This window comes from Bufo gargarizans, chromosome 3 (assembly GCF_014858855.1).
Source record: "Bufo gargarizans isolate SCDJY-AF-19 chromosome 3, ASM1485885v1, whole genome shotgun sequence".
In the NCBI taxonomy this organism is placed as follows: Eukaryota; Metazoa; Chordata; class Amphibia; order Anura; family Bufonidae; genus Bufo; species Bufo gargarizans.
The window spans coordinates 349,533,307-349,605,395 of NC_058082.1; positions in this window are offsets into that span (position 1 = coordinate 349,533,307).

Sequence of the window (72,089 nt, forward strand, 5' to 3'; positions counted from 1 at the left end):
CCCAGACAGAGGAGAGAGGTCCCATAGCAGAGAATCAGGCATCATGTCATAGCAGAGAATTAGGCTTCATGTCATAGCAGAGAATCAGGCTTCATGTCATAGCAGAGAATCAGGCTTCATGTCATAGCAGAGAAACAGGCTTCACGTCACCCACCACTGGAACAGGCCAATGTCAGATATTTTGGCCCTGGCACCCAGACAGAGGAGACAAGTCCAATTGCAGAGTATCAGGCTTCATGTCACCCAACACTGGAAAAGGCCACTGTCAGATATTTGTAGGCCCCGGCACCCAGACAGAGGAGAGAAGTCCCATAGCAGAGATTCAGGCTTCATGTCATAGCAGAGAATCAGGCTTCATGTCATAGCAGAGAATCAGGCTTCATGTCATAGCAGAGAATCAGGCTTCACGTCACTCACCACTGGAACAGGCAATTGTCAGGTATTTTCGCCCTGGCACCCAGACAGAGGAGAGAGGTCCCATTGCAGAGAATCAGGCTTCATGTCACCCAACACTGGAACAGGCCACTATCAGATATTTTTAGGCCCCGGACCCATGTCATAGCAGAGAGTCAGGCTTCATGTCATAGCAGAGAATTAGGCTTCACGTCTCCCACCACTGGAACAGGCCATTGTCAGATATTTTGGCCCTGGCACCCAGACAGAGGAGAGAGGTCCCATAGCAGAGAATCAGGCTTCATGTCATAGCAGAGAACCAGGTTTCATGTCATAGCAGAGAATCAGGCTTCATGTCATAGCAGAGAATCAGGCTTAACGTCACTCACCACTGGAACAGGCCATTGTCAGATATTTTGGCCCTGGCACCCAGACAGAGGAGAGAGGTGCAATAGCAGAGATTCAGGCTTCATGTCATAGCAGAGAAACAGGCTTCATGTCATAGCAGAGAATCAGGCTTCATGTCATAGCAGAGAATCAGGCTTCACGTCACCTTCGACTGGAACAGGCCATTGTCAGATATTTTGGCCCTGGCACCCAGACAGAGGAGAGAGGTCCCATAGCAGAGAATCAGGCATCATGTCATAGCAGAGAATTAGGCTTCATGTCATAGCAGAGAATCAGGCTTCATGTCATAGCAGAGAATCAGGCTTCATGTCATAGCAGAGAAACAGGCTTCACGTCACCCACCACTGGAACAGGCCAATGTCAGATATTTTGGCCCTGGCACCCAGACAGAGGAGACAAGTCCAATTGCAGAGTATCAGGCTTCATGTCACCCAACACTGGAAAAGGCCACTGTCAGATATTTGTAGGCCCCGGCACCCAGACAGAGGAGAGAAGTCCCATAGCAGAGATTCAGGCTTCATGTCATAGCAGAGAATCAGGCTTCATGTCATAGCAGAGAATCAGGCTTCATGTCATAGCAGAGAATCAGGCTTCACGTCACTCACCACTGGAACAGGCAATTGTCAGGTATTTTCGCCCTGGCACCCAGACAGAGGAGAGAGGTCCCATTGCAGAGAATCAGGCTTCATGTCACCCAACACTGGAACAGGCCACTATCAGATATTTTTAGGCCCCGGACCCATGTCATAGCAGAGAGTCAGGCTTCATGTCATAGCAGAGAATTAGGCTTCACGTCTCCCACCACTGGAACAGGCCATTGTCAGATATTTTGGCCCTGGCACCCAGACAGAGGAGAGAGGTCCCATAGCAGAGAATCAGGCTTCATGTCATAGCAGAGAACCAGGTTTCATGTCATAGCAGAGAATCAGGCTTCATGTCATAGCAGAGAATCAGGCTTAACGTCACTCACCACTGGAACAGGCCATTGTCAGATATTTTGGCCCTGGCACCCAGACAGAGGAGAGAGGTGCAATAGCAGAGATTCAGGCTTCATGTCATAGCAGAGAAACAGGCTTCATGTCATAGCAGAGAATCAGGCTTCATGTCATAGCAGAGAATCAGGCTTCACGTCACCTTCGACTGGAACAGGCCATTGTCAGATATTTTGGCCCTGGCACCCAGACAGAGGAGAGAGGTCCCATTGCAGAGAATCAGGCTTCATGTCACCCAACACTGGAACAGGCCACTATCAGATATATTTAGGCCCCTGCACCCAGACAGAGGAGATAGGTCCCATAGCAGAGAATCAGGCTTCATGTCATAGCAGAGAATCAGGCTTCATGTCATAGCAGAGAATCAGGCTTCACGTCACCCACCACTGGAACAGGCCACTGTCAGATATTTCGGCCCTGGCACCCAGACAGAGGAGAGAGGTCCCATTGCAGTGAATCAGGCTTTATGTCATAGCAGAGAATCAGGCTTCACGTCACCCAAAACTGGAACAGGCCATTGTCAAATATTTTGGCCCTGGCACCCAGACAGAGGAGAGAGGTCCCAGAGCAGAGAATCAGGCTTCATGCCATAGCAGAGAATCAGGCTTCATGTCATAGCAGAGAAACAGGCTTCACGTCACCCACCACTGGAACAGGCCAATGTCAGATATTTTGGCCCTGACACCCAGACAGAGGAGACAAGTCCAATTGCAGAGTATCAGGCTTCATGTCACCCAACACTGGAAAAGGCCACTGTCAGATATTTGTAGGCCCCGGCACCCAGACAGAGGAGAGAGGTCCCATAGCAGAGATTCAGGCTTCATGTCATAGCAGAGAATCAGGCTTCATGTCATAGCAGAGAATCAGGCTTCATGTCATAGCAGAGAATCAGGCTTCATGTCATAGCAGAGAATCAGGCTTCACGTCACTCACCACTGGAACAGGCAACTGTCAGGTATTTTGGCCCTGGCACCCAGACAGAGGAGAGAGGTCCCATTGCAGAGAATCAGGCTTCATGTCACCCAACACTGGAACAGGCCACTATCAGATATTTTTAGGCCCCGGACCCATGTCATAGCAGAGAGTCAGGCTTCATGTCATAGCAGAGAATTAGGCTTCACGTCTCCCACCACTGGAACAGGCCATTGTCAGATATTTTGGCCCTGGCACCCAGACAGAGGAGAGAGGTCCCATAGCAGAGAATCAGGCTTCATGTCATAGCAGAGAACCAGGTTTCATGTCATAGCAGAGAATCAGGCTTCATGTCATAGCAGAGAATCAGGCTTAACGTCACTCACCACTGGAACAGGCCATTGTCAGATATTTTGGCCCTGGCACCCAGACAGAGGAGAGAGGTGCAATAGCAGAGATTCAGGCTTCATGTTATAGCAGAGAAACAGGCTTCATGTCATAGCAGAGAATCAGGCTTCATGTCATAGCAGAGAATCAGGCTTCACGTCACCTTCCACTGGAACAGGCCATTGTCAGATATTTTGGCCCTGGCACCCAGACAGAGGAGAGAGGTCCCATTGCAGAGAATCAGGCTTCATGTCATAGCAGAGAATCAGGCTTCATGTCACCCACCACTGGAACAGGCCATTGTCAGATATTTAGGCCCCGACACCCAGACAGAGGAGACAGGTCCCATTGCAGAGAATCAGGCTTCATGTCATAGCAGAGAAACAGGCTTCACGTCACCCAAAACTGGAACAGGCCATTGTCAGATATTTTGGCCCTGGCACCCAGACAGAGGAGAGAGGTCCCATAGCAGAGAATCAGGCTTCATGTCATAGCAGAGAATTAGGCTTCATGTCATAGCAGAGAATCAGGCTTCATGTCATAGCAGAGAATCAGGCTTCACGTCACCCACCACTGGAACAGGCTATTGTCAGATATTTTGGCCCTGACACCCAGACAGAGGAGAGAGGTCCCATTGCAGAGAATCAGGCTTCATGTCACCCAACACTGGAACAGGCCACTATCAGATATATTTAGGCCCCTGCACCCAGACAGAGGAGATAGGTCCCATAGCAGAGAATCAGGCTTCATGTCATAGCAGAGAATCAGGCTTCATGTCATAGCAGAGAATCAGGCTTCACGTCACCCACCACTGGAACAGGCCACTGTCAGATATTTCGGCCCTGGCACCCAGACAGAGGAGAGAGGTCCCATTGCAGTGAATCAGGCTTTATGTCATAGCAGAGAATCAGGCTTCACGTCACCCAAAACTGGAACAGGCCATTGTCAAATATTTTGGCCCTGGCACCAAGACAGAGGAGAGAGGTCCCAGAGCAGAGAATCAGGCTTCATGCCATAGCAGAGAATCAGGCTTCATGTCATAGCAGAGAATCAGGCTTCATGTCATAGCAGAGAAACAGGCTTCACGTCACCCACCACTGGAACAGGCCAATGTCAGATATTTTGGCCCTGGCACCCAGACAGAGGAGACAAGTCCAATTGCAGAGTATCAGGCTTCATGTCACCCAATACTGGAAAAGGCCACTGTCAGATATTTGTAGGCCCCGGCACCCAGACAGAGGAGAGAGGTCCCATAGCAGAGATTCAGGCTTCATGTCATAGCAGAGAATCAGGCTTCATGTCATAGCAGAGAATCAGGCTTCATGTCATAGCAGAGAATCAGGCTTCACGTCACTCACCACTGGAACAGGCAATTGTCAGGTATTTTGGCCCTGGCACCCAGACAGAGGAGAGAGGTCCCATTGCAGAGAATCAGGCTTCATGTCACCCAACACTGGAACAGGCCACTATCAGATATTTTTAGGCCCCGGACCCATGTCATAGCAGAGAGTCAGGCTTCATGTCATAGCAGAGAATTAGGCTTCATAGCAGAGAATTAGGGTAGTCAGACGAAGTCAGGATCAGGAACCAGAAGCAGCAGCAGTCTTAGAAGCATGTGAGCACAGGAGGACCAAGCAAGGAACTGAAGCCACAGACCTCCTATATATATGAGCTAGGCATCCAGCTCCTCCCAGTGGGAAGGAGGAGCCGCAGGGTGGGAGGCTACAAGAAACCCAGAAACCAAGATGGCCGCCAGCACATGTCAAACGAAGGAGGACAGCAAGGAGGTAAGACCATGACAGTACCTCCCCCTCAAGGGCCCCTCCTCCGCGGATTAAGGAACGGTTTCTGAGGGAAGCGTGCGTGGAAGGCTCGGAGCAAGGCAGGAGCATGGACATCTGCGGAGGGAACCCAGGAACGCTCCTCTGGACCATAACCACGCCAATGGACCAAAAACTGCACCCGGCCGCGGACCAGGCGTGAGTCCAGGATATTGCTCACCTCATACTCCTCACGATTGCCCACTTGGACCGGACGAGGCCGAGGAATCGAGGAAGTGAAACGATTACACACCAGTGGCTTCAACAGGGAGACATGAAACACGTTGGAGATCCGCATGCCAGGAGGGAGCGCAAGGGCATAGGCTACCGGGTTTACCCTGCGAAGCACTCGGAAGGGACCAACAAAGCGAGGCGCCAGCTTGGGAGTGGGCACTCGAAGGTTGAGGTTGCGGGTGGACAACCATACGCGGTCTCCGACCTGGTAGGAAGGAGCGGGCGCTCGTCTGCGATCAGCCTGGAGTCTCTGGCGCTGCACAGAGACCTCAAGGGACCTCTGGATCTGTACCCAAGAAGCACGTAGGACGGAAAGGTGATCCTCCACAGCCGGAATATCCTGGGGAGAGAATACCTCCGGTAACACGGCAGGTTGGAACCCATAATTGGCCATGAAGGGAGACGTCCCAGAGGAAGAGTTCACCGCCGTGTTCCTGGCAAACTCAGCCCAAGGCAGGAGGTCAACCCAATTGTTTTGGTGATCGGAGACATAGCAACAAAGGAATTGCTCCAAGGCCTGATTGGATCGTTCTGCGGCCCCATTGGACTGAGGGTGGTAGGCCGAGGAGAAAGAGAGATGAATCCCCAACTGGGAGCAAAAGGCGCGCCAGAACCTGGACACAAACTGACTCCCCCGATCCGACACAATCTCCTTGGGCAAACCGTGCAACCGGAAGACCTCCCTGGCAAAAATCGAGGCCAACTCTTGTGCAGAGGGTAACTTCTTAAGAGGAACACAGTGGCACATTTTGGAAAACTGATCCACTATCATGAGAATGACCGTATGGCCTCGGGATGCAGGGAGGTCCACAATGAAATCCATCCCCAGGTGTGACCATGGACGCTCCCCGGTGGCTATGGGTTGCAAAAGGCCCAACGGAAGGTGCCGAGGGGACTTACTCTGGGCACAAACGGAGCATGCCGCTACATATGCGGCGATGTCGGAACGTAGAGAAGGCCACCAGAACAGACGTGAAACAGCCCAGGACAGCTGATTCTTTCCAGGATGCCCCGCGGCCTTGGAGTTATGGTAGGTTCGCAACAACCGAGTGCGCAACTCCTCAGGCACAAAACACCTGCCGTTGGGTCTCCCAGAGGGAGCACCAGATTGAGCCGCCAAAATCTGCTCACCCAGGGGAGAGGTCAGGCTGGTGCGAATGGCGGCCAGGATCTGATTCGGAGGTATGACCGAAGTCGGAATCGACTCCTCCCCGGACAGCTCGGAGTACTGCCGTGATAAGGCATCCGCTCTGATGTTCTTGGAACCGGGTAGGTAGGAGACCACGTAATTAAAACGTGACAAGAACAGAGCCCGGCACTCGCGATGATGATGAATGTTGCGTTTATTCAGTCACATATTATAAGCATATAGTGACGCGTTTCAGCACAACACGTGCTTTCATCAGACTATACAATGCACCCCTATCACATCCCTTTTATACACAGAGGAAAGGAGGAGTAACAGAAAAAAAAAAAAATATATATACCATCCAGTTGAAACTTTTGCTAATTTAGTTCAACGAGACGTTAATTCTCTATTGCAACAATGTAGACAAGGTTCTTTGCAGATACGTAACAATTTAACAGTTGAAGAGAAACATGCACTGAATGGTATATTAGAGGATAAATCACTTATATTCAAACCAGCCGATAAGGGAGGTGCCCTTGTGATTCTGGATAGGGAGTATTATATCACAGAGATCTTAGGTCAACTGAGAGATAATGAGACATATAAGATTTTGCAATCTGATCCGGTTTTTTCAATTAAAGGCGCATTACAGAGGATAGTGACTGAGGCGAGAGAGGATGGTATCATAGATAACAAATTAAGTGAATTTTTGATAAACCAGCATCCCATTACACCGGTGTTTTACACCCTTCCGAAAATTCACAAGTCCATGACAAGACCACCGGGACGCCCTATTGTGGCCTCCTCCGATTCAATCCTCTCTCCCCCAGCCATTCTCCTGGAGAAAGTACTTACACCTTTGACCATGTTATCTCCTTCCTACCTACGAGACACAGGACACTTCTTGAGTGAAATACGTCCCCTTCACCTAGATAGAGACTGCATACTGGTCACTTTTGACGTATGCAGCCTCTATACTTCCATTACTCATGAAAAGGGTTTAGAGGCCGCATCCAGATTACTAAATACCAGTCATTATACATCAGCACAGAAGGATTTTTTTCTGACACTTTTAAAATTAGTGCTAGAGGAAAATTACTTCTTATTTCAAGATACGTTTTTCCAACAGCGCCGCGGGACCGCGATGGGATCGAACGCCGCGCCGCCGTACGCAAACAGTTATATGTCATCGTTTGAAAGTGAATTTGTTTATTCTAACTCTCTATATTTAAAGCATTGTATATTCTGGCGTCGTTTTATAGATGACGTGTTTTGCGTATGGCGAGGCGACGTTCGATCCCTCATGGAATTTAATAGTCATCTTAACTCCATTTGGAGCGAGCTTCAATTTACCATACACTTCGATTTCCAACAAATATCCTTTCTTGATACATGGGTAAAGCGTAAGGATGATGGTACAGTGTATACTGATCTATATATTAAGGATACAGATCGAAATAGTCTACTTACCTACACTAGTAGCCATCCCCCAGCTATCAAGAAAGCGATTCCTTTTTCACAGTACCAGAGGGTTAAAAGGATCGTGACTGATCCTGATACCTGTGAAATTAGGTTGCAAGAGATTACTAAAAAGTTCCTTAATAGAGGCTATCCCCTATATTTATTACAATCTCAAAAGAATAAGTTAGATCAACCGCAGGGACAGAAGATTACCAAACCACCGCGTATTCCATTAATAGTGAAGTACCATCCTTGGACACAGAAAATAAGGGGCATAATCAATAAGCTTTGGCACATCATGTCCAGATCATATCCTCATATGGAGATATTTCAAAATTCTCCGATGATGTGTTTCAAAAGAGCGGACAATATTCGTGATAAAATTATTAGAGCAGATATAGGCACTAATAAACCTATGGTCAGACAAACCACACTGACTACTCCGCGGCAGGGCACATTTCCCTGTTTAAATTGTAACAACTGTTCGAGTGTCATTAGAGGTTCAACCTTCACCCACCCCCATTCTGGAGAACAAATTCCTATTAAAGGCATGTTCACATGCGACAGCAAAAATGTCATTTATATTTTGAAATGTCCTTGCGGTTTGGTCTATGTAGGGGAAACCTCAATGCGCATTAAAGATAGGCTTAGTAAACATAAGTCTACCATCCGCACTGAGAACTGGTTGTTACCCCTTCCACATCATTTCCATGAGAAGCGTCATGCGATATCGCAGTTGCGGTTTCAAGTGATCGAGAGTGTATCTTTGCCTCGTCGCGGTGGCGACAGGAATAGTTTGCTTCTCAAGCGTGAGGCCTATTGGATCCATCGGTTACAAACTTTGGATCCAAGGGGGCTCAATCGCGAGTACAATATTTCTAGTTTCACTTAGTCTCTTGATTATATTATTTCCATTATAAGAATTTATATTATAATAACATATATTTTATTTGTCTCTTTCAGCGGACTTGATTCCTGAATTGTTATTACTTGTTTCATTGTTTCATCAATGTATTTACACTGATCTGTTTGGTTTATTGCACCTTTCATTATTATACCTGTGTCAGCCCTGAAGTGGGCGGAGCTATATATCATGATGTCAGTTCCTTCTTTTTTTTTTTTTTTTTTTTTTTTTCTGTTACTCCTCCTTTCCTCTGTGTATAAAAGGGATGTGATAGGGGTGCATTGTATAGTCTGATGAAAGCACGTGTTGTGCTGAAACGCGTCACTATATGCTTATAATATGTGACTGAATAAACGCAACATTCATCATCATCGCGAGTGCCGGTCTTTTTTCCTCTCATTGCAAGTATTGGGACGTCTACCCACTGACTCGTGCACCGCGTCCATCCAGCAGTGCCGACCCTTCTCTACACAAGAACAGAGCCCATCTGGCCTGACGTGGTGTCAATCTCTTGGCCTCAGAGAGGTAGGTCAGATTCTTGTGGTCCGTCAGGATGAGAACCGGAACCACCGAGCCCTCGAGCAAGTGCCTCCATTCTTTAAGGGCCTGCACGATGGCCAATAACTCCCTGTCACCAATCTGGTAGTTGCACTCCGCGGAAGACAGTTTCCGGGAGTAAAACCCACAAGGAAGCAGAGGACCCTCTGGTGTTCTACGCTGAGACAGGAGGGCGCCTACTCCCGTCTCAGACGCGTCCACCTCGAGGACAAACGGCAACCCAGGGTTGGGATGCGACAGAATCGGAGCCGACACAAAGGCGGACTTTAGAGCCTCAAATGCTCGGATGGCCTCGGGCGGCCAGACCTGGGGATTACTGCCCTTCTTGGTCAGATCCGTGAGAGGCTTGGCTAGCCTGGAAAAGTCCCTGATGAACTTCCGATAATAATTGGCGAAGCCCAAAAAGCGCTGCAGGGCACGAAGACCACTGGGCTGGGGCCACTGTAAGACAGCCGAAACCTTCTCAGGATCCATGGAGAACCCCTCAGCGGAAATGATGTAACCTAAGAAGGTTACCTGGGATCGGTGAAATTCGCATTTCTCAAGCTTACCGAACAGCTTGTTCTCTCGTAACCGTTGCAACACTCGTCTGACATCCAGAATGTGGGCCTCCATGGATTCAGAATATACCAAGATGTCATCCAAATAGACCACCACACACTGCTGCAACAGGTCACGGAAAACATCGTTGATGAATTCCTGGAAGACTGCGGGCGCATTGCACAACCCAAAGGGCATAACCAAGGATTCATAATGACCGGTCCTGGTGTTAAACACGGTCTTCCACTCATCGCCCGCCTTGATCCTTACCAGGTTATATGCCGCCCTCAGGTCGAGTTTGGTAAAGACTGTGGCCCCTTTGAGGCGATCGAACAGCTCGGAAATCAAGGGTATCGGGTAAGCGTTCTTGATCGTGATGCGATTGAGACCCCTGTAATCGATGCAAGGCCTCAACTCACCGCCCTTCTTTTTCACAAAGAAAAATCCAGCCCCTGCCGGGGACGAGGATTTGCGAATGTGTCCGCGTGAAAGCGCCTCCCTCACGTACTCCTCCATGGCCTCATTCTCCGCTACCGACAGTGGATAGACTTTGCCACGAGGCGGAACGGCACCAGATTGTAACTCTATGGCACAATCGTATGGGCGGTGCGGAGGTAGGGCAACCGCACGCACCTTATCGAATACATCCCGGTACTCCTCGTATTCAGGAGGCAACAGAGAGTCCGAGGAAGTACACAGCAACTTGACAGGCCCATGGATGCAACTAGCCCCACACTGCGGTGACCACGAGAGGATCTCGGCCGATTTCCAATCGAAAGTCGGATTATGCTTCTGGAGCCAGGGGTACCCCAAGACCACCGAGTAGTGTGGAGACGAAATAACCTGGAGACAGACCGACTCTCTGTGAACGGCACCAATGGCCATCCCCACTGGAAGGGTCTCATGAGTCACGTGTGGCGGCAGAAGGGGTCTGCCGTCTATCGCCTCAAGAGCCAGTGGGGAACCTCGAGGCTGCAGAGGAATGGAATTGGCGGCAGCGAACACACTATCAATGAACAAACCACCAGCACCAGAGTCCACCAACGCCTGGGTCGTCACCGAGCCCCCGACCCAGGAGAAGACAACAGTAATCAGTGGTTTGTCAACACGGGAAACCGGGGACGAGGAGACTCCACCCAAGATCTGCCCCCGACAGGATCTCAGGTGCGAGCGCTTCCAGGACGGTTCGGGCATGCCAACCGAAAATGCCCACCGAGACCTCAGTACATGCATCGGCCCTCGCGTCTCCGGAGTACCCTCTCCCCCTCGGACAGGCGAGCAAACCCCAGCTGCATGGGTTCACCCCCAGACAAGTCATCCCCAGGAGGCGTGGGAGGAGAGGGAGGCACGGGTGGGACAGCAAACGTAGGCGCCAATCTGTTAGAAGGCCTCCGCAGGCTCTCCTTAAAGGAAGGTCTCTCCCTGAGTCTGGTGTCAATCAAAATCAGGAAAGAAATAAGAGACTCGAGCTCCACTGGTAGGTCCTTAGCTGCAACCTCATCCTTCAAGGCATCCGAGAGACCATGAGAGAAAGCAGCGACCAGAGCCTCATTATTCCAGCCCACCTCTGCTGCCAGGGTACGAAACTCAATGGCGTATTCAGCTACGGATCGTGAACCCTGTCTGATGGACATAAGGAGCTTCGCAGCAGAGGCAGCACGAGCCGGCACATCGAATACCTTCCGAAGAGAAGCAACAAAACCAGAAAACTCGGCAACCACCGGATTGTTGTTCTCCCATAAAGGGCTGGCCCAGGCCAAGGCCTTGTCCGAGAGCAGCGAGATCAAGAAGCCCACCTTTGATCTCTCAGTAGGAAAGGCATGTGGCAGCAACTCGAAGTAAATGCCCACCTGGTTAAGGAAACCTCGGCACTGAGTTGGCTCTCCCCCAAAGCGCTATGGAAGGGGGGCAGAACCGGTCATACCCCGAAACACCGCAGGCGCAGCAACAGGTGTCGGGGTAGACTCTGGCGCAACAACCGGAGCGGCAGTAGGAGCGGGCCCAGGAGCGACAACCGACCCATCGGCAACGGAAGCTAAATGAGCCGTGCGTTCAAGCAGGGTTTGCAACGCCACAGCGAACCGACCCAACAGGTGATCCTGCTGATCAAGTCTGGCAACCAGCGTAGGTAGCGAGGATGGCCCTGTACCGTCAGAATTCATGGCTTGGTCCTAATGTCATGGAACCATGAACCAGACGTACAACAAGAGATGAGTGGAAATAAGAAGGCTTTATTGAAAATAAAGCTGTAAGGCAAAAGTCCAAACGGATGGCTAAACCGAAGCAGGGTCTTGCGAAACCAGGGATCAGGAACCAGAAGGGTAGTCAGACGAAGCCAGGATCAGGAATCAGCAGGGTAGTCAGACGAAGTCAGGATCAGGAACCAGAAGCAGCAGCAGTCTTAGAAGCATGTGAGCACAGGAGGACCAAGCAAGGAACTGAAGCCACAGACCTCCTATATATATGAGCTAGGCATCCAGCTCCTCCCAGTGGGAAGGAGGAGCCGCAGGGTGGGAGGCTACAAGAAACCCAGAAACCAAGATGGCCGCCAGCACATGTCAAACGAAGGAGGACAGCAAGGAGGTAAGACCATGACAGTCTCCCACCACTGGAACAGGCCATTGTCAGATATTTTGGCCCTGGCACCCAGACAGAGGAGAGAGGTCCCATAGCAGAGAATCAGGCTTCATGTCATAGCAGAGAACCAGGTTTCATGTCATAGAAGAGAATCAGGCTTCATGTCATAGCAGAGAATCAGGCTTAACGTCACTCACCACTGGAACAGGCCATTGTCAGATATTTTGGCCCTGGCACCCAGACAGAGGAGAGAGGTGCAATAGCAGAGATTCAGGCTTCATGTCATAGCAGAGAAACAGGCTTCATGTCATAGCAGAGAATCAGGCTTCATGTCATAGCAGAGAATAAGGCTTCACGTCACCTTCCACTGGAACAGGCCATTGTCAGATATTTTGGCCCTGGCACCCAGACAGAGGAGAGAGGTCCCATTGCAGAGAATCAGGCTTCATGTCATAGCAGAGAATCAGGCTTCATGTCACCCACCACTGGAACAGGCCATTGTCAGATATTTAGGCCCCGGCACCCAGACAGAGGAGACAGGTCCCATTGCAGAGAATCAGGCTTTATGTCATAGCAGAGAAACAGGCTTCACGTCACCCAAAAGTGGAACAGGCCATTGTCAGATATTTTGGCCCTGGCACCCAGACAGAGGAGAGAGGTCCCATAGCAGAGAATCAGGCTTCATGTCATAGCAGAGAATTAGGCTTCATGTCATAGCAGAGAATCAGGCTTCATGTCATAGCAGAGAATCAGGCTTCACGTCACCCACCACTGGAACAGGCCATTGTCAGATATTTTGGCCCTGGCACCCAGACAGAGGAGAGAGGTCCCATTGCAGAGAATCAGGCTTCATGTCACCCAACACTGGAACAGGCCACTATCAGATATATTTAGGCCCCTGCACCCAGACAGAGGAGATAGGTCCCATAGCAGAGAATCAGGCTTCATGTCATAGCAGAGAATCAGGCTTCATGTCATAGCAGAGAATCAGGCTTCACGTCACCCACCACTGGAACAGGCCACTGTCAGATATTTCGGCCCTGGCACCCAGACAGAGGAGAGAGGTCCCATTGCAGTGAATCAGGCTTTATGTCATAGCAGAGAATCAGGCTTCACGTCACCCAAAACTGAAACAGGCCATTGTCAAATATTTTGGCCCTGGCACCCAGACAGAGGAGAGAGGTCCCAGAGCAGAGAATCAGGCTTCATGCCATAGCAGAGAATCAGGCTTCATGTCATAGCAGAGAATCAGGCTTCATGTCATAGCAGAGAATCAGGCTTCACGTCACCCACCACTGGAACAGGCCATTGTCAGATATTTTGACCCTGGCACCCAGACAGAGGAGAGATGTCCCATAGCAGAGATTCAGGCTTCATGTCATAGCAGAGAATCAGGCTTCACGTCACCCACCACTGGACCAGGCCAATGTCAGATATTTTGGCCCTGGCACCCAGACAGAGGAGACAAGTCCAATTGCAGAGTATCAGGCTTCATGTCACCCAACACTGGAAAAGGCCACTGTCAGATATTTGTAGGCCCCGGCACCCAGACAGAGGAGAGAGGTCCCATAGCAGAGATTCAGGCTTCATGTCGTAGCAGAGAATCAGGCTTCATGTCATAGCAGAGAATCAGGCTTCATGTCATAGCAGAGAATCAGGCTTCACGTCACCCACCACTGGAACTGGCCATTGTCAGATATTTTGACCCTGGCACCCAGACAGAGGAGAGAGGTCCCATAGCAGAGATTCAGGCTTCATGTCATAGCAGAGAATCAGGCTTCACGTCACCCACCACTGGAACAGGCCATTGTCAGATATTTAGGCCCCGGCACCCTGACAGAGGAGAGAGGTCCCATAACAGAGATTTAGGCTTCATGTAATAGCAGAGAATCAGGCTTTACGTCACCCAAAACTGGAACAGTCCATTGTCAGATATTTAGGCCCCGGCACCCAGACAGAGGAGAGAGGTCCCATAGCAGAGATTCAGGCTTCATGTAATAGCAGAGAATCATGCTTCATGTCACCTAACACTGGAACAGGCCACTGTCAGATATTTTTTGGCCCCGGCACCCAGACAGAGGAGAGGTTCATTCAACTTTGGGTTGCCCCGCAATATAATGGTAAACAAAAATAAAAAATAGGATTGAATGAGGAATTGCTCTGGAGTACAATAATATATGGTTAAGGGGAGGTAGTTATAAATGTCTAATCTGATCCTGTGGGATCCATGCCTGGTTCATTTTTATGAACGTAAGCTTGTCCACATTGGCTGTAGACAGGCGGCTGCATTTGTCTGTAATGACGCCCCCTGCCGTGCTGAATACACGTTCAGACAAAACGCTGGCCGTCGGGCAGGCCAGCACCTCCAAGGCATAAAAGGCTAGCTCTGGCCACGTGGACAATTTGGAGACCCAGAAGTTGAAAGGGGCCGAACCATCAGTCAGTACGTGAAGGGGTGTGCACACGTACTGTTCCACCATGTTAGTGAAATGTTGCCTCTTGCTAACACGTTCCGTATCAGGTGGTGGTGCAGTTAGCTGTGGCGTGTTGACAAAACTTTTCCACATCTCTGCCATGCTAACCCTGCCCTCAGAGGAGCTGGCCGTGACACAGCTGCGTTGGCGACCTCTTTCTCCTCCTCGGCCTTCGCCTTGGGCTTCCACTTGTTCCCCTGTGACATTTGGGAATGCTCTCAGTAGCGCGTCTACCAATGTGCGTTTGTACTCGCGCATCTTCCTATCACGCTCCAGTGCAGGAAGTAAGGTGGGCACATTGTCTTTGTACCGTGGATCCAGCAGGGTGGCAACCCAGTAGCCCACACACGTTAAAATGTGGGCAACTCTGCTGTCGTTGCGCAGGCACTGCAGCATGTAGTCGCTCATGTGTGCCAGGCTGCCCAGAGGTAAGGACAAGCTGTCCTCTGTGGGAGGCGTATCGTCATCGTCCTGCGTTTCCCCCCAGCCACGCACCAGTGATGGGCCTGAGCTGCGTTGGGTGCCACCCCGCTGTGACCATGCTTCATCCTCATCCTCCTCCACCTCCTCGTCCTCCTCATCCTTCAGTAGTGGGCCCTGGCTGGCCACATTTGTACCTGGCCTCTGCTGTTCCAAAAAACCTCCCTCTGAGTCACTTCTAAGTGACTGGCCTGAAAGTGCTAAAAATGACCCCTCTTCCTCCTCCTGGGCCACCTCCTCTTCCATCATCGCCCTAAGTGTTTTCTCAAGGAGACATAGAAGTGGTATTGTAACGCTGATAACGGCTGTCATCGCCACTGGCCATGTTGGTGGAGTACTCGAAACAGCGCAACAGGGCACACAGGTCTCGCATGGAGGCCCAGTCATTGGTGGTGAAGTGGTGCTGTTCCGCAGTGCGATTGACCTGTGCGTGCTGCAGCTGAAGCTTCACTATGGCCTGCTGCTGCTCGCACAGTCTGTCCAGCATGTGCAAGGTGGAGTTCCATCTGGTGGGCACGTCGCATATGAGGCGGTGAGCGGGAAGGCCGAAGTTACGCTGTAGCGCAGACAGGCGAGCAGCGGCAGGATGTGAACGCTGGAGGCGCGAACAGACGGCCCGCACTTTATGCAGCAGCTCTGACACGTCGGGGTAGTTGTGAATGAACTTCTGCACCACCAAATTTAGCACATGCGCCAGGCAAGGGATGTGCGTCAAACCGGCTATTCCCAGAGCTGCAACGATATTTCGCCCATTATCACACACCACCAGGCCGGGCTTGAGGCTCACCGGCAGCAACCACTCGTCGGTCTGTTGTTCTATACCCCACCACAACTCCTGTGCGGTGTGGGGCCTGTCCCTTAAACAGATATGAGTTTCAGAATGGCCTGCTGATGTTTACCCCGGGCTGTGCTGAAGTTGGTGGTGAAGGTGTGTGGCTGACTGAATGAGCAGATGGAAGAAGAGGAGGAAGGAAGCCACAGATGGAGTTGTGCAGTGAATACTTGATTTTATCTGATACTTGGTTGTGCAGGGAAGGCACGGCTCTCTTGGAGAAGCAGTGGTGGCTGGGAACAACATACTGTGGGACGGCAAGCGACATGAGCTGTTTGAAGCTGTCTGTGTCCACCAGCCTGAATGACAGCATTTCATAGGCCAGTAGTTTAGAAATGCTGGCATTCAGGGCCAGGGATCGAGGGTGGCTAAGTGGAAATTTACGCTTTCTCTCAAATGTTTGTGAGATGGATAGCTGAACGCTGCCTTGTTACATGGTTGAGATGCTTGGTGACGGAGGTGGTGGTGTTGGTGGTACATCCCCTGTTTGCTGGGTGGCAGGGGCCAACGTTCCTCCAGAGGCGGAGGAAGAGGCCGAGGTGGCAGCAGCAGAAGAGGTAGCAGGGGGAGCCTGAGTGAGTTCCTTGTTTTTAAGGTGTTTACTCCACTGCAGTTCATGCTTTGCATGCAGGTGCCTGGTCATGCAGGTTGTGCTAAGGTTCAGAACGTTAATGCCTCGCTTCAGGCTCTGATGGCACAGGGTGCAAACCACTCGGGTCTTGTCGTCAGCACATTGTTTGAAGAAGTGCCATGCCAGGGAACTCCTTGAAGCTGCCTTTGGGGTGCTCGGCCCCAGATGGCGGCGGTCAGTAGCAGGCGGAGTCTCTTGGCGGCGGGTGTTCTGCTTTTGCCCACTGCTCCCTCTTTTGCTACGCTGTTGGCTTGGTCTCACCACTGCCTCTTCCTCCGAACTCTGAAAGTCAGTGGCATGACCTTTATTCCATGTGGGGTCTAGGGCCTCATCGTCCCCTGCATCGTCTTCCACCCAGTTTTCCTCCCTGACCTCCTGTTCAGTCTGCACACTGCAGAAAGACGCAGCAGTTGGCACCTGTGTTTCGTCATCATCAGAGACGTGCTGAGGTGGTATTCCCATGTCCTCATCATCAGGAAACATAAGTGGTTGTGCATCAGTGCATTCTATGTCTTCCAGCGCTGGGGAAGGGCTAGGTGGATGCCCTTGGGAAACCCTGCCAGCAGAGCAGGGCTTGGTTTTCAGGCGCAATCGGTGCACTTTCTGCAGAAGACTGGGTGGGAGATAATGTGAACGTGCTGGATCCACTGTTGGCCACCCAATTGACAAATGCCTGTACCTGCTCAGGCCTTACCATCCTTAGAGCGGCATTGGGCCCCACCAAATATCGCTGTAAATTCTGGCGGCTACTGGGACCTGAGGAAGTTGGTACACTAGAACGTTTGGCTGTGGCAGAACGGCCACGTCCTCTCCTAGCACCAGAGGGTCCACTAACACCACCACGACCATGTCCGTGTCCGCGTCCCTTACTAGATGTTTTCCTCATTGTTACCGTTCACCACAATAAGAAAAATATTATTTGGCCCAATGTATTGAATTCAAATTCAGGCCATTTATTACAGACACCTAACACTATCTGGCTATCTATTTAGGTACCGTATTACACTAATACAGGCACAGCAGTAACAACAGATTTAGCTGAATATAAGTTGTAGGCCTAGTATTTAGGCCCTGAATGACAGGTATACGTTTACGGACAGAATTAGACTTGGAAATGCACGGTAGCATGTGAAGTTATTGAGGATGACCCTATCCGCACCTTCAATCTAATATACCCTTTTATGGATAGATTTAAACTTGGCCTGATACAGCAGAAACCACTGATTTAGGGAATTGCTAAGTTGGGAATTGTATTTCAACCCAGAACAAAAATATATCCTTTGCCAGATAGCAGACAGTATTACAATTGGCTGGCCACAGCTGAAACACCAGATTTAGGGTACTGCTATTTTGGCAATTGTATTACACCCCTCAATGAAATAGCAAGCACAGCCAAGCCCCTGATGTAGGATATAGCAAAACAAAAAAAAAAACACACACTATTGATGGTTAAATGGACTTGGTGGCAGCTTGTGCTGGCGCACCACAAGGCACAAAATGGCCGCCAATCACCCCAGAAAAAACTGACTAAAAACGCTCTGGGCAGCCTAAAAACAGTGAGCAATTAAATAGCAGAAGATGAATGATTCACAGCTGTAGATCGATCACTTCATTAAGTGTTTTTGCTGAGTAAATCCCTGTCTAGTGCCTAATCTCGCCCTAACAGCAGCTGCATCCTCTCCCTACACTGATCAGAGAGTGACGTGCGGCGCTACGGCATGGCTGTGATGGCCTCTTGGGGCAAGTAGTATGACGCTTGTTGATTGGCTGCTTTGCAGCCTTTCAAAAAGCGCCAAGAAAGCGCCGAAAACCGAACCCGAACCCGGACTTTTACGAAAATGTTCGGGTTCAGGTCCGTGTCACGGACACCCCAAAATTCGGTAAGAACCCGAACTATACAGTTCGGGTTCGCTCATCCCTACTCTGTAGCAGTATACTGTCCTCTTCTGTGTTATTTACACAGTTTAGTATTGTCAGCAAAAATTTATATTTTACCGTGTAAACCCCTCTTCAAGATCAATAATAAATATATTGAAGAGAATAGGGCTTAGTTCCGACCCATGAGGTACCTTACTAGTGACAGTTACCCAATCTGAGTGTGTACCGTTAATAACCACCCTCTGTTTTCTATCACTGAGCCAGTTACTTACCCATATTCAGACATTTTCCCCCAGTTCAAGAATTCTCATTTTATTTTAATTGTTTGAGCATTACTTTTTATTTTATTTATTAAAGTTTTACATCCAAAAAATATGTAGCAGCTTCACATTTGTTACAGCAGTAATAAAGATATAACATCTTCCATTAACATATGATTATCTTTACATTACATATTTAAACTACCACATAGAAACATAAGAAGATAAAACAAAATTTAAGTAATAAACTTTTCTAGTATCAGGTATTGTTTAAGTTTGTAGGGAGAATGCTATACTTCACCTAATTCTGACAACAAGATCAAAAGTCAGAAGGAATATCTGAGAGTTAAAGCATTATCATTTTATGTACTAAACTTTTATGTGGTACCATATCAAATGCTTTGGAGAAGTCAAGATATATGACATCCATTGATTCGCTGCAGTCCAGTCTAGAACTTACCTGCTCATAGAAACTGATTAAATTAGTTTGACAGGATTAGTCCTTCATAAACCCTTGCTGATACGGCATTATATACTTCTTTCCATTGAGATAATACAGGATAGCATCTCTTAGAAAATCTTCAAACAGTTTACCGGCAACAGATGTTAAACTTACCGGCCTATAGTTTCCGGACTCTTTGACCCCTTTTTGAATATCGACACAACATTTGCTAAGTGCCAATATTGTCTATTATATTACTTAATTCTATTAGTATATGGGGCTATATCCCTTCTTGACCCTGTGATCTGTATATTTCAATCTTTTTAAGATGCCACTGCACTTGGGTGAGAGAGGCTACATTTAATGGGGAATTTATTTTGAAACTCTGCACTTCATCTGACATACAGTTGTGGAAAACCCCAAACAGTAAACATGATGACAGTAAACATGATGGATTCAAGGTCTAGGAGGCCCAGTGAGTCAGTCCCATGTAGATAAACTTCAACTGAAGCTGAAGGTAGTGGAGCTGAAAACTTTATGGTTCACTCATTTTTGTGTGCATACGGCTTGCTTGATATCACTTGTGTTCAATGAGATGTCATCACTTTTATAGAGTACAAGTTCAAGTAATCATTATTTGTTTATATAGTTTTTACATATTGTGCAACAATAATAAAGAGAAAATGAAATGAAAGCTCTCCATTATAATATACAGCTTCTCTCATAGCAATCTTTAGTGAAAATTATCGATGTTGGAGTAGGAAGAGAATGGTGGGCTCAACTCTTCATTAGGTCAAAGTAAGGTTTGTCCTATGTGATCATGTTAACGTAAAAAGGGTAGAAGAATCAGGTTCAGACAGCCTGTTGGAATTTTCCTGATCTGAGCATGCATGTTTATGGAGAGATTGGAAGAAATAACTGTTTGATTAAAATATTTCTGAAAGTTACAGTATATTAAAATCCCTTTAAACAAGCTGACAGGTAATTATCGTGAAAAAAACATTTGTTCCCCATAAATATCTGATCATGAGCGGCGTTAAGAGCTGCAGTTACATGTAGCAATTAGTGATAATTAGCAATATTAGTTTTTGCAATATTTAGTGAATTTTTGGCTTAATATTCGCAATAAATTAGCAAATTCTAGAATTCGTGATCTCCAGTCATTTATTTCTTGTTTGCAAAATCGGCAATGTAATATGCGTGTATTGTGCGCGCCATACAGGCGTGGGTCACTTTTGCTACATTTTTCAAGCTGCTAGAATTTTCCTGAGACTGGAGAAAATGCACAGTACAGTGATTCCTATCACACTACTTAACACCCTGCACTGGAACCTATCAGCTACACTATATCAGGATTAGCGTTGGGTGAGCTTGCTCGGCGAACACTAGTCTGGCTCAAGCATCCCGATGGTCGGCACATCGCGGTGTTTGGCCGAATACCGCATATGTTCGAGCGCGATGCTTGAGTCTCCTCCCCTCACGTTTGTTGACTTCTACGCAGCCAATAAATATGCGGGTAAGTACTGCCATTCACTTTTATACCGTAGCGATGTTTACTACTGGCATTACAGTGATTGGTTGGCCGGAACGCATCATCGGGTGCAATATAGCACCCAATGACACATGTTCGGGTCAATATTAGTCAGGGAGAGCGGGAGAGCTGGAGAGCAGAAGGGAGATAAAGTGTAGCGATTGAAATAGCAATATTTTAGTTTTTATACTTGTTATAGACCCAAAAGTCCTTTTAAGGACTATTGTGTGTGGCAGCAATATATATTTTTAGTGCAACCTGCACTAAATTGCTAAAACTTGTTAGAGACCCAAAAGTCCTTTTAAGGACTATAGTTGTATCTGGCAGCAATATACAGTATACAGGTCCTTCTAAAAAAAATTGCATATTGTGATAAAGTTCATTATTTTCTGTAACGTACTGATAAACATTAGACTTTCATATATTTTAGATTCATTACACACAACTGAAGTAGTTCAAGCCTTTTATTGTTTTAATATTGATGATTTTGGCATACAGCTCATGAAAACCCAAAATCTCAAAAAATTTGCATATCATGAAAAGGTTCTCTAAACGAGCTATTAACCTAATCATCTGAATCAACTAATTAACTCTAAACACCTGCAAAAGATTCCTGAGGCTTTTAAAAACTCCCAGCCTGGTTCATTACTCAAAACCGCAATCATGGGTAAGACTGCCAACCTAAAACCAAACAAGTGGAATATTGTATCAAAAAATATCATTAGAGGATCAGTTGGCCACTGTGCCTAGTAGGTCTCCCGTACATCTGCACAGGCTCTCACGTACATTTCCCCCCAAAACATTGGGCCCCGCGGTAGATGTCTTTGTAAAATTAGTTAAACAAGATTTAAACATAGACCATGTATATATTGGTAAAGACAACTTGACCCGTCCACAGAGACAGGCACTTCGGGAGCTCCAGGAATTGAAAGATGTGGTGATTAAACCTGCCGACAAGGGGGGCAATGTCGTGATATGGCCTGTGCAGATGTACGAAAGAGAGGCCTTTAGGCAACTTAACAACAAGGAATGCTACCGCAGAATTGAGAAGGATCCCACTACATTTTATAAGAACGAGTTGGATGATATTCTTGCAGAAGCCTGCGATCAATGTATCATTTCGAGCTAAATGATGGAGGGGTTGAGAGTTAACTTCCCGGTCAAATCCACCCTATACTTGCTCCCTAAGGTGCACAAGAGCCGTACCCACCCTCCTGGGCGTCCTATTATCTCGGGAATCGGCAGCTTGTGCACCAATGTAGGTAAGTTTATCGACTTCTTCCTCCAGAAAAGTGTAGAAACCCTCCCCTCTTTTATCAAGGACACTACCGACATGCTGAGACGACTCAACGGGATTCATGTCGATCCTGACATGGTCCTTGTTACATGCGACATCGAGTCGTTATACACGTCTATATACCATGACCAGGGAGTGCGAGCATCTTGATCCTTTCTTACCATGTCTGATTACGACAATGGCATGATCGAGTTCATTTTGACATTGTTAGAGTTTATGCTCACGCATAACTACTTTTTATTTAAGGACCGCCTCTTCCTACAGCTCCAGGGAACAGCTATGGGGGCATCGTGTGCCCCCTCATATGCCAACCTGTTCCTGGGGCTGTGGGAGAGAGAAATTGTCCAAGAGACACCTGGATACGATGCCGCACTCCTATGGTCTAGGTATATAGACGATGTGTTTTTTCTGTGGCAGGACACTATTCCGGCCTTAGAAAACTTCCTGGCCCGTCTTAACCAGAACACACGGAACATCAGACTTACCTGGAAATATAGTCTTAGCAATGTCGAATTTCTGGATATAATGATCATTAAAGGGTCTGATGGTTACTTGTCCACCGATCTTTTCAGAAAGTCCACTGCCGTCAATGCCCTTCTCCACGATCCGGGCAATACCTACAGGGCAGTTTCTTAGAACTCGCAGGATCTGCTCAAATGATAAGCAGTTCGAACAACAGGCCGGTGTGTTGACACAACGATTCCTCGAAAGAGGGTATCAGTATAACACCATACAGCGGGGCTACGAAAGAGCTAAAAAAACATCCAGAGACTCCCTGTTGGTAAGTAGAGTTCAGAAAAGGGATAATCGGGATACATGTGTGAGATTCATTACCCCCTTTAATTCGAAATGGAGGTACATTCAGAATATCCTGAGGAGACATTGGCCGGTTCTCCACACTGACGGTGACCTGGCGGTATGCCTCCCCACATATCCTCAGATCACGTGGAGGCGGTCACGCAATTTACGTGACATCCTCACTAAGAGCCATTATGTCCCCTCACCCAAGGGGAGTATTTTTGGCAGTAAAGGTCCCAAATGGGGGTCTTTTTCTTGTGGAGCATGTGCTGCCTGTAGGTTCATGACTCGTTCCACCGCCTTCAGTGACTCTTCTGGCCGGAAAAACTTTAAGATCGTACACTACATTAATTGTAACACTGTGGCTGTGATATACCTTCTCACATGCCCGTGTAACCTCTCTTATGTTGGTATGACAAAGAGAGCTTTGAAGATACGGATCTTGGAACATGTCTGTAAGATCCGAGCAGCGGCAGAAATTCCTGAGAAGGATTGGGAGTCACTGCAGGCGGTTCCACGACATTTCCGTAGGTTTCACGGGTCCGATCCAGGGGGGTTGACGGTAAGGGGTATTGACAGAATTCACCTAGGGTCCAGAGGCGGCAATATTAAAATGGCTCTACTTCGTAGAGAGACCCGGTGGATTGTCAACCTTGATACCGTCACCCCATACGGCCTCAACAAATCCATTAGTTTTTCTTCCTTTCTATGAATATTGCGCAAATTTTATTGCAGGGTATATATTATTGTTTTTGTTTGTTATTATATTGTATTGTCTATAATATTGTTATTTTTTCTTTTCGAGATCATGTTATTCATTCCTGTGTGGCATTGATGACGATGGATAGAACTACCTATTGGGATGACATGACCACCACAGGAGAGGACGTCTGTCAAGATCTTCCAGCAACATATTTATACGACACCCATTACCATTTTTTGTGGGGCACTTTATAGTACCCCATGCATGAGATCTCTGCTAGGATACGATTTAATCTTTGGGGAGGCCCTGTCCGACATTGAAATTGTCGTTGATATATGGGTAGGGCTCTGTCTATTGTTGCCTCGTTTTCCTCTTGTGGGGTTGTGGGGGTTCCGACAGGCCCCGCTTACGGCCCTTATGATTCCTGCGGTGCCGTCTTGATTGCCCTGTTTCCTCTATTGCCATTGTCCATATTGTTCCGGTCGTTGCCCTTTGCCTGGCGGAGGGGGGGGGGGGGCCTCGGTTGACCCCGCCGGCGGCCTTTGCCGCCGGTGGTGCCACCCCAGTCACCCCTTTCCGACTTAGGACTTGTTTATGCACTTCCTGTTGTTCTCGCTGGATGGTTGGTTGGGTGCGCCCGTGGCGACCCCGCGGGCTACCAGCTGTTGCCCGGGGTGTCGCCCCGCGCGCCCCCACCACCATTACAGCGGGTCCATATTATACAGTCTTATCTTAGGAATACCAGTGTTGACTGTTTTTTATTGTAATAATTGCCTTATTGCACCTACTGTGCAGATTTATATGTCTATTTGTGGTCTTCCTTTATGTTAATTGAGAGTTCATGTCATTATGTACATTGGGTGCATTACGGCTCCATTGGTGTTGCTAGCGTGTATCACCATCTTCTGGTTATGTACACCAATGACTGTATGTACCTCATTAATCTAAATAGTTTTATTTGATAAGATCCCTTTCCTTTTTTATACACAGTATTATAGATTAATTGTATGACCATGATATTGGTCACCAATGTGGTTTTATTGTCACGTATTTCTAGTACACAATATGTCCTCTACCATCACTATGATGTATGAATTATAGGGGCAATTTATAGCTCGCACTATTATGGTCCTACCTATATGGACCCTTATATGTTTTTTCACATGATACACTATTTTGGTATACATTAGTATGCACTTATAGTTACACTAATGATAACGCTATTAGTTACCATTCCTCGATCTATCCTATGCTTTTTGTTATGCTTTTTGTTATTCATATATAAGTCCTTTTGTGCATGGGGCCTGGTCACGACACGACAGGCGTATTTCCAACTATATTATGGCAATTGAGCGATCAAGCTTCATCCCTTTATCTCTGTGGGAGACACAGATTGCGGTCCATCTGCGTTCCACGGGGGTCGCGGGGCGCGCATGCGCTGGGTGACGCCATCACGATGCGCTCCGATACGTCTGCTATTTTCGCCGCGCATGCGCGGTGTGCAGATGTGGACGCGCAGAGTGATGGCGCCGCCTATCATGGAGCCTCCCGCGCCCGTTTGTGTGGTTCTCAGATGCGCCGAATTCAGGTAATTTCGGTTCATTGCCCCTTCCCCCATCATGCCCTATATATACCCTGCTTACACATTGTTTAGTACCTCCTGACGAAGCCGTGAGGTGAAACGCGCGTCGAGGTCCCGCGCCCAGGGTCTGTCATTCAATTTCCACCATGTCCTCAGGTACGGTCTGCAATTAGCTTGACTTAGACTGTGTGTATGGTTCCCTTGTACGTGTCCTTGTTGGGTCCCATGCACTTAGGCGCATACCTATGGTATTATTTATGCATACCTATTGTATTATTTACATCTATTTTCACTCCAGCCCAGTCACTATTTATGATTATATGGGGTTGATGGTGATGTTAACATCATTAGTGTATGCTAGCTACGACTCTGGGTTTATCTCCCGTTTGTGGTACTGGGTGTACCATACCCTCAATTGCGTGACCATCATACGTGATATTTTACGGGTTCCCAGAGCCCTAGCTTTGCCTTATACTTGACCGTACCTAACTGCGCATGACCTTGCGTATTTTCATGGTGTTTTTTTGTATTGACTCACCCTGTGCTTCTCCGTGTACTGTATTACAACATTCCGTTGTTCCCCATCTTTTATATTTTATAATAAATGATATTTTTTGATACAATATTCCACTTGTTTGGTTTTTGGTTTACTCTGGATGTGGTACAAGTGGTCACTATAGCTGTCTTAATTGACAGAGCTGCCTTGTTGTAGGTTAATAAGACTGCCAACCTGACTGCTGTCCAGAAGGCCATCATTGACACCCTCAAGCAAAAGGGTAAGACACAGAAAGAAATTTCTGAACGAATAGGCTGTTCCCAGAGTGCTGTATCAAGGCACCTCAGTGGGAAGTCTGTGGGAAGGAAAAAGTGTGGCAGAAAACGCTGCACAACGAGAAGAGGTGACCGGACCCTGAGGAAGATTGTGGAGAAGGACCGATTCCAGACCTTGGGGGACCTGCGGAAGCAGTGGACTGAGTCTGGAGTAGAAACATCCAGAGCCCCCGTGTACAGGCGTGTGCAGGAAATGGGCTACAGGTGCCGCATTCCCCAGGTCAAGCCACTTTTGAACCAGAAACAGCGGCAGAAGCGCCTGACCTGGGCTACAGAGAAGCAGCACTGGACTGCAGCTCAGTGGTCCAAAGTACTTTTTTCGGATGAAAGCAAATTTTGCATTTCATTCGGAAATCAAGGTGCCAGAGTCTGGAGGAAGACTGGGGAGAGGGAAATGCCAAAATGCCTGAAGTCCAGTGTCAAGTACCCACAGTCAGTGATGGTCTGGGGTGCCATGTCAGCTGCTGGTGTTGGTCCACTGTGTTTTATCAAGATCAATGCAGCTAGCTATCAGGAGATTTTGGAGCACTTCATGCTTCCATCTGCTGAAAAGCTTTATGGAGATGAAGATTTCATTTTTCAGCACGACCTGTCACCTGCTCACAGTGCCAAAACCACTGGTAAATGGTTTACTGACCATGGTATTACTGTGCTCAATTGGCCTGCCAACTCTCCTGACCTGACCCCATAGAGAATCTGTGGGATATTGGGAAGAGAAAGTTGAGAGACGCAAGACCCAACACTCTGGATGAGCTTAAGGCCGCTATCGAAGCATCCTGGGCCTCCATAACACCTCAGCAGTGCCATAGGCTGATTGCCTCCATGCCACGCCGCATTGAAGCAGTCATTCCTGCAAAAGGATTCCCGACCAAGTATTGAGTGCATAACTGAACATAATTATTTGAAGGTTGACTTTTTTTGTATTAAAAACACTTTTCATTTATTGGTCGGATGAAATATGCAAATTTTTTTAGATAGGAATTTTTGGTTTTCATGAGCTGCATGCCAAAATCATCAATATTAAAACAATAAAAGGCTTGAACTACTTCAGTTGGTGTGTAATGAATCTAAAATATATGAAAGTCTAATGTTTATCAGTACATTACAAAAAATAATGAACTTTATCACAATATGCTAATTTTTTTAGAAGGACCTGTATTTTTACCCCTACCTGCGCTGAATAGCTTTCAATTGTTTGGCCGCTGCAGATAGAGATATTATCTGCTTTACATCTCCTGTCTAACATGTGCGCAGCCTAAAAATATCTGTGACATCCAGTGTACTTTTCCCGTAGACGGTGTCCTCTGCGGACAGTTGCATTACCTGCGCTACATCTCATGTATAACGTTTGTGTATCCGAAATATCAGTGACATTCAGTCAATTTTTTTTGCTGCTGGTGGCAACGACATTACCTGCGATAAATCTCCATTATAACGTTAGTGCATCCGAAATATCAGTGACATTCAGTGTCATTTTTTTTGCCGCTGGTGACAGTGACATTATCTGCGCTACATCTCCTGTGTAACATGTGCAAAGCCAAAAAATATCTGTGACATCCAGTGTACTTTTTCTGTAGACGGTGTCCACTGCAGACAGTTACATTACCTGCGCAACATCACCTGTATAAGGTTTGCGTATCCGAAATATCTGTGACATTCAGTCAAAAATGTTTGCTGCTGCTGGCAGCGACATTTCCTGCGCTATACCTCCTGTTTAACGTGTACGCATCCTAAATATTAGTGACATTCATTCAGTGTAATTTTTTATTAGGCTGTGGTGACAGCGACATTACTTGCGCTATACCTCCTGTTTAACGTGTGCGCTAATATTGAGCGAGAATATTCTAATCACAAATTTTATTTGCGAATATCGCCACTTCGAGAATTTGCGAATATTTAGAATATAGTGCTATATTTTTGCATTCCCGAATAGTGTTGAATATTCTAATTCTGAATTTATTACAAATTTATCGTGAATATATGACATTGCTGATCTTCGCAATCAAGTAAACAATGACTGGAGATTACAACTTCTCGAATTTGCTAATTTATGGTGAATATTTGGCCAAAAATTTGTGAAATATCGCAAATTGGAATATTTCCTATGCCGCTCATTATTACTGTGCACATCCTAAATATCAGTTACATTCATTCAGTGTAATTTTTTATTAGGCGGTGGTGACAGCCACATTACTTGCGCTCAGGGCCGTCTTTAATATTGATTGGACCCTGGGCAAGAATTTACCTGGGCCTCCTGGATCCCACCTTCCCACACCCTAGCAGGCAATCACACCCTCCACCACAATACACATACAACCTCATCAATACAATGCACAGGAATGTGCAGTGTGTGAGTATATCATAGCCAACCCACTGCTTTCCCATAGAGAAGCATTGGGAGGCTATTGCGCATGCGTGGCTTCATAGAGATGCTTTGAAACAATGCATTTCTATGAGGAGTGTTTAGCCTGAATGCCAGTGTTGCAAATTGTACAACACTGGACTAGGAAGCACCTCTAGTGGTCGTCTGATGAGTGACCACTAGACGTGTTCCTTGGCAGTAATGTAAATACTGCCTTTTTTTCTGAAAAGGCAGTGTTTATATTAAAAAGCTTGCAGAGACATGCTATAGACACCAGAACTACTATGTTTAGCTGTTGTGGTTCTGGTGACTGTAGTGTCCCTTAATAGAGGGGAAAAAAGAATCAGCACAAAAGTATCAACTAATATGGCTGTATCATTATTCAAAAAAGTTAAAAAGCACAACTTTTGACACAAATATATAGTTTTTTTTTTTACAATATTCAGATAATACTGTACTACTAACCCCTCCATCCACCCCCCTCCCCCACCTTCTCCAACCACCCAGCACCCTTACTCACATAAAACAAGTAATATATATAATATAGCTTACAGTGAATGACTGTAAATACTTCCAGTTCTGAAGACTCCAGTAGGCTCAGGATCAGTGCTCTGGGAAGCTGGGCTCAGGCTAGAAGTGGACACCACTCTGCAGGAAGGAGACCGGGGCTCAGGTCACCCTAGCGTTGCAGTGCCTCTGTGCAGTGTGGGACTGGGGAACTTAGGGCCCACCAGTGTAACTGATTCTGGGGGCCCACCTTAGGGCTCCTGAACAGTAACTTATTTATTTTTTTCCCATGTCTGTACCGTTCAATTCACTTCAATGGGGCTGAAAGAAATATATAAATAAAGACTCATTCTGTGTCTGTATGTCTTTTCCATCACATTATACACAGCACGTATTCGTGGTTATTACCACCGTGTAATCCAGCAGCGGTGGCCGTGCTGGCACACTGTACATAGGTAAAGGTGTTCGCCTATGAGCACTTCCAGCCTTTCCCTATAGTGTGTAAGCACGGCCACCGCTGATGGATTACATGATGGTAATAACCACGGATAAGTGCTGTGTACAATGTGATGGAAAAGAGGCAATATGGACAATCACAATACATTAGTAAGTGACTTTTATTAACTGCATGATAAATGCCATTTACTGAAGTGAGACAACCCTTTAACCCATTTAAAGAGGACCTTTTTTGGGTCCAGACATTATATAATAAGTGGCACGTTAGGTAGGCATCAAACAGGGAGCTTACTATTATTCCTGGGCGCGGCTCCGTTCGCCCGCTGTGCCCCTGTTTAATTATCGCACCTGTTATGCAAATTACTACCGTAGCATCGGAACAGGGAGCAGACTCCAGGGTTTCTCAATTTGCGTCTCCTTCTCCCTGGCTGTAGCGATGTCCAATCACAGCCAGAGCGTCACAGCCAGGGAAAAAATACCTTCAGAGACATTACATCATATGTGACTAATATCAGCCGCTTCTCTTATAATGCTCCAGTACTGATATAACTTCCAGAGACATTACATCATATATTGGGCAGACTAGATGGGCCAAATGGTTCTTATCTGCCGACACATTCTATGTTTCTATGACTGATATCAGACGCTCCTCTTATAATGCTCCAGTGCTGATATAACCTCCAGAGACATTACATCATATGTGACTGATATCAGCCGCTTCTCTTATAACGCTCCAGCGCTGATATCACCTCCAGAGACATTTACATCCTATGTGACTGATATCAGCCGCTCCTCTTATAACGCTCCAGCGCTGATATAACCTCCAGAGACATTACATCATATGTGACTGATATCATCTGCTCCTCTTATAACGCTCCAGTACTGATATAACCTCCAGAGACATTACATCACATGTGACTGATATCAGATGCTCCTGTTATAATGCTCCAGCGCTGATATAACCTCCAGAGACATTACATCACATGTGACTGATATCAGCCGCTCCTCTTATAACGCTCCAGTACTGATATAACCTCCAGAGACATTACATTATATCTGACTGATATCAGCCGCTCCTCTTATAACGCTCCAGCGCTGATATAACCTCCAGAGACATTACATCATATGTGACTGATATCAGATGCTCCAGTTATAATGCTCCAGCGCTAATATAACCTCCAGAGACATTACATCATATCTGACTGATATCAGCCGCTCCTCTAATAACGCACCAGCGCTGATATAACCTCCAGAGACATTACATCATATGTGACTGATATCAGATGCTCCAGTTATAATGCTCCAGCGCTGATATAACCTCCAGAGACATTACATCATATCTGACTGATATCAGCCGCTCCTCTAATAACGCACCAGCGCTGATATAACCTCCAGAGACATTACATCATATGTGACTGATATCAGATGCTCCAGTTATAATGCTCCAGCGCTGATATAACCTCCAGAGACATTACATCACATGTGACTGATATCAGCCGCTCCTTATAACGCTCCAGCGCTGATATAACCTCCAGAGACATTACATCATATGTGACTGATATCAGCCGCTCCTCTTATAACGCTCCAGCGCTGATATAAACTCCAGAGACATTACATCATATGTGACTGATATCAGCCGCTCCTCTTATAATGCTCCAGCGCTGATATAAACTCCAGAGGGCAGGGGGTGATGTCAGAAGGTGAGATGGTTGGTGGGCAGGGATCTGTGATGGGGCAAGGGACACAGGGGAACACAAGAGTTGCAGGGGCTCTGTAAGGTCAGGGGGGCACAGAATTGGACTTGAACACAGGTTATAGGCAGCACCTTCAGGACTGACTGCCCCCTACAGTAACTTACCCCCCTGCTGCTGTATGTAAGAAGGAAGCAGGGGCCAGTGAGAGGACTTCATACTTGAACTTCCAGCACCACACAGTGACATGAGGCGCACTAACGTTACCTGAGGTGAAGTCTCTGCAGGCCAGCTCTCATCTTTTCCTGCAGCCACTGAAGGTCTGGAGGAGTCCCCGCCCCCTCCTCACACGGACTATCACACTGCAGAGAGGAAGGGGAGCTGCCTTCTCTTGGGGTCAGTAAACTTTAATATGGGCTGCCCGATGGGGGCAGCTGTGAGTGGCCCCTATTTTGCCTCTTTGCAGCAGCCAGCAGGGTCCCTGACAGGGCTCAGTTACTGCCCTGATGGTGACCCTGCTGCGCTGCATGTCTGCTGACATCTACTTGATGATAACATGGACCTGTCTGCACTGACTACACAGACATCGCGAGCCGCCTGCCCCCCCCCCCCCCCCCGCACTTTCTCATTATTATGGTGAGATTGGTTGGTGAGACTAGCGCAGCAGTCAGTGTCACATAAGCAAGAAGTCCTTCACTATGCGAGCCATGCCGCTCTGCGAGCGGTAAGGGACAGGGAAGTGGCCGTGCTGCTGATGGTACACGAAGAGGCCGTGGCCCTGGGCGCTGTAAAACTGTGCCTGCTGACAGAACACAAGAAACACACTTATCCACGATACCTAGCTGCATATCCCAGATTGCAGGGCGGCGCAGGACACCACTCTCAAAGTCAGAACAGTGCGACCAGGTGGTCAGTTGGAATGCAGCAAATAATGCTTCCAGTCAGTTAAGCACCACCCTGTCTTCCACAAAGTCCAGTCTCAGTAGCCAAGAGTCTGGTCAACAGAATCCTCACCCTGATACTCCTTCCACCCACCATGGAGAGTCTTGTCAAACAAGTGATCCCACACTCGTATATTCCGAGGAGCTGTTTTCATCGCCATTCCTTAATTTGGGCCTCTCGCCAAGCCCGCTTGAAGAGGGACATGAGGAGATCTTGTGCCCTGATTCCAAAACTCTGGAGTATCCACAGTCAGAAGAAGATGACGATGGGGAACTGCAATGATTGTTTTACAAGGTGGATGATGATAATGAGACACAATTGCCAATAAGTCAACCACAATTAGTGTCTCAAGTAGTTCATGATGAGGATGAGACACAGCAACTGAGGTTGCTGTTAGGTCAACAAGTCAGAAGGATGACCAGAGAGAGGAAGTGGAAGAAGAGATGTTGGACGATGAAGTAATTGATCCTACCTGGGAAGGTGGCAAGCCGAGCGAGGACAGCAATTTAAAGGGGGTGGGATCCGCAGCACTGCAACAGACTGTAGGAGGCAGTAGGGGGGCAAAAGGGAGAAGGCGGGCCACGCCAAACAGGCCTGCAACTGTTCCCCGGAGCACCCCTTTGTGGCAATCTCCCTTGCCAAGGGGTAGATGTTCCGCAGTCTGGCGCTTTTTTGAGGAAAGTGTGGACGATAAAAGAATTGTCATTTGAAACCTATGCCGTACCAAAATGAGCAGGGGTGTGAACACTAGCAACCTCACCACCACCAGCATGATCCACCACATGGCATCAAAGCACCCTAATAGGTGGGCTGAATGCCTGGGTCAACAATCAGTGTCTGCAGGTCACACCACTGCCTCCTCTTCCCCTGTGTTACGTGCTGGCCAATCCCCTGTCCAAGATGCAGGCCCGGATGCCTCCTACCATGCACCTGGACCTTCTCAAGCACCATCAGCTAGCACATCCACTTCTGTGTCCCAGTGCAGCATACAGATGTCTATTACCCAGGCGTTTGAACAAAAGTTCAAATACCCAGCCACCTACCCACAAACCATAGCACTAAATGCGCACCTTTCCAAATTGCTGGCCCTGGAAATGTTGTTATTTAGGCTTGTGGACACTGTGGCTTTCTGCAGCCTGATGGCGGCAGCTGTCCTGCGGTACTCTGTCCCCAGCCGCCAATATTTTTCACGGTATTCAGTCCCAGCCTTACACCAGCATGTGTCCATAACATCACCCGTGCTCTGACCAACGCAGTTATTGGTAAGGTCTACTTAACGACTGACACATGGACAAGTGCTTTTGGCCAGGGACGCTACATTTCATTGACGGCACACTGGGTGAACGTTGTGGAGGCTGGGAGCGAGTCGTACCCTGGGATGGCACAGGTGCTACCGACGCCAAGGATTGCGAGCCATACTTCCATCAGGGCTTCCGCTACCACCTACGTTAGTGGCTGCAACCCCCCCTTCTTCTCCTCTGCCTCCTCCTCCACTTCCACCTCTGAATTATCATCTTGCAGCACCAGTCAGACATCAGTCAGTAGCTGGAAGCAGTGTATCACTGCAGTGGGGAAGTGGCAACAGGCCGCGCTTAAACTGATTTGCTTAGGTGACAAACAGCACACCGCTGCAAAGCTGTGGCAGGGGATAAGGGACCAGACTGAGCTGTGGCTCTCGCCACTCAACCTATAACCAGACATGGTTGTGTCTGATAATAGCCGTAACTTGGTGGCGGCTTTAGAGCTTGGCAAGCTCACACACATAGCATGCCTAGCCCACGTGTTCAACCTAGTGGTTCAGCGGTTTCTCAAAACCTACCCTAAATTGCCTGAGCTAATGGTAAAGGTGCGCCGCATGTGTGCCCATTTCCGCAAGTCATCGACAGCTTCCGCCGGTCTGGCAACGCTGCAGCAGCACTTGCAATTGCCAGCTCACCGATTGTTGTGCGACTTGAGCACACGCTGGAACTCCACATTCCACATGTTGGCCAGGCTTCGTGAGTAGCAGAGGGCAGTAGTGGAATACCAGCTGCAACATGGTCGTTGCCTTTCCAATTGGCTTCCGCTCTTAACAAGCGACAAGTGGGCATTGAAGTCTGACCTCTGTGAGGTTTTGCGCAACATTGAGGAATCAACACAGATTGAGCGGCGATAACACTATTACCAGCGTAACCATCCCACTTCTGTGTCTACTCAAACGCTCGCTGCTCACAATTAAGGCGGACACTTTGCATGTGGAAGAGGCTGAAATGGGGGAAGAAAGTACACAGGGTGTTAGCCAGACCACCATCAGTTCATGTTCTCAGCGCAAATTGGATGATGATGAGGAGGAGGAGCAGCAGACAGTTGCCTCCGCTACAAAGGGTAGAACCCAGAGCAGGTTTATTCCATCTGTTCAGTGTGGATGGGTAGAAGAGGAGGAAGAGGAGATTAGGAGTCATCCACCTGATGAGGACAGCAAAGTCTTGTCTGTTGGGACTCTGGCACATGTGGCTGACATTATGTGAGGCTGCCTTTCCCGTGAACCTCGCGTTGTACGCATTTTTGTCCAATACCAATTTCTGGTTGTTCATCCTTCTCTACCCATCTTTCATTCCTGTGGTGGAGAGGACGAGCAACGAAATGGTGCAATAACAGAAGGTCCTTGTGAAAAAATTGCTACAAAAATTTCCAGCTGACAACGCTGGCTGCAGAGTACGCAGTTCCTTGGCCAACCAAGTAGGGGAGACGAGGGGAACACACAGCAGTTCAAACAGAGGTAGGCAACACTCTCCAAGACCTGGGACAGTTTTTGACACCCCACCAGCACCCTTAACCTGATGTGTGGCCTAGTGTCACAAGGAGAGAAAAATTTTGGAAGATAGTGAAAGAGTATGAAGCAGACCGTGTCAGCATCCTCAGTGATCCCTGTGTGCCTTACAACTATTGGGTGTCCAAGCTAGACACGTGACATAAACTGGCGCTCTATGCCTTGGAGGTTCTGGCCTGCCCCCGCCACCAGCGTTTTGCCAGAGCGGGTATTTAGTGCTGCTGGGGGCATAATAACTGATAAGTGCATCCGCCTGTCAACTGAAAATGCTGACTGGTTGACTCATAAAAATGAACAAGGCCTGGATTGTCCCTCACTTCTCTTCTCCACCAGAGGAAAGCGGCTGAACATAAAGGCACTCTAAATATGGCTTTTATGGTGTATTAAATACACTGTATTCCAATGCACCCCTTCCACCAGTAAAAAGGGTATATGGTTCAATCTTCCTTTTCTCATCCTCCTCCTCCATCATATCAACATGCTTATTAGGGTTCCCTTGCTTCTAATGTTTTAGAGGGTCAGCTCAGCAGCAGGCTCTCACCAATAATGTTTTAGATGGTCACCAGCAGTCCCTCACCCATAGTGTTTTTAAGGGTCACCAGCAGGCCCTTTACCATAATGTTTTAGAGGGTCAGCTCAGCAGCAGACCCTAACCCCTAAATTTTTAGATGGTCAGCTCGGCAGCAGGCCCTCGCCCACAATTTGTTTTAGGTGGTCAGCTCGGCAGTAGTCCCTCGCCACTAATGTTTTATATGGTCAGCTCGGCAGAAGGCCCTCGCCCACAAAATTTCTTAGATGGTCAGCTCAGCAGCAGGCCCTCGCCCAAAATGTTTTAGATGGTCAGCTCGGCAGCAGGCCCTAACCCACCAATTTTTTTAGATGGTCAGCTCGGTAGCAGGCCCTCGCCCACAAGATTTTTTAGATGGTCAGCTCGGCAGCAGACCCTCGGCCACAAGATTTTTTAGATGATCAGCTTGGCAGCAGGCCCTCGCCCAAACATTATTTTAGATGGTCAGCTCGGCAGCAGGCCTCACCCATAATGTTTTAGATGATCAGCTAGGCAGCAGGCCCTCGCCCACAAAATGTTTTAGATGGTCGGCTCTGTAGCAGCCACTCGCCCACAAAATCTTTTAGATGTTAAGCTCGGCAGCAGGCCCTCACCCCTAATGTTTTAGAAGGTCAGATCAGCAGCAGACCCTCGCCCCTAATGTTTTAGAGGGTCACCAGCAAGCCCTTTCTCCTAATGTTTTTGAGGGTCACTGTGGCGAAACTAAGCTCGTCACTGGGTTTTGGAGGGGCCTGTTTGCCAGCCTCTTGCCTCAGGATTATGGCCCATATCCTAACTTTGAAGGAGAAAACAGACCGGTTGCACAGCCTAAATCTGTGGAACTGTTTTTGGCAGAAAGCCATGCTTGTAACTTCCATTGAATTCGGGAACCCCTGCTCGGATCTGGGTGATTTTTAGATATGTTGTTCATCCAGATCAGAGCTATCCATGGATGTATAAATTATGGGGATATGTGGGGTTTTGAGGTGTTTTCTGTGCTTTAGGGAAAAATGTATATTTTCTTCCTGTGAGTGATTGTTATCCCATTATGTTTGGTAATTGTATCACATGCAGATTCCCTTGTGTTTTGGTAATTGTATTTTGTTGCTTGCATCAAAGACAATGCCTATTCTGTTATTGTGTGTGTCACAGGCAATGCCACTGTGTTTGTTAATTGCGTCACAGATAATGCCATTGTGTTTGCTGAATGTATAGTTTTTTTTTTTTTACTGTAAGGATTGGCTGCTATGTTATGTCCTCAGTTCCCAACCAGGTCCACGGGGTGGTACCCTTGTTGGAAAATGTGTATATAAGTCAATGCTTCTGTGTTCAATAAAGAGTTCCTGTTTTACCCTTCATCATGTTGAGGCTGGTGTTTGGGTAACTGATCGACACTGGGGATTGCTATAGGCTGAAGATTTGCTATACTCCCCTGGCTATAACTACTAGCTCTTGTAAAAGCTTGTTAATGGTTCCTGCTCTCTGGATTTAGGAGAGGTTCACCTACTGGAAGCTGAAGCCCGGTTTTGGGTCTAGCGTGGGTGTAGGACGGTGAGACCCCAACCAAGCTGCATCGGTTTGTGGGGTCTGTGGTGGTTACGGTGTCAAGTTGAGTGCTGGGAGCCCTCGGGAAGCACTAGGAGCATCCATCAACAGAGGTACCCAGTCGGGGTGCCAGGAGATCCATTACAGTGGTGGCAGCAGTGGGATGGCGTCCTAGTGTGAGGAGAAGCAGCTCAGAGACACAGTTCGTGGAGCATATTGAGGGCAACGCTAGTATCCGTACAGCACCCCTGGCTACAGAAGGATGGAATCGGCTAGTCTTCGGACAGTGCTCCACTATGATCAGGAGGATTACATGGACTGGAGGGATACAGTCCGGAAAGGCGTCTGGCACGAGGCCCTGGATGATGTACAGCATCGGCGGGGCAAGAGTTTCCCCAGTGAGGAGCAGCAGTTGCGAATGCGAGTGGCCCTGCGAATGCCCCTTCTGGGAGAGCAGCCCCTGGATGAGTGGGTGACAGAACTTGAGAGCCTGGTATGGAAGGAGCTTTGGCTAGATGATGCCTACCAGGCACTCTGGTGGTATTTGATTCGGCACTCCCCCTGGATGGCTGAGCATGACAGACCCGAGGGTAAGGATTATGATGGCCCTGGCCTGTTGTTTGAGTCCTTCGCAGAACCGGAGTTTGGAGATGCTGGAGAGTCCCGGTTCTGGGATATCTATGACTACAGGGTGACTATGCATGATTGGGCTACAGCGAGAGAGGTGAGACAAGACCTAGCATCTCTAGTGACAATGGAGTGGGAGCTGGAGCGGGATTACCAATACTTTCTCAGCTCAATTCGGCCCCAATATACACTGCCGGAGAGCTGGGTGGCAGTCCCAGACCTACAACCCTACAGCTGGGAAGACCCAACTGAAGTATCCCCTGCTTCAGTACCAACTGCGGAGGTAGGGGACCTCATAGACGGGTCTTGGGGGAACCCCATATGGCAGGTGGAGATGGGACCAAGGTCTCTCCACCGGCCCTACAGGGATGCTGGGCGGTTGGCCCCGATCCCTAACGGCAGCCGGAGTTTTAGGGAGTAGGGACAGTCGGTCCTGCTCCCCAGCGCAGTATGTTTTGCAGAGAGAGAAGAGCATCGTCTCCATTCCCCAGCGGCAGTGTACATTGAAGGGAGAGGAGACAACCGGTCCCTCTCCCCAACCACAGGGGAACAGCACCCCTAACTCCGATGGTGCAGATGGGAACGTAGTCTCTGCACCAGGCCTACCGGTATACTGGACGGCCAGTACAGATCCCCCACCAACCCTGCAGGAATGCCAAGAGGAGGAGGTAAACGATCCCTCCTCTCCACAGCTGATCTGCAACAAGGTCCTGGGGGTAGGATTCCCTGGCCCCATCCCAGCTGAAGAGCTGGCATCTGGGCAGAGCACAGTTGGCCTCTGCCCTTCCCTATCCTCTTGTCCAGAGGCTGACTCCCCACAGGCTACTCCAGCGGAAGAGCTGGCATCTGGGGAGAGCGCAGTTGGCCTCTGCCCTCCCCTATCCTATTGTCCAGAGGCTGACTCCCCACAGGCTACCCCAGCGGAAGAGCTGGGATCTGGGCAGTGCACAGTTGGCCTCTTCCCTCCCCTATCCTCTTGTCCAGAGGCTGACTCCCCACAGACTAGCCTAGCTGATGCGTTGGCACCAGGGTAGAGCACCGCTGATCCCTGCCCACAAAGCAACCTCCACTCCAAGCCAGGGAGCAACAGAGAGACTGGGAGTACCAGTTACCAAATAACCTTGGTGGACTCACTGGACAGAGACAGGCTACCAAATTCAACAGTTCCAGTATTTGGTTGTGGGTGGGCTGCCAGACTAACTCAGAAACTAACCTCGTCACTGGGTTTTGGAGGGGCCTGTTTGCCAGCCTCTTGCCTCAGGATTATGGCCCATATCTAGAGTTGAGCGAACACCTGGATCTTCGGGTTCGAGAAGTTCGGCCGAACTTCCCGGAAATGTTCGGGTTCGGGATCCGAACTCGACCCGAACTTCGCCCCGAACCCCATTGAAATCAATGGGGACCAGAACTTTTCGGCACTAAAAAGGCTGTAAAACAGCTAAGGAAAGGGCTAGAGGGCTGCAAAAGGCAGCAAAATGTAGGTAAATCCCCTGAAAACAAATGTGGATAGGGAAATAAATTAAAATTAAAATAAAATAAATAAAAATTAACCAATATCAATTGGAGAGAGGTCACAGAGCAGAGAATCAGGCTTCATGTCACCCACCACTGGAACAGGCCACTGTCAGATATTTAGGCCCCGGCACCCAGACAGAGGAGAGAGGTCCCATTGCAGAGAATCAGGCTTCATGTCATAGCAGAGAATCAGGCTTCATGTCACCCACCACTGGAACAGGCCATTGTCAGATATTTAGGCCCCGGCACCCAGACAGAGGAGAGAGGTCCCATAGCAAAGAATCAGGCTTCATGTCATAGCAGAGAATCAGGCTTCACGTCACCCACCACTGGAACAGGCCATTGTCAGATATTTAGGCCCTGGCACCCAGACAGAGGAGAGAGGTCCCATAGCAGAGATTGAGGCTTGGGTGTGTCTGGTGTCTGCAGCTGAAGTGGAAGGGTGTGTCAGCAGCAGCTCCTGAACCTCCACAGCACAGGCTTCTCCGGGGAGTTTCCTGCCATCTGCTCCCCAGGAGGAGTTCCAGGCTTGTGGGGGAGTGTGACACCTTTTCCCCCAGCCCAGGCCCTGCCTCTCCCTAGGGAGCTGGTGGGGGCCTGTGGCCATGACCTCTCGGAGGGACGCCCCTTCTCCCCGGCTTGGGTCGGTGGGGAGTAAGGGGTCTCAGCGACCGACTCTGAAGGATGGCAGCGAGGGGGCAACTACATCAGGATGCGGTAGTGGCAGCCGAGTCCCCCCTGAGGACCCAAAGATGCCAGGAGGAAGGAGTCAGCCTGCGGAGGGCCGGGAGGTGTTGTCCCAGGTAGGTTGGGGGTCCTGGCGGGAGGGAGAGAGTACCTCCACCTACAGCTCTCGCTTGGCCGCCCACCTGCGTGAATACGATGAGCTGGGACGGCACCTCAAAACCCTGAAGGAAGAGTTAAAGGGTTTGCGGACGAAATCCAACAATGCTAGCAAGAAAAAAAGCCCCCTGATAAATGAAAAGATTAAAGTGTTTAAAGGGAAGCTGGAGGACTCCCTGAAGCGGCGAGAAAGCCTGCTGGATGGCAGTGGCCTTTTTAGGGAGAAGCTGTTGAATGGGGAGCGTTTTTTGGATATGGAGGCTGTGGTTAAAGAGGACCTGTGTGGGGATATGGAGTGTGAGGAGGAGGATGAATGCTCCGGAACACTGGCATCTCAGGCGGGTCCCCAACCCATAGAGCCGAAGCATGCACCACCCCCTCCATCTATGGAGTCGGCGGTGGTAGAAACATACAGTGGTGTACCCCCAGAGCAAGTCCGCTTACCTTCGTCTGAGGCTTCATCGGATGGTGGTGAGGTGTACAGCGATGAAGATGGTGGTGGTGGTTTGCTGAGGGAAATTTAAATGCTGGAATCCCCAGTTGATTTCCAGGGCTTTGCATTTGGAGACGAACTGCTGGAAGAGAACAGTGGCAAAACAAAGAGAAATAAAAATAAAATGGACAAAGAGCAGACATGCTTGGTGTATGTGCCTGTGGAGCGCTCAGTGTGGGCTGAGGGGTCCGTACAGGGTGCTCTGCCAGTAGGTGTCGCAGTTGCGCTGCCTGGTATTGCACCAAGTTTGTCTGCATTAGAATCCGGCATGTGCGGCAGTCAATATGCCAAAGATGGCGCAGAACACCGACATAGCAGGCAAAAGAAGCGGCAACTCTATTCAATCGGGGGCCTCTGGTGCTGATGGCCACTCCCCAGTGGGAGAGCGGGGTGGTCCAAGTACCGGAGCTAGCTCCCGTGAAAGAGGTGGCCCCGCCTGCCGCTCTGCCTACTCTGCCCGCCGCACCGGGGGGTAGGGTGGTGCTGGGGCGGTGTGATGGGGTCACCGTCCCTCCCACACAAAAGGATGCTGAACCTGAGACTCCGCCTGCAGCTGCAAAAGCGCGGCGGGGATCAGGGGAAGCGACAGAGAGTGTGGCTGGAGGCGCGGCTGGGGGTGTGTGTGTGTGTGGGGGGGGTACGTCTGGGCGTCCCCCTATCGGCGCGTATGTGGGCGTGGCCAGGGGAGTGCCCGGCCGTGCTTCCGGATGCGCTCCCAGGGTTGTAGGTGAATACGCAGGCGCAATGAACAAGCACCTGCGCACTGAAGAAGCAGGGGCTGGAGCGGCCGGGAAAGATCTGACAGCGGCGCTACGGTCCTCTGCAAAGTATACTAAGAAGGTAAAGGCTGGCTATATTGCGCCGGAGCATGTAGCCATGTACGTTGCCACTGGGCATGCCCCCCCTGTCTCTGCCTCCTCTTCCTCCAGCGCTGAACTAAGTGCTGGGGAGGGGGGGAGTGTGATCACCCGTGCCCAAATCTTAAGGGCAGCAGAGGGGGGGAGTGGCTTGTCCAGGGGCAATGACAGTGGCAAAGTAAATATTGATAAGTGTAATAATAAAGGTAGTAATAATAAAGGTAATTATAGTAGTTTGGTGACACCTGCTGCACCAGCTGTCCCAGCAGGGAGAGAGGGTGTATGTGAGCAGGGTGTTGGTAGGGGTATTGGTGAGGGTGCTTCGTCGGGTCCCAAAGGTGGGATGGATGCTGGGAGTCGGCGGGCTGCCGCTGAAAAAGTTGCAGCAGCGTCTCCTGGTGTTTGCCTTCCGGAGGGATTCGACGTGGCATCTGGTACTAGTGTAGTGGGGGGGGGGGCGGTTCGGTTGCCTCTCCTGCGGTCGTAACACCTGGCAGAAGTTATGCCAGTGTGGCTGCGACCGTGGGGGATGGGGGGCTATCCTCGTTGGCTTCCTCATTCCCAGGAGTCACGGTTGGTGACTTGCAACGGCGACACCTGGAGGCCCTCAAAAAGGGGGAGAGCTCTATAACAGTAGAGGGAGAGAAGGTGGACCTATCCTTATGGATAAACAGGCATGGCCTTCAGGCTTTCCGAGAGGAAAGGGGGGGCGAGACCACCTGGTCCCTGCCTACAACCGCAGAATGTAGTTTGTCTCAAGTGGAGTAGCAATGATGCCTGCCCTACGAGAAAGAGGGTGGTGGAGCTCCTGCTTGACATGGGCCTCAGGGTGGCTGACATCTTCGCCCTGATACATCCGTATGGTTCCAAGGAGTTCGACGTCAGCTTTGCCCGGCCGTAGGGCCTAGAGCTTTTCTGGTCTGGGTATGAGCTGGTGAAGAACTTACCGGATTGGAAGGGTTTTTTCGCTCAGGCGATAACCCGGCAGAACAACGTCAAGAAGGTGACCGTTTTAACCCGTAACAAATCACTTTCTTGCGTTGACATTCTGACGTGGCTAAGCAGGTATGGGGACGTCCAGGGTATAACATCCAAAAACCTGGACGAATTTGGCATTTGGTCGGGAGCCTGGACTTTCAATGTGAAGTTGAAATGTCTAGGAAGCACGGTTTCCCACATTCCATCCTCTGCCTTCATCGGCCGGGATAGGATCCTGGTTTTCTACAGGGGGCAGCCTAAGCTCTGTCACAAGTGTGGCAGCCCTTCACACTTCAGCGCCAGCTGCCAAGTGCAGAAGTGCGCGTTGTGTGGAGGGACAGGTCACCTTGCCGCAACTTGTGGGGAGATGAGGTGATACTTGTGTGGTGTGCTCGGACACCCATTTAGTCGCTGTCCCCTCTCTGAGGTCAATGCGGCCCAAGCTCATGCAGGAGTGGGCCGGGAGGTCTCTTCGGCTGAGGCGGGTGCTGGTGGAGACAGTCAAGTTAAGGGGTCAGTGAAGACCAAGAGCGGTCCGTCCCGGCAGAGGCGGAGGGAGAGACGCCAGGCGGAGAGGGAACAGAAGGAACCCCACCACAATGGGGTGATGTCTGCCCCTCCCCAAGTGGCTGACTCCCGTAGTACAGAGACCCTAGGGGACAGGGAGCTAAGGGCGGAGATCAGGAGACTAGAACGGGCCGATGAGACCCAGTCTTCACACTACGAAAGTGCAGCAGAGGATAGTGAGACTGGGTCTAACATCAATAGAAGGAAACGGTACTCAAAAAAAAAAGCCCGACCAAAGTAGCCAGGGAAGGCGAAACCGGCTCCCCTCTAGAGCTCTCCAACCGGTATCTCACTTTGGATGAGACCGCCGCCTCCTCTTCATCTGAGGCGGAGGTAAGAAGTGGGGTACCGGGGGCGAAGGAGGGAGGGCTTTCAGTAGGCCCTGTGCCCCTCTCTGGTGAGGATGTAAGGTCCCCAGAAGAGGAGGCAAATCCGATTCCTGGAACTGAGAAAGCCAGGAGCGGTACGCAAGAGGGAGCGATGGTGACAGATGGAATGGACACCACCGTCTCCCTCAAAAGAGGGCGTGCCGCTTTAGAGGATAGCCCCGGGAGGGGTAAGAAGGAGGACATCTAGCTTAAACTCCAAGTATGGCGGTACCCACTCAGCTGACACTGGCGACCATTAATGTCGCCAGCATTAAATCTGATGCGGCTCGTTACACAGCCTTTGATTTTTTCAGCCGAGTTGAAGCTGATGTTTTATTTTTGCAAAAGACCAGACTGTCAAACTTGGCGGAAGTCAATAAAGCGAAGAGGGAGTGGAGATCTGGGCCCTCCTTCTGGTCTCTTGCGGCTGAGCAGTATAGCGGAGTGGCGGTTCTTTTCACCGTACCGGTAGAATGCCGACGGGTGGTTGAACTAGAAATGGGGAGGTGTTTGATCTTGGATATCCTCATGAAGGGACAGGAACTGCGCCTGATCAATATCTACGGGCCCCAGTCCAGATGGGACAGGAAATGTCTCTTTATGAGGATCAAGCCTTTCCTTTTTACGAGCCGGCAAGTGGTCTTTGGTGGGGACTTTAATACTGTCATAAGGTCCCAGGATAGGGGAGGCATCAGAGACCGGCTGACTTATGATAGTATAGCTCTAAATAGTATAGCTAGTGAGACTCGTCTGGTGGATGTCCACATTAGGCACACCCCAGACCACGGTGGTTTCAATTACTACAGAGGTAATAGGATTAGGTCTAGAATAGATAGTTTTTTTTTTTTTAAGGAGGAGGCTACCTTCTCGCCCTTAAGGGTTGTAGAGGTAGAATTCTCCGACCACTGTCTGATTATGTTTTCTCTGAATATTTCAGAATCCCTCGAAATGGGAAGAGGTTACTGGAAGCTGAATGCGGGAGTCCTGGAGGAAGCAGAGGTGAGACAATCCTTTGAGGACTTTCTTCAGAGTCAGGTAGCTTTGCTGGATCTCTGTGACACTAAGTTAGAGTGGTGGGAGGTATTCAAAGACCGGGCCGCAAAGTTCTTCCGCCAGCTCTCGAGCCTCAGGTCTCTGGACAGGTACCGCCTGTATCAGAGTCTGAGGAGGAAACTCGAAGGTCTGGTCTCGACTGGAGGATATCTCCAGAGTGAAATCTTTGCTCAAGAGGTGCCAGTATGATAGGCACACATCTGTAGTTTTTGAGAGGGACTTCGGGAGGTACCGCCCGCCCGACCCCTACAGAAAATGTAAGATGTCAGTGAAGAGTAAGTTAATAACAGGACTGGTTGATAGTACGGAATCTCTGAACAGGTCCAGATCAGGGATCCTGGAAGTCGTCAGATCCTTTTACTCGTGCCTCTTGGGAAAGAGGGATCTGGATCGGTACAAGATGTCGGCTTTCCTGGCTGAAATCACCCCTGAGTCAGAAGCTCACCTCTCTTTTGACGTTTTGGTAGAGGAGATCGGGAAGGAGGAAGTTATCCTGGCGGTGGAAAGGTTAGCTCTGAAGAAGTCGCCAGGCCCGGATGGCTTAACATCCGAGTTTTATAAGACCTTTAAGGACTCTTTATGTCCCCTCTTGACTGAGGTATTCAATGAGTGTCTATCCTCGGGCACTCTGCCTCGGTCAATGAGGAGGTCAGCCATGATCCTTCTATCAAAGGGTAAAGATCCGAGCCGTATTGAGAACTGGTGTCCCATAGCACTTATCAATACGGACAGAAAGATTCTGGCCAAGATACTGTTTAACAAGCTGGTGAAATTTGCGCCTCAGCTCCTTTTGGTGGCTCAGCATTGCTCGGTTCCAGGCCGCAGCACTTTTAGTGCTGTACTCGGTGTCCAAGAGGCAGTGGAACAGAGTAGAGCGGGCCACTGGAGGGGGTACATGCTGTCCTTAGATCAAGCAAAGGCTTTTGATCGGGTGAACCACGAGTACCTCTGGTCGGTCCTTTTGAAGTATGGCCTGCCGGGGGGGTTTGTCGATTGGTTAAAGATCTTGTATGCGGGGGCAGAGAGTTTCCCGCTTGTGAACAGTTGGTCTGGCTGCCCTTTTGAGGTTAGGTCCGGCGTTCGACAGGGTTGTCCTTTGAGCCCGCTTTTATACGTGATCACGATTGATCCTTTTCTTAAGAGGGTCAATCGTGGACCGTTGGCGGAAGTCGGGATGGATCGGGCGACGCCGGAAGCCACTCTAAGGACAGTAGCATACGCCAACGATGTCACCATTTTCGTGTCCTCGAAAGGGGAGGCGGAATACGTGATGTCTGAGGTGGATCGCTACTCGGAGGCATCCGGGTCCATGATCAACCGGGATAAGTGTGAGAGTCTCTGGCTGGGAGGGGGTGATCCAACTTTTGATCTCCCGGACACCCTCCCAAGGCCCCAGTCGTCAGCCAAAGTCCTAGGCATCCATTTCGGTCATGGGGATTATCCCACTCAAAATTGGGACGACAGGCTTAAGATCGCCGCTCAGAAGGTCGACCAGTGGAAGGGCTGGTCTTTGACCCTCAGGGAAAGGGTGCACCTGATCAAGGCTTTCCTACTCCCTTTGCTTGTCTATTTGGGCAGTGTGTGTATCTTGCCAGAGCCTCTCTGGACTCGGGTTTACAGTGTGTTCTTTCAGCTCTTATGGGGGAATAGACTGAACCTGATCAAGAGGGAGGTGACTTACCGCACGAGGAGACTAGGAGGGTTATCTATGGTCAACCCTGTGGTGTTTCTTGTAAACACGTTTGTTAAAGTAAATCTGGCGAACCTCTGGATGGAGAGGGCTTCTCCGTGGGTAGTCTCCTGCCGGGGGTGGTTTCGGCCTTTCTTCCAGGAATGGGAGACAGTAGGGCAAGTGAAGGACTTGCGTACGCCTCACGGATATCTTCCGGCTTACGGATTCTGAAGGTAATCCGCCGGTGGGGTTTGGAGGTAGGGGAAATCAGGACTCTGTCAAGGAGGTCCCTTGACGAGAGGGTCTTGTTGTCCCACTTCCAGAAGCCCCTGGCCCTCAAGGATTGCCCAAGCCAGGATCTAGACAAGGGGTTACAGTTGCTAAATTCTGCAAGGATCCCCTTGAAGTTTTGGGACTTGGCTTGGCGTTGCTTTCACGGGAGGCTGTATGCAAGGGACAATCTGAAGTGCAGGAACTCTGATGAAAGGGGTTGTCCCCGGGAGGAGTGCGGCTCCATACTGGAAAGTATGGAGCACTTCCTGCTTCAGTGTCCCTTTAATACAGAGGTGTACAAACGGGTGGGAGCTTCCATTGGCTGGCCTAGGCTAGCTAGCCTCTCCTATGCGGAGTGGGCCTATGGAGTGCTCAGAGACCAGGGCAGAAGGGACCTGTGCACATGTTTTTTAGTTAGCATAGTGGTTAGGTACTACACGTGGAACGCACAGTGTTTAGTTTCAACAAGGCAGAAAGTCCTCCCAGTGGATGAGGTGTGTAGGAACATTCTGGGGGACCTGGTGAAGGTACGTTCTCTCGAGTACGAAAGACTGGATACCAGCAGAGCCTCTCTCCTCTGGAGAGGTTTTGCTTTTAGTGTACCATAGCCTAGTAGTGCTCTTCCTGGTGGTGGGCTGATACTCTCACCCTAGATTTTTATTTTGGATAAAGTGTATGGTTTTGAAAGGCTTGCAAAGGCTGAACTTGGTCCTTCGGGAGTGGTTATGTGTGGTTATAGTAATGTTTATTGTATGTTTATTGTGTAGTATATTGTATATATTGTGTATATTATGTTGAAGGATAGGGTAATCGGGGGTTAGTTAGTTAGGTTGGGTGGGTTAGGGTGGGGGGGGGGACACTTACATAGTGTGGGGAGGCCTACATCCAGTCCTGGACTACGCAGACATGGGAGGACATGGGGCGGGGGCTGGATGTGGGTGGTGGAGGTAGGGCTGGCCTCAGACTATGCGGACATGCAGAGGACATGAGGCGGAAGTCAGTCCTGGGGGATTTAGTTTGGGATAGGGAAGGGCTAGGGACAGGTTAAGTTAGGGTAAGTTTTCAGTTTGTAGTGTTGTTTATATATATAAAAAAATGCAAAAAAATAATAATACAAAAAAAATATATACAAAAAAAAATAAAAATAAAAATATTTATGTATATAAAAATATTTTTTTTTTGCTTAGGGGTGAGTTGCCCGGATTTAAGTTACGGCGAAGTAGCCATATTTTTGTTTGAGTTTGTTTTTTTTATTCTGTGTTTTATTTCAATTTCTTTGGGTTAGGTTATTTCGGCCAAACCGGCTGGGTAAGTTTTATTTATTTTAGGTTATTTATTGTAGGTTATTTATTGTAGATTGTAGGTTTGTAGTTTTATATGTAGGTATGAATGTGTGTGTGAATGTGGCTGGGGCAGCTGGAATGCTGTCTATGTTTAAGTTTTTGTTTGACTGTACTTGTAATTATATATGTAACGTTTTGTAATTTTATAATAAAAAAGAGTTCCCATAGCAGAGAATCAGGCTTCATGTCATAGCAGAGAATCAGGCTTCATGTCATAGCAGAGAATCAGGCTTCATGTCATAGCAGAGAATCAGGCTTCATGTCATAGCAGAGAATCAGGCTTCATGTCATAGCAGAGAATTAGGCTTCATGTCATAGCAGAGAATCAGGCTTCACGTCACCCACCACTGGAACAGGCCATTGTCAGATATTTAGGCCCCGGCACCCAGACAGAGGAGAGAGGTCCCATAGCAGAGATTCAGGCATGGGCGTGTCTGTTTCCTGCAGCTGAGGTGGAAAGTTGTGTGTGTGCAGCAGCTCCTGGCAACTTCCACCTCGTTAAGGCCCCAGGGAGATTTTTCAACACCTTAATCCCCTGGGAGGGACCAGGCTTGTGGGGAGGTTTTCCACCTTTCTCCCCAGCCCAGGCTCTGCCTCTCCCTAGGGAGCTGGTAAGGGCCTGGGCCATGCGCTCAGGCAAGGCCCAGGATCCTGCTTCCCGGGGTAGGCCGGCGGGGAGTAGGGGAGGTGAACTACCGGCCTCTGCTCCATCTTCCGCTCCGGGGGTCAGAAGATCAAGCAGGGGTCATGTGGAAGTGTCCCCTGTGGCCCCGAGGGGCGAAGCCGTGAACATCGCCGGCAAGTCCAGGAGGGTGGACGATAACCCTCCTAAAGGTATGCGGGGTGCTCCTGGAGGTGGGTCGGGTTTGGTGGAGGCAGACTGGGGTACTATGAGGCCCAGGGAGTCGGTGGTCCAGTATAGCTCCCGTATTGCAGCCCACCTTCGGGAGTACAAAGAAGCTGGTAAGGCCTTAAACAAACTCCAGCATGATATAAAGGATGAAAGGCAAAAAGCGGCCAGGGCCTCTAAAGTGAAGAGGCCTGAAATAGCGGCAAGAGTAAGGGCCCTGAAGGTCGAGATAAGTGAAATGGAGGATAAAAGGGCTGACATCTTGAGACATAGTGGCCCATTTGAGGAAAAGTTGAAAAACAAAAAGAGGTTCGCAGAGATGAACCTAAAAAAAGTTTCCTCAGATGAGGAGGATACCATAGTGAGCCTGGGGGGACAGTCTGCGGCGCCAGCGGATTCTGGGATCCGTCCCAAGCAGGTCCGTCTCCCCCCCACTAGCTCAGATGAGGAAGAAAGCGGTAAGAGCAGTGGGGTAGGGGGACAGTTGATGGAACAAATACGTTACCTTGAGTCCCCCCGGGCTCATGTTGACGGACTTGTTTTCGGGGATGAATTGTTGGAGGATGAGCCTGCGAAAAAGAAAAAGAGAAAGAAACAAAAAGAGGCAAAGAAGAAACAAAAAGAGGCAGAGAAAAACAAAGAAGTGAACTGGGTGTATGTGTCCTATCCACTGCCCTCTGGGCCGGCTGCAAAGTCGGCTCAGGGGGCTAACCCCATTTCCCCCCCTAGCCTGGTTTCTACAGTGGAACCAGAGCGTGGGAGTGGGGAGAATAGAGAGAATGTAGCGAAATGTAATTTGGTCTGTGAGAAAAAGATGGCGCCGAACGCCGACCCTGTTTGCAGTAGCAGGGGCGGCAAGATGGGAGTGGCTGAAAAGCCGCACAAGCTGGTGCCGATAGCAAAGGGAGGGGGGGCGTGGCTGCATTCGGTGTGGCCTTGCCCACCGCCGCTGCCTCCACCGGGATGTTGGATAAATGTCTGGTGGGGGTGCGGCGGTGTGATGATTTTGTCGCCGCCCCTCCTGCCTTGGATGGTGGTGTGGTCCTTGCTTCCTCTGCCCCTGTTGGACCCCGTGCGCCTGTGTCTCCCGCCGCCCCCTCCGCCTGTGTTAGTGCATCGGCGGTGGAGGGGGGCGGGGCCAGGGTGGGGGGACATCTGCGGTCGCGCCTCTGGATGTACCTGGAGGCGTGTCTGTGGGCGGGGTTCATGCGTCCGTCACCATGTGCGGAGTGGCGGGTGCCGGGGGTCCTGCGGCTTCCTTCTCTGCCCCTGCCTCTTCTGCTGCTCATGCGCTCTTTGCTCCTTCCCCTGCTGCTGTCATTTTGCCGGCGGCGGGGGGGAGCGGGGCCTGGGCGGTGGGGGAGTCTGCAGGCATGCCCCTGGGAGAGCCTGGGGGCGTGTCCATGGGCGGGGATGGGAGGGGCGGGGCTCCTGCAGCCATGGCTGCTACTTTGTGCAGGGCTGGCATGGCTGGGAGCAGTAGTGCCACAGGGCACCTGCTCCAGCCAAGTGAGGACATTAAGGCAAATAAAGCAAAAAAAGTTGCAAAGACTGTACACAGGGTGTACAGGGCGGTGGACACTGCCGCGTCCTCTCTGTCCTCCTCAGAGGGGGGGATGGGGAGGATAGTGGCAGATGTCGCGGTCCACCATGAAAACACCTATGAAGCCGAGGATGTGGTGGTAGGGACCACGGAGGCGGATGTGCATAAAAAGAAAAATGTTAATATCATTGTCCCCAGCTAGCCCAGCTGTGTATTTGAGGGCAGGTGAAAGTTCAGGGATTGTTCCGGGTACTGTTGGGGAAGTGGATGCAGGGGTTAGTCCTGCTGCTGGAAAAGTGGCGGGCCCCCCCTGTGTGGCCCCCTCGGGGGGATCCGGAGCGACATTTGTTACTGGTAGGGGGGGGGGCCGGTTCTGCTGCCCCTCCTGCATCCGTGGCACCTGGCAGAAGTTATGCCAGTGTGGCTGCGGCTGTAGGGGGGGAGGGGCTGACTTCCTTGGCTTCCTCGCTCTCAGGGTCTGGTAATGGTGACTTGCAACAGCGACTGCTGGAGGCCCTCAAAAAGGGGGAGAGCTCCTTTCCCGTAGAGGGGAAGAAGGTGGAATGTTCATTCTGGTTCAACAGACATGGTGTTCGGACCTTCCGAGAACAGAACGGGGGCGAGACCACCTGGTCTTCACCCACAACCGGCCCTGGAGCCAGACGGAATGTGGTCTGTCTCAAGTGGCAACCGACATCTTTGCCTTTATCCATCCTTTTGGCTCCAAGGAGTTTGACATCAGCTTTGTCCGGCCGGAGGGGCTTGAGCTCTTCTGGTCCGGATATGAGCTGGTGAAGAACATGCCGGACTGGTGCGGTTTCGTTGCAAAATTGACCGCCAGAGTGAGGTCAAGAGAGTGACCGTGCTGACCCGTAACGAGTCGCTCTCTTCTATTGACATCATGACCTGGCTGGGAAGGTACGGAGAGGTCCAGGGAATACCAGCTAAAAACCTGGACGAGTTTGGCATTTGGTCGGGTGCCTGGACATTTAATATCAAGCTTAAGCGTCTGGGTAGTACAGTTTCCCACATTCCATCATCTGCCTTTATCGGCCGAGACAGGATCTTGGTTTTCTACAGGGGGCAGCCTAAGCTCTGTCACAAATGCGGCAGCCCCACACACTTCAGCGCCAGCTGCCGAGTGCAGAAGTGCGCGTTGTGTGGGGGGACAGGTCATCTTGCTGCATCTTGTGAGGAGATTAGATGCAACCTGTGTGGGGAGCTTGGGCACCCCTTCAGTCGCTGTCCTCTCTCTGAGGCCAATGCGGCCCGAGCTCATGCAGGAGTGGGCCGGGAGGTCCCTTCGGCTGAGGCGGGTACTGGCAAAGGCAGTGGAGTTAAGGGGTCAGTGAGGAACCGGAACAACCCGTCCCGGCAGAGGCGGAGAGAGAGAGGCGTCAGGCGGAGAGGGAGGGGGAGGAACCCCGTCCTGGGGTAATGCCCACTCCTTCCCAAACGACTGCCCCTCCTGAATCCGAGACCCTAGGGGTCAGCGAGTTGGAGGAGGAGATTTAGAGACTGGATCGGGCCGAAGAGACTCTGTCCTCACACTACGAAAGTTCTGCAGAGGGTATTGGGGCAGAGTCCCAAAGTAGACGGAAACGGCGTACTAAAAAAAGATCTAGCCCGACCAAAGTTGCCAAGGAAGGTGTAACCGGCTCCCCTCTGGAGCTCTCCAACCGGTACCTCATCTTGGATGAGACCTCTGCCTCCTCTGCTGAGAAAGCCAGGAGTGGTGCGCAAAGGGAGGTGGTGGTGGCAGAGATGGATACCACTATCTCCCTCAAGAGAGGTCATGCTGCTCTAGAATGCAGCCCCGGGAGGGGGGAGAAGGATGGGAAGAAAGCCGTCTAATTTAACTACTCTTTATGGCGGTACCCGCTCTGCTGACTCTGGCGACCATTAATGTCGCCAGCATTAAGTCGGATGCGGCTCGTTTCACAGCCTTCGATTTTCTCAGCCGTGTCAAAGCTGACATTTTGTTTTCGCAAGAGACCAGGCTGCCAGATTTGGCAGCGATTTATAAAGCCAAGAGGGAGTGGAGACCAGGGCCCTCCTACTAGTCTCTTGCGGCTGAGCCGTATAGTGGAGTAGCGGTCCTTTTTATCGCACCAGTAGAATGCAGACGAGAAATTGAATTAGAAATGGGGAGGTGTTTGATCTTGGATGTCCTCATGAAGGGACAGGAACTGCGCCTGATTAATATCTACGGGCCCCAGTCCAGGTGGGACAGGGAATGTCTCTTTATGAGGATCAAGCCTTTCCTTTTTACGAGCCGGCAAGTGGTATTTTTCTGAATAGAGTAGCTAGTGAGGCTCGTCTGGTGGATGTCCACATTAGGCATACCCCAGGCCAAAGGGGTTTCACTTTCTATAGAGGTAGTCAGATCAGGTCTAGAATAGATAGGTTTTATTTGAAGGAGGAGGCTACCTTTTCCCCCTTAAGGGTTGTGGAGGTGGAATTCTCTGATCACTGTTTGATTATGTTTTCTCTGAATATTTCAGAATCCCCCCAAATGGGAAGAGGTTATTGGAAGCTGAATTCGGGTGTCTTGGAGGAAGCAGAGGTGAGACAATGCTTTGAGGACTTCCTTCAGAGTCAGGTACCTTTACTGGATCTCTGTGATACTAAGTCAGAGTGGTGGGAGATATTCAAAGATCGGGCTGCAAAGTTCTTCCGTCGGCTCTCGAGCCTCAGGTCCCTGGACAGGTACCGCCTGTATCAGGGTCTGAGGAGGAAACTCGAGCATCTGGTCTCGACTGGTGGTAGCCACAAGGATATCTCCAGGGTGAAATCTTTGCTCAAGAAGTGCCAGTATGATAGGCACACATCTTTAGTTTTTGAGAGGGACTTTGGGAGGTACCGCTCGCCCGACCCCTACAGAAATTGTAAGATGTCAGTGAAGAGTAAGTTAATAACAGGACTGGTCGATAGTACGGGATCTCTGAGCAGGTCCAGATCAGGGATCCTGGAAGTCGTTAGATCCTTTTACTCGTGCCTCTTGGGGAGAAGGGATCTGGATCGGTACAGGATGTCGGCTTTCCTGGCTGGGGTCACCCCTGAGTCAGGAGCTCACCTCTCTTTTGACGGTATGGTAGAAGATATCAGGAAGGAGGAAGTTATCCTGGCGGTGGAAGGGTTAGCTCTGAAGAAGTCGCCAGGCCAGGATGGCTTAACATCCGAGTTTTATAAGACCTTTAAGGTCTCTTTATGTCCCCTCTTGACTGAGGTATTCAATGAGTAATAGGCTGGTAAAATTTGCACCCCAACTCCTTTCGGTTGCTCAGCATTGCTCGGTTCCAGGCCGCAGCACTTTTAGTGCTGTACTCGGTGTCCGAGAGGCAGTGGAGCAGTGTAGAGCAGGCTACTGGAGGGGGTACATGCTGTCCATAGATCAAGCAAAGGCGTTTGATCGGGTGAACCATGAGTACCTCTGGTCAGTCCTTCTGAAGTATGGCCTGCCGGGGGGGTTTGTCAATTGGTTAAAGGTCTTGTATGCAGGGGCAGAGAGTTTCCCGCTTGTGAACGATTGGTCTGGCTGCTCTTTTGAGGTTGGGTCTGGCGTCCGCCAGGGTTGTCCTTTGAGCCCGCTTTTATACGTGTTCGCGATTGATTCCTTTATTAGGCGGATCGATCGTGGACCGTTGGCGGGAGTCGGGATGGATCGGGCGGCGCCGAAAGCCACTCTGAGGGTAGTAGCGTACGCTGATGATGTCACCATTTTCGTATCCTTGAGAGGGGAGGCGGAGTACTTGATGTCTGAAGTGGATCGCTACTCGGAGGCATCCGGGTCCATGATCAATCGGGATAAGTGTGAGAGTCTCTGGCTGGGAGGGGGTGATCCAGTTTTTGATCTCCCGGACACCCTCCCAGGGCCCAAGTCGTCAGCCAAAGTCCTAGGCATCCATTTTGGCCATGGGGATTATCCCACTCAAAATTGGGACGACAGGCTTAAGATCGCCGCTCAGAAGGTCGACCAGTGAAAGGGTTGGTCTTTGACCCTCAGGGAAAGGGTAAACCTGATCAAGGCCTACTTACTCCCTTTGCTTATCTATTTGGGTAGCGTGTGTATCTTGCCAGAGCCTCTCTGGACTCGGGTTTATAGTCTGGGGGAATAGACTGAACCTGATCAAGAGGGAGGTGACTTATCGCACGAGGAGACCAGGGGGGTTATCTATGGTCAACCCCATGGTGTTTCTTGTAAACACCTTTGTTAAAGCAAATCTGGCAAACCTCTGGATGGAGAGGGCTTCTCCGTGGGTAGTCTCCTGCCGGGGGTGGTTTCGGCCTTTCTTCCAGGAATGGGAGACAGTAGGGCAAGTGAAGGACTTACGTACGCCGATATCTTCAGACTTATGTCATCCCGATTCTGAAGGTGATCCGCCGATGGTGTTTGGGGGTGAGGGAGAGCCGGTCTCTGTCAAGGAGGTCCCTTGACGAGAGGGTCTTGTTGTCCCACTTCCAGAAGCCCCTGGCCCTCAGGGATTGCCCAAGCCGGGATCTAGACAAGGGGTTACAGTTGATAAATTCTGCAAGGATCCCCTTGAAGTTTTGGGACTTGGCTTGGCACTGCTTTCACGGGAGGCTGTATGTGAGGGACAACTTAAAGTACAGGAACTCTGATGAAAGGGGTTGTCCCCGGGAGGAGTGTGGCTCCATACTGGAAAGTATGGATCACTTCCTGCTTCAGTGTCCCTTTATTACAGAGGTATACCAACGGGTGGGAGCTTCCATTGGCTGGCCTAGGCTAGCCAGCCTCTCCTACGCGGAGTGGGCTTATGGAGTGCTCAGAGACATTGGTAGAAGGGACCTGTGCACATGTTTTTTAGTTAGTATAGTGGTTAGGTTCTACATGTGGAATGCACGGTGCTTAGTTTCAACGCAGCAGAAAGTCCTCCCAGTGAACGAGGTATGTAGGAACATTCTGGGTGACCTGGCGAAGGTGCGTTCTTTGAAGTATGAGAGACTGGGTACCAGTAGGGCCTCTCTCCTCTGGAGAGGCTTTGCTTTTAGCGTACCCTAGCCTATTCATACGTTTCCTGGTGGTGGGCTAATGCTTTCATCGTAGATTTTTGTTTTGTGGTATGTTAAGTTTTGAAGAAAGGCTTACAGAGACCGAGCTTGGGCCTTTGGGTAGTTCTGTATATTAGAATATTTAGCAGTGTGTGTTAAATAGTTATGTTTATGTTGTTTATTAGGATAGAATGAGTTGGGGCTAGTTAGGTTGGGTGGGTGAGGGAAGGGGTCTTTTATTTGAGCTTTTATGTGTTTTATGTGTGTTTTGAAGTGGGAGGCCTGCATCTAGCCCTGGACTATGGGAGGACATGGGGCGAGGCGCTAGATGTGGGTGGTGGAGGTAGGGCTGGCCTCGGACTATGCGGGTGAAGGGTGAAGGGTGATGGAGTAGGTACTGGGGTTAGGGCTAGATTAGGGAGGCAAAAGTTTTGTTTTTGCTTTATGTGTTATATTGGTAAAAAGGTAATATATAAAAAAAAAATATATATATATATATAAAAAAATATATAATAAATTTTGTGATGGGAAAAAAAAATAATTGTTTTTATTATTATTATTATTATTGTTATTGTTTTATAAGCAAGTAGTCTTATTTGCGTTTTCGTTTTATTGACGAGTAGTCAAGTTTTTCTGTTGGGTTTTACAGCTGAACCGGCTAAGTAAGTTTAATTTCTTTTTTAGCTTTTGTATATAGTTTGTATATAGTTTTTATAGGGTATTGGTATGAATGTGAGTATGAGTGAGGCTGGGCCAGCTGAGAAGCTGTTCTGTTTGTTTTCTTGTCTGTAAAGTTTTGTATTTTTCTAATAAAAAAGAGTTCCCATAGCAGAGAATCAGGCTTCATGTCATAGCAGAGAATCAGGCTTCATGTCATAGCAGAGAATCAGGCTTCACGTCACCCATCACTGGAACAGGCCATTGTCAGATATTTAGGCCCCGGCAGCCAGACAGAGGAGAGAGGTCCCATTGCATAGAATCAGGCTTCATGTCATAGCAGAGAATCAGGCTTCACGTCACCCACCACTGGAACAGGCCATTGTCAGATATTTAGGCCCCGGCACCCAGACAGAGGAGAGAGGTCCCATAGCAGAGAATAAGGCTTCATGTCATAGCAGAGAATCTGGCTTCATATCACCCAACACTGAAACAGGCCACTGTCAGATATTTTTAGGCCCCGAAACCCAGACAGAGGAGAGAGGTCCCATAGCAGAGATTGAGGCTTCATGTCATAGCAGAGAATCAGGCTTCATGTCCCCCAACACTGGAACAGGCCATTGTCAGATATTTTTAGGCCTCGGCACCCAGACAGAGGAGAGAGGTCCCATAGCAGAGAATAAGGCTTCATGTCATAGCAGAGAATCTGGCTTCATATCACCCAACACTGAAACAGGCCACTGTCAGATATTTTTAGGCCCCGAAATCCAGACAGAGGAGAGAGGTCCCATAGCAGAGATTCAGGCTTCATGTCATAGCAGAGAATCAGGCTTCATGTCCCCCAACACTGGAACAGGCCATTGTCAGATATTTTTAGGCCTCGGCACCCAGACAGAGGAGAGGTTCATTCAACTTTGGGTTGCCCCACAATATAATGGTAAAATGAAAATAAAAAAAGGATTGAATGAGGAAGTGCCCTGGAGTACAATAATATATGGTTAAGGGGAGGTAGTTATAAATGTCTAATCTGCACAAGGGATGGACAGGTCCTGTGGGATCCTTGCCTGGTTCATTTATATGAACGTCAGCTTGTCCACATTGGCTGTAGACAGGCGGCTGCGTTTGTCTGTAATGACGCCCCCTGCCGTGCTGTATACACGTTCAGACAAAACGCTGGCCGCCGGGCAGGCCAGCACCTCCAAGGCATAAAAGGCTAGCTCTGGCCACGTGGACAATTTGGAGACCCAGAAGTTGAATGGGGCCGAACCATCATTCAGTACGTGGAGGGGTGTGCACACGTACTGTTCCACCATGTTAGTAAAATGTTGCCTCCTGCTAACACGTTCCGTATCAGGTGGTGGTGCAGTTAGCTGTGGCGTGTTGACAAAACTTTTGGACATCTCTGCCATGCTAACCCTGCCCTCAGAAGAGCTGGCCGTGACACAGCTGCATTGGCGACCTCTTGCTCCTCCTCTGCCTTCGCCTTGGTCTTCCACTTGTTCCCCTGTGACATTTGGGAATGCTCTCAGTAGCGCGTCTACCAATGTGCGCTTGTACTCGCGCATTTTCCTATCATGCTCGAGTGCAGGATTTAAGGTGGGCACATTGTCTTTGTACCGGGGATCCAGCAGGGTGGCAACCCAGTAGTCCGCACACGTTAAAATGTGGGCAGCTCTGCTGTCGCTGCGCAGGCACTGCAGCATGTAGTCGCTCATGTGTGCCAGGCTGCCCAGAGGTAAGGACAAGCTGTCCTCTGTGGGAGGCGTATCGTCATCGTCCTGTGTTTCCCCCCAGCCATGCACCAGTGATGGGCCCGAGCTGCGTTGGGTGCCACCCCGCTGTGAGCATGCTTCATCCTCATCCTCCTCCACCTCCTCCTCATCCTCGTCCTCCTCGTCCTCCAGTAGTGGGCCCTGGCTGGCCACATTTGTACCTGGCCTCTGCTGTTGCAAAAAACCTCCCTCTGAGTCACTTCGAAGAGACTGGTCTGAAAGTGCTAAAAATTACCCCTCTTCCTCCTCCTCCTGGGCCACCTCCTCTTCCATCATCGCCCTAAGTGTTTTCTCAAAGAGACATAAAAGTGGTATTGTAACGCTGATAACGGCGTCATCGCCACTGGCCATGTTGGTGGAGTACTCAAAACAGCGCAACAGGGCACACAGGTCTCGCATGGAGGCCCAGTCATTGGTGGTGTAGTGGTGCTGTTCCGCAGTGCGACTGACCCGTGCGTGCTGCAGCTGAAACTCCACTATGGCCTGCTGCTGCTCGCACAGTCTGTCCAGCATGTGCAAGGTGGAGTTCCACCTGGTGGGCACGTCGCATATGAGGCGTTGAGCGGGAAGGCCAAAGTTACGCTGTAGCGCAGACAGGCAATTAGCGGCAGGATGTGAACGCCGGAAGCGCGCACAGACGGACCGCACTTTATGCAGCATCTCTGACATGTCGGGGTAGTTGTGAATGAACTTCTGCACCACCAAATTCAGCACATGCGCCAGGCAAGGGATGTGCGTCAAACCGGCTATTCCCAGAGCTGCAACGAGATTTCGCCCATTATCGCACACCACCAGGCTGGGCTTGAGGCTCACCGGCAGCATCCACTCAGCGGTCTGTTTTTCAATACCCCGTACAACTCCTGTGCGGTGTGGGGATTGTCCCCCAAATATATGAGTTTCAGAATGGCCTGCTGACGCTTACCCCGGGCTGTGCTGAAGTTGGTGGTGAAGGTGTGTGGCTGACTGGATGAGCAGGTTGAAGAAGAGGAGGAGGAAGCCGAGTAGGAGGAGGAGGCTACAGGAGGCAAAGAATGTTTCCCTGCGATCCTTGGCGGCGGAAGGACGTGCGCCAAACAGCTCTCCGTCTGGGGCCCAGCCGCCACTACATTTACCCAGTGTGCAGTTAGGGAGATATAGCGTCCCTGGCCGTGCTTACTGGTTCACGTATCTGGGGTTAGGTGGACCTTGCCACAGATGGCGTTGCACAGTGCACACTTGATTTTATCGGATACTTGGTTGTGCAGGGAAGGCACGGCTCTCTTGGAGAAGTAGTGCCAGCTGGGAACAACATACTGTGGGACATCAAGCAACATGAGCTGTTTGAAGCTGTCTGTGTCTACCAGCCTGAATTAATACTGATGTCCTTTAGGACTTATTCTTCCACCTATTTTTCCCTGCACCTACCAAATACCTAAGACGTAACTTTTAATTTTTATTCCATTTAAAATATTTGGTAGTGCACCGACATAACATTTGTGTTTTAAAATTTCCAGTAACACTGGCCTTTGTTTCTTATTTATTGTCTAGCCACAATATTGCCATTGCAGGCTCCGCGTTTGCCTGTCTTTATTCACAGCACTGTGTCTATAGTTGCTTTCTATACATATGCGCCAGTGAAACCTGTGTTAAAATTAGAGCCTCACGCTGCCCCCCGACATGTTTCGCCGTATACACGGCGTCCTCAGGGGTTCGGGCAGAGTGTGGGCTCTAACACACTCTGCCACACTCTAACACACTCTAACACACTCTGCCCGAACCCCTGAGGACGCCGTGTATACGGCGAAACATGTCGGGGGGCAGCGTGAGGCTCTAATTTTAACACAGGTTTCACTGGCGCATATGTATAGAAAGCAACTATAGACACAGTGCTGTGAATAAAGACAGGCAAACGCGGACAATAAATAAGAAACAAAGGCCAGTGTTACTGGAAATTTTAAAACACAAATGTTATGTCGGTGCACTACCAAATATTTTAAATGGAATAAAAATTAAAAGTTACGTCTTAGGTATTTGGTAGGTGCAGGGAAAAATAGGTGGAAGAATAAGTCCTAAAGGACATCAGTATTAATTTGTTGTTAGCCCAACACACCTTATCCCAGCACCTTAAGGGAAAATATAGATGTTGATGTACCAGCCTGAATGACAGCATTTCATAGGCCGATAGTTTAGAAATGCTGGCATTCAGGGCCAGGGATCGAGGGTGGCTAGGTGGGAATTTACGCTTTCTCTCAAATGTTTGTGAGATGGAGAGCTGAACGCTGCCATGTGACATGGTTGAGATGCAGGTTGTGCTAAGGTTCAAAACGTTAATGCCTCGCTTCAGGCTCTGATGGCACAGCGTGCAAACCACTCGGGTCTTGTCATCAGCACATTGTTTGAAGAACTGCCACACCAGGGAACTCCTTGAAGCTGCCTTTTGGGTGCTCGGGCCCAGATGGTGGCGGCCAGTAGCAGGCGGAGTCTCTTGGCGGCGGGTGTTCTGCTTTTGCCCACTGCTCCCTCTTTTGCTACGCTGTTGGCTCGGTCTCACCACTGCCTCTTCCTCCGAACTCTGAAAGTCAGTGGCACGACCTTCATTCCATGTGGGGTCTAGGACCTCATCGTCCCCTGCATCGTCTTCCACCCAGTCTTCCTCCCTGACCTCCTGTTCAGTCTGCACACTGCAGAAAGACACAGCAGTTGGCACCTGTGTTTCATCATCAGAGACGTGCTGAGGTGGTATTCCCATGTCCTCATCATCAGGAAACATAAGTGGTTATGCGTCAGTGCATTCTATGTCTTCCACCGCTTGGGAAACCCTGCCAGCAGAGTCTTCAAACAGCATAAGAGACTGCTGCATAAGTTGAGGCTCAGACAGTTTCCCTGATATGCATGGGGGTGATGTGACAGACTGATGGGCTTGGTTTTCAGGCGCCATCTGTGCGCTTTCTGCAGAAGACTGGGTGGGAGATAATGTGAACGTGCTGGATCCACTATCGGCCACCCAATTGACTAATGCCTGTACCTGCTCAGGCCTTACCATCCTTAGAACGGCATTGGACCCCACCAAATATCGCTGTAAATTATGGCGGCTACTGGGACCTGAGGTAGTTGGTACACTAGGACGTGTGGCTGTGGCAGAACGGCCACGTCCTCTCCCAGCACCAGAGGGTCCACTAAAACCACCACGACCATGTCCGCGTCCCTTACTAGATGTTTTCCTCATTGTTACTGTTCACAACAATAAGAAAAAAAATATTTGGCCCAATGTATTGAATTCAGATTCAGGCCTTTTTTTACAGGCACCTAACACTATCTGGCTATCTATTTAGGTACTGTATTACACTAATACAGGCACAGCAGTAACGACAGATTTAGCTGAATATAAATTTGAGGCCTAGTATTTAGGCGCTGGGTGACAGGTATACGTTTACGGACAGAATTAGACTTGGAAATGCACAGTAGCGTGTGTGTGAAGTTATTTGACGGACACTAAATAACTTGACCAGCCACAGCAGTAACGACAGATTTAGCTGAATATAAATTTTAAGCCTATTATTTAGGCGCTGGATGACAGGTATACGTTTACGGACAGAATTAGACTTGGAAATGCACGGTAGCGTGTGAAGTTGTTTAGGATGACCCTATCCGCACCTTCAATCTCATATACCTTTTTATGGATAGATTTAAACTTGGCCTGATACAGCAGAAAACAATGATTTAGGGAATTGCTAAGTTGGGAGTTGTATTTCAACCCAGAACAAAATTATATCCTTTGCCAGACAGCAGACAGTATTGGCTAGCCACAGCTGAAACACCATATTTAGGGTACTGCTATTTTGACAATTGTATTTCACACCTCAATAAAATAGCAAGCACAGCCAAGCACCTGATGTAGGATATAGCAAAAAAAAAAACACACACTATTGATGTTTAAATGTACTTGGTGGCAGCTTGTGCTGGCGCACCACAATTCACAAAGTGGCCGCCGTTCACCCCAGAAAAAAGTGACAGAAAAACGCTCTGGGCAGCCTTCAAACAATGAGCAATTAAATAGCAGAGGTTGATTGATACACAGCTGTACATCGATCACTTCAGTAATTGTTTTTGAAGACTAAATCACTGCCTAATCTCGCGGCAGCTGCATCCTATCCCTACACTGATCAGAGCAGAGTGACGTGCGGCGCTACGTGACTCCAGCTTAAATAGAGGCTGGGTCACTGCACTGGACAATCACAGCCATGCCAATAGTAGGCATGGCTGTGATGGCCTCTTTGGGCAAGTAGTATGACGCTTGTTGATTGGCTGCTTTGCAGCCTTTCAAAAAGTGCCAAGAAAGCGCCGAACACCGAACCCGAACCCGGACTTTTACGAAAATGTTCGGGTTCGAACCCCTGCTCGGATCTGGCTGATTTTTGGATATGTTGTTCACCCAGATCAGATGGGGATATGTGGGGGTTTTGAGGTGTTTTCTGTGTTTTGGAGAAAAATGTGTGCTTTCTGCTTGTGAGTGATTAATTTAGCCCATTATGTTTGATAATTTTATCACAGGCAGAGCCCATTGTGTTTTAGTAATTGTATTTTGTTGATTACATCAAAGACAATGCCTATTCTTTTATTGAGTGCACCACAGGCAATGCCATTGTGTTTGGTAATTGCGTCACAGATAATGCCATTGTGTTGAATGTATAGTTTTTGTGTTTAAACTGTAAGGATTGGCTGCTATGTTATGTCCTGAGTTCCCAACCAGGTCCACGGGGTGGTACCCTTGTTGGAAGATGTGTATATAAGTCAATGCGTGTGTGTTCAATAAAGAGTTCCTGCTTTACCCTTCATAATGTTGAGGCTGGTGTTTGGGTAACTGATCAACACTGGGGAATGCTATACACTTTATACTCCCCTGGCTATAACTCCTAGCTCCTAGCTCTTGTAAGAGCTGTTCCTGTGGTGGTTTCGGTGTCAAATGGAATGCTTGGAGTCCTCGGGAAGCACTAGAAGCATCCATCAACGGAGGTACCCGGTCAGGGTGCCAGGAGATCTGTTCATAATTTTTCAAGGGTGTGTATGATGCCCTCCTTTATGTGTAATAAAGGTTGTCTTGTAGTGGCAGTTCCTTGTAATTTTTGGCAGCCCTTTCACTTAGTGCATAGGCTTTATGAGTGTAGGATTCCCACTGCCTGAACAATTGTACCACAATATGAATGAGGCCCTCCTTTATGTGATATACAGGTTGTGTCAGAGTGCCTCTTCCTTGTAATTTTTGGCAGCACTTGCACTTTATATACAAGTAAATATACAGGAAATAATTTTTCCTAACAAATTTTTCCTCTAAAATCGATTTTATCTTCGGTTTGGTGCATATTACATAAAAGTGGCATACTACTCAAACAACATCGTTCCCAGCAGCGACCTAGGAGTCCAAGATGCATCCAGACATCCTCCCCATGCTGCTCTCGAACCATTTCAATGCTGTTTCCATCAATTTCTGACCTTTTACTATGAACCAGACACCCTTCCCTCTTCAGAGCAGGGGGTCCCTGGTTTAATGCTCGGGTTCTCCCATTGACTCCCATTGTGCTCAGATGCTCGTTAGAGCACCCGAGCATTCTGAGGTGTTATACTTGAGCACCCGAGCACTTTGGTGCCCGACCAACACTAATCAGGATATAACCTAAACTTATCTCCCACTTACTATCTGTATTATATACAGGTCCTTCTAAAAAAATTAGCATATTGTGATAAAGTTCATTATTTTCTGTAATGTACTGATAAACATTAGACTTTCATATATTTTAGATTCATTACACACCAACTGAAGTAGTTCAAGCCTTTTATTGTTTTAATATTGATGATTTTGGCATACAGCTCATGAAAACCCAAATTTCCTATCTAAAAAGATTTGCATATTTCATCCGACCAATAAAAGAAAAGTGTTTTTAATACAAAAAAAGTCAACCTTCAAATAATTATGTTCAGTTATGCACTCAATACTTGGTCGGGAATCCTTTTGCAGAAATGACTGCTTCAATGCGGCGTGGCATGGAGGCAATCAGCCTGTGGCACTACTGAGGTGTTATGGAGGCCCAGGATGCTTCGATAGCGGCCTTAAGTTCATCCAGAGTGTTGGGTCTTGCGTCTCTCAACTTTCTCTTCCCAATATCCCACAGATTCTCTATGGGGTTCAGGTCAGGAGAGTTGGCAGGCCAATTGAGCACAGTAATACCATGGTCAGTAAACCATTTACCAGTGGTTTTGGCACTGTGAGCAGGTGCCAGGTCGTGCTGAAAAATGACATCTTCATCTCCATAAAGCTTTTCAGCAGATGGAAGCATGAAGTGCTCCAAAATTTCCTGATAGCTAGCTGCATTGACCCTGCCCTTGATAAAACACAGTGGACCAACACCAGCAGCTGACATGGCACCCCAGACCATCACTGACTGTGGGTACTTGACACTGGACTTCAGGCATTTTGGCATTTCCCTCTCCCCAGTCTTCCTCCAGACTCTGGCACCTTGATTTCCAAATGACATGCAAAATTTGCTTTCATCCGAAAAAAGTACTTTGGACCACTGAGCAACAGTCCAGTGCTGCTTCTCTGTAGCCCAGGTCAGGCGCTTCTGCCGCTGTTTCTGGTTCAAAAGTGGCTTGACCTGGGAAATGCGGCACCTGTACCCCATTTCCTGCACACGCCTGTACACGGTGGCTCTGGATGTTTCTACTCCAGACTCAGTCCACTGCTTCCGCAGGTCCCCCAAGGTCTGGAATCGGTCCTTCTCCACAATCTTCCTCAGGGTCTGGTCACCTCTTCTCGCTGTGCAGCGTTTTCTGCCACACTTTTTCCTTCCCACAGACTTCCCACTGAGGTGCCTTGATACAGCACTCTGGGAACAGCCTATTCGTTCAGAAATTTATTTCTGTGTCTTACCCTCTTGCTTGAGGGTGTCAATGATGGCCTTCTGGACAGCAGTCAGGTCGGCAGTCTTACCCATGATTGCGGTTTTGAGTAATGAACCAGGCTGGGCCGGTGGAAGACATAGAATCCCCCAGTGGTGGAAGACATAGAATGCACTGACGCACAACCACTTATGTTTCCTGATGACGAGGACATGGGAATACCACCTCAGCACGTCTTTGATAATGACGAAACTCAGGTGCCAACTGCTGCGTCTTTCTGCAATGTGCAGACTGAACAGGAGGTCAGGGATCAAGACTGGGTAGAAGACGATGCAGGGGACGATGAGGTCCTAGACCCCACATGGAATGAAGGTCCTGCCACTGACTTACACAGTTCCGAGGAAGAGGCAGTGGTGAGACCGAGCCAACAGCGTAGCAAAAGAGGGAGCAGTGGGCAAAAGCAGAACACCCGCCAAGAGACCCCGCCTGCTACTGACCGCCGCCATGTGGGACCGAGCACCCCAAAGGCAGCTTCAAGGAGTTCCCTGGCATGGCACTTCTTCAAACAATGTGCTGACGACAACATCCGAGTGGTTTGCACGCTGTGCCATCAGAGCCTGAAGCGAGGCATTAACGTTCTGAACCTTAGCACAACCTGCATGAGATATAGAAAAACTTTAATCCAGCTCACCTTCCTGGTTGGTTATATAATCCCGGCTCCAGAGACCCTAGGGGTGTGTCCCTGTTGCAGGCTGCAAATAACTTTGGAAAGGAAGGTCTCGGAAGCAATAGAGATTCTCTAAAAGCTCTTTTTTATTGTTCATGAATAGACAGTTGACGCAGCTAACTAAGGGTACTAACCCGAAATGCGTCAACGTTTTATGCTGTGTACCGAGTGGCTGCGTCCGCTGTCTATTCATGAACAATAAAGAAGAGCTTTTAGAGGATCTCTATTGCTTCCGAGACCTTCCTTTCCAAAGTTATTCACAACCTGCATGACCTGCAGTGGAGTAAACACATTAAAAACAAGGAAGTCACTCAGGCTCCCCCTGCTACCTCTTCTGCTGCTGCCGCCGCCTCGGCCTCTTCCTCCGCCTCTTGAGGAACGTTGGCACTAGCAAACATGGGATGTACCACCAACACCACCACCTGCTTCACCAAGCATCTCAACCATTTCACACGCCAGCGTTCAGCTCTCCATCTAACAAACATTTGAGAGAAAGCGTAAATTCCCACCTAGCCACCCTCGATCCCTGGCCCTGAATGCCAGCATTTCTAAACTACTGGCCTATGAAATGTTATTTAGGCTGGTGGACAAAGACAGCTTCAAACAGCTCATGTCACTTGCTGTCCCACAGTATGTTTTTCCCAGCCGGCACTACTTCTCCAAGAGAGCCGTGCCTTCCCTGCACAACCAAGTATCCAATAAAATCAAGTGTGCACTGCGCAACGCCATCTGTGGCAAGGTCCACCTAACCACAGATACGTGGACCAGTAAGCACGGCCAGGGACGCTATATCTCCCTAACTGCACACTGGGTAAATGTAGTGGCGGCTGGGCCCAAGGTGGAGAGCTGTTTGGCGCACGTCCTTCCGCCGCCAAGGATCGCAGGGCAACATTCTTTGCCTCCTGTTGCCACCTCCTCCTACTCAGCTTCCTCCTCCTCTTCTTCCACCTGCTCATCCAGTCAGCCACACACCTTCACCACTAACTTCAGCACAGCCCGGGGTAAACGTCAGCAGGCCATTCTGAAACTCATAAGTTTGGGGGACAGGCCCCACACCGCACAGGAGTTGTGGCGGGGTATAGAACAACAGACCGACGAGTGGTTGCTGCCGGTGAGCCTCAAGCCCGGCCAGGTGGTGTGCGATAATGGGCGAAATCTCGTTGCAACTCTGGGAATACCCGGTTTGACGCACATCCCTTGCCTGGCGCATGTGCTGAATTTGGTGCAGAAGTTCATTCACAACTACCCCGACATGTCAGAGCTGCTGCATAAAGTGCGGGCGGTCTGTTCGCGCTTCCAGCGTTCACATCCTGCCGCTGCTCACCTGTCTGCGCTACAGCGTAACTTCGGCCTTCCCGCTCACCGCCTCATATGCGACGTACCCACCAGGTGTAACTCCACCTGGCACATGCTGGACAGACTGTGCGAGCAGCAGCAGGCCATAGTGGAGTTTCAGCTGCAGCACGCACGGGTCAGTCGCACTGCGGAACAGCACCACTTCACCACCAATGACTGGGCCTCCATGCGAGACCTGTGTGCCCTGTTGCGCTGTTTCGAGTACTCCACCAACATGGCCAGTGGCGATGACGCCGTTATCAGCGTTACAATACCACTTCTATGTCTCCTTGAGAAAACACTTAGGGCGATGATGGAAGAGGAGGTGGCCCAGGAGGAGGAGGAGGAGGAGGAGGAGGAAGAGGGGTAATTTTTAGCATTTTTAGGCCAGTCTCTTCGAAGTGACTCAGAGGGAGGTTTTTTGCAACAGCAGAGGCCAGGTACAAATGTGGCCAGCTAGGGCCCACTACTGGAGGACAAGGAGGACGAGGAGGAGGAGGAGGTGGAGGAGGATGAGGATGAAGCATGTTCACAGCGGGGTGGAACCCAACGCAGCTCGGGCCCATCACTGGTGCGTGGCTGGGGGGAAACGCAGGATGATGACGATACGCCTCCCACAGAGGACTGCTTGTTCTTACCTCTGGGCAGCCTGGCACACATGAGCGACTACATGCTGCAGTGCCTGCGCAACGACAGCAGAGTTGCCCACATTTTAACGTGTGCGGACTACTGGGTTGCCACCCTGCTGGATCCACGGAACAAAGACAATGTGCCCACCTTACTTCCTGCACTGGAGCGTGATAGGAAGATGCGCGAGTACAAGCGCACTTTGGTAGACGCGCTACTGAGAGCATTCCCAAATGTCACAGGGGAACAAGTGGAAGCCCAAGGCGAATTCATAGGAGGAGCAAGAGGTCGCCAAGGCAGCTGTGTCACGGCCAGCTCCTCTGAGGGCAGGGTTAGCATGGCAGAGATGTGGAAAAGTTTTGTCAACACGCCACAGCTAACTGCACCACCACCTGATACGCAACGTGTTAGCAGGAGGCAACATTTCACTAACATGGTGGAACAGTACGTGTGCACACCCTTCCACGTACTGACTGATGGTTCGGCCCCATTCAACTTCTGGGTCTCTAAATTGTCCACGTGGCCAGAGCTAGCCTTTTATGCCTTGGAGGTGCTGGCCTGCCCGGCGGCCAGCGGGTTGTCTGAACGTGTTCTCAGCACGGCAGGGGGCGTCATTTCAGACAAACGCAGCCGCCTGTCTACAGCTAATGTGGACAAGCTGACATTTATAAAAATGAACCAGGCATGGATCCCACAGGACCTGTCCATCCCTTGTGCAGATTAGACATTAACTACCTCCCCTTAACCATATATTATTGTACTCCAGGGCACTTCCTCATTCAATCCTATTTTTATTTTCATTTTACCATTATATTGCGGAGCAACCAAAAGTTGAATGGGACCTCTCTCCTCTGTCTGGGTGCCGGGGCCTAAATATATGACAATGGACTGTTCCAATGTTGGGTGACGCGAAGCATGATTCTCTGCTATGACATGAAGACTGATTCTCTGCTGACATGAAGCTAGATTCTCTGTTACGGGACCTCTCTCCTCTGCCTGGGTGCCTGGGCCTAAATATCTGACAATGGCCTGTTCCAGTGGTGGGTGACGTGAAGCCCGATTTCTCTGCTATGACATGAAGCCTGATTCTCTGCTGACATGAAGCCTGAATCTCTGCTATGGGACCTCTCTCCTCTGTCTGGGTGCCAGGGCCAAAATATCTGACAATGGACTGTTCCAGTGGTGGGGGACGTGAAGCCTGATTCTCTGCTATGACATGAAGCCTGATTCTCTGCTATGACATGAAGCCTGATTCTCTGCTATGACATGAAGCCTGAATCTCTGCTATGGGACCTCTCTCCTCTGTCTGGGTGCCGGGGCCTAAAAATATCTGACAGTGGCCTGTTCCAGTGTTGGGTGACATGAAGCCTGATTCTCTGCAATGGGACCTCTCTCCTCTGTCTGGGTGCCAGGGCCAAAATATCTGACAATGGCCTGTTCCAGTGGTGGGTGACATGAAGCCCGATTCTCTGCTATGACATGAAGCCTGATTCTCTGCTATGACATGAAGCCTGATTCTCTGCTATGACATGAAGCCTGATTCTCTGCTATGGGACCTCTCTCCTCTGTCTGGGTGCCAGAGCCAAAATATCTGACAATGGCCTGTTCCAGTTTTGGGTGACGTGAAGCCTGATTCTCTGCTATGACATAAAGCCTGATTCTCTGCAATGGGACCTCTCTCCTCTGTCTGGGTGCCGGGGTCTAAATATCTGACAGTGGCCTGTTCCAGTGGTGGGTGACATGAAGCCTGATTCTCTGCTATGGGACCTCTCTCCAATTGATATTGGTTAATTTTTATTTATTTTATTTTTATTTTTATTCATTTCCCTATCCACATTTGTTTGCAGGGGATTTAACTACATTTTGCTGCCTTTTACAGCCTTTTTAGTGCCTAAAAGTTCGGGTCCCCATTGACTTCAATGGGGTTCTGGTTCGGAACGAAGTTCGGGTCGGGTTCGGATCCCGAACCCGAACATTTCCGGGAAGTTCGGCCGAACTTCTTGAACCCGAACATCCAGGTGTTCGCTCAACTCTAATAAATACATAAATAACACAATTTTTTCCATTTTCCTAAAAAAATAATAGCATGAAATCTGACAACCTAATTGTTTTGCTTGAGTTGCAACTTATGACAATTTATTGTGAAAAAGTTGTAAAAACAAATATTGCTGTAATCGTACTACTGAACATTGAACTTTCTAAATTTAAAGTACAAAAACACTTTTGCCAGCTAAAGTTGTGTTACTGCATCACCACATATCTATCTTAGATTATGCTCTTCTGAAAATGAGAAATATAAAGAAACAAAATCCTATTGCTGTTCATATAGCTGTATGGGAGGATTGTGTTGTTGATTTACTTTAAAAATCAAAGCACTAGACTTAGTTTAAACATACTCTGCCTTATGTTTAGTGTAGGCTCTGTCTTTGCAAGGAGGAAGCATCCAGTTTTGAAGCTTGGAAAAACACAACTTCTTTTAGTAAATCAGAAGCAGTCGATAAGCATTGCAGCGTAGAATTGCTTTCTTATCTTTACCTAACACTCACATAGCCCCCTCCAGCATTCCAACTACTACATATTCTGTGCTTTTGTGCTTCTTCCATTGATTTCAATGCTTTCAAAGATTGTCCTAGACTTTATACTATTAATTTGGAATGTTCTCTTTACAAACATACATACCGTATTTCTCCTTTAACATAAAAAAACACATTCAAGTAACACAAATAATATGTTTTTGTAGAGTACTTTTCACTAATGTAGAAAAAATAATAATATTGAGCCAAATTAATTAATAATCAGAATACTAGTGTACAAAACCTCAGTGTACAAATACTAGTGTACAAAACTTCTTTTAAAGGGAACCTGTCGCCATGAAAATACAAATTCATGTGCAGGTAGCATCTTATGGAGCATGGAAAAATAATCACTAAAGCCTTTGTTTCATTAATTTAAAAGTCTGCTCATTCTGGACTTTAAAGTCAGGGAGGCAGTGCTATCAGTGATTGACAGCCTTCCCTCTATTACTGTGTATACAGATAGCTGTCAGTCACTAATAGGACTGCCTCCTTGACTTCAAAACCCAGAATGAGCATGGATATAGAAAAGGCCGTAGCTATAGGCGAAGTAGGGGGAGTTGCTTCTTTGGGGCCCAAACTCAGAAGAGGCCCACCCAGAATTAGGACTTAGGCTGGGTTCACATCACGTTTTTCCCATCGGTTTAACATATACGAAAAACGTATACGTTAAACAGATGCCTCAGATGCCTCAGACTGATGCCATACAGTGGCACCCCTTCACATGTAAAATAAAACGCATACGTTTTGGATACAAGTATGTTGTTGCTGTGTTTTTGTATCCTTTTTTTGTAACACATACAGTACAGACCAAAACTTTGGACATACCTTCTCATTCAAAGAGTTTTCTTTATTTTCATGACTATAACAATTGTAGATTCACACTGAAGGCATCAAAAGTATGAATTAACACATGTAAAATTATATACATAACAAAAAAGTGTGAAACAACTGAAAATATGTCATATTCTAGGTTCTTCAAAGTAGCCACCTTTTGCTTTGATTACTGCTTTGCACACTCTTGACATTCTCTTGATGAGCTTCAAGAGGTAGTCACCTGAAATGGTTTTCACTTCACCGGTGTGCCCTGTCAGGTTTAATAAGTGGGATTTCTTGCCTTATAAATGGGGTTGGGACCATCAGTTGCGTTGTGGAGAAGTCAGGTAGATACACAGCTGATAGTCCTACTGAATAGACTGTTAGAATTTGTATTATGGCAAGAAAAGAGCAGCTAAGTAAAGAAAAACGAGTGGCCATCATTACTTTAAGAAATGAAGGTCAGTCAGTCCGAAAAATTGGGAAAACTTTGAAAGTGTCCTCAAGTGCAGTCACAAAAACCATCAAGCGCTACAAAGAAACTGGCTCACATGCGACTGCCCCAGGAAAGGAAGACCAAGAGACACCTCTGCTGCGAAGGATAAGTTCATCCGAGTCTCCAGCCTCAGAAATCGCAGGTTAACAGCAGCTCAGATTAGAGACCAGGTCAATGCCACACAGAGTTCTAGCAGCAGACACATCTCTAGAAAAACCGTTAAGAGGAGACTGTGTGAATCAGGCCTTCATGGTAGAATATCTGCTAGGAAACCACTGCTAAGGACAGGCAACAAGCAGAAGAGACTTGTTTGGGCTAAAGAACACAAGGAATGGACATTAGACCAGTGGAAATCTGTGCTTTGGTCTGATGAGTCCAAATTTGAGATCTTTGGTTCCAACTACCGTGTCTTTGTGCGACACAGAAAAGGTGAACAGATGGACTCTACATGCCTGGTTCCCACCGTGAAGCATGGAGTAGGAGGTGTGATGGTGTGGGGGTGCTTTGCTGGTGACACTGTTGGGGATTTATTCAAAATTGAAGGCATCCTGAACCAGCATGGCTACCACAGCATCTTGCAGCGGCATGCTATTCCATCCGGTTTGTGTTTAGTTGGACCATCATTTATTTTTCAAAAGGACAATGACCCCAAACACACTTCCAGGCTGTGTAAAAGCTATTTGACCATGAAGGAGAGTGATGGGGTGCTGCGCCAGAAGACCTGGCCTCCACAGTAACCGGACCTGAACCCAATCGAGATGGTTTGGGGTGAGCTGAACCGCAGAGTGAAGGCAAAAGGGCCAACAAGTGCTAAGCATCTCTGGGAACTCTTTCAAGACTGTTGGAAGACCATTTCAGGTGACTACCTCTTGAAGCTCATCAAGAGAATGCCAAGAGTGTGCAAAGCAGTAATCTAAGCAAAAGGTGGCTACTTTGAAGAACATAGAATATGACATATTTTCAGTTGTTTCACACTTTTTTGTTATGTATATAATTCCACATGTGTTAATTCATAGTTTTGATGCCTTCAGTGTGAATCTACAATCTTCATTGTCATGAAAATAAAGAAAACTCTTTGAATGGGAAGGTGTGTCCAAACTTTTGGTCTGTACTGTACGTCAAACGGAGGCATAAAACGTGATGTGAACCCTGTGGCGGAACCCGCCTCGCCACTGGGCATTGGAGAGGCCTGGCTTCCGCCTCCTACCTGCTGACTATGGCCCCTGGTAAATTTGTAAGTTTGAATGCAATTTGGGCATGTGATATTTTATATTGCTGCTACTGGCCCTTTAAGGACCATCCGTG